The sequence below is a fragment of the Rhinolophus sinicus genome, linkage group LG01 (assembly GCF_036562045.2).
Source record: "Rhinolophus sinicus isolate RSC01 linkage group LG01, ASM3656204v1, whole genome shotgun sequence".
Lineage (NCBI taxonomy): Eukaryota > Metazoa > Chordata > Mammalia > Chiroptera > Rhinolophidae > Rhinolophus > Rhinolophus sinicus.
Genome location: NC_133751.1, coordinates 181,536,300 through 181,608,388, shown reverse-complemented (window position 1 = coordinate 181,608,388; position 72,089 = coordinate 181,536,300). Strand labels below are relative to the sequence as shown.

At 37.4% G+C, this 72,089-nt stretch overlaps 1 protein-coding gene across 3 annotated transcripts; it reads right to left on the bottom strand.

The window, feature by feature from the left end:
- Positions 1–21,629: 21,629 nt before the first annotated feature.
- CD28 (CD28 molecule) lies at positions 21,630–67,159 on the bottom strand. 3 transcript variants are annotated; one of them, XM_074340760.1, is made up of 5 exons: positions 66,960–67,105; positions 57,276–57,421; positions 37,980–38,336; positions 37,578–37,702; positions 28,453–32,222 (listed from the first exon to the last, which is right to left on the bottom strand). In XM_074340760.1, exons 3-5 carry the CDS (start codon positions 38,305–38,307, stop codon positions 32,094–32,096), a joined length of 582 nt encoding a protein of 193 aa, XP_074196861.1. In that variant the 5' UTR covers positions 38,308–38,336; positions 57,276–57,421; positions 66,960–67,105; the 3' UTR covers positions 28,453–32,093. The 3 variants fall into 3 exon arrangements, with proteins under 3 accessions (XP_074196863.1, XP_074196861.1, XP_019582438.1); XM_074340762.1 differs by lacking the exons at positions 28,453–32,222; positions 57,276–57,421 and adding an exon at positions 21,630–21,923 and having other exon boundaries at positions 66,960–67,159; XM_019726879.2 differs by lacking the exon at positions 57,276–57,421 and having other exon boundaries at positions 66,960–67,157.
- Positions 67,160–72,089: the final 4,930 nt, after the last annotated feature.

Sequence of the window (72,089 nt, the reverse complement as noted above, 5' to 3'; positions counted from 1 at the left end):
AAGTTCAAGTGGTATCCCTCTATTAACTCAGACCCTGGAAAAAAATTGTTTGCTCTGTATCAACAGAGTCTGTTGCAAAAATGACTTCATTGTTACTTCTTAAAGTCATGCCCTGTCATTATGAATGACTGATTCAGGAGCCATGTGAGGTTTGCCTCAGTATCTTTTATGCTACTAAAGTTAAGATTCTCTTCACGCCATTCATCTCTGGTTTATTCAAGTACCCTATGCTATTCATTCGTGATTTAGTTGTGTGTTGGACAGCGGTGGGGGAGGGAATATTTACCTGCTATGGATTTATTTGCTTCCTTTGTCAGAAAATGAAAACTATATAAATGTTTCTCTTGTAGCTTTAGCCACTGAAAATCTTATAGCAATTTTCTTGCCCAAGTATGGCAATCTGCTGTACTCTGTGGTCTAAATATATTTACTCTTTCTCCTCCTGGTAGATGAACTCTGGGGTTTTTTCGTTGTTTTTTTACATTTAAATGACACACTGTACTGTTGTGGTCTGTGGTGACCTCTGAACCAGTTTAGACGGTATAAATTTTTACAAACTAGAGAGTGTACATTTACTAGTGTGCAGTGTTTAATTTTTGGCATGCAGCAACAATTCTTGAATGGCCACTTGAATCAAGATTAAAAACTATCCTGTTATAAGATGCAGAACTAGTAGAACTGTATTCATTAATGATTGGACACGTAGGTCCAGCCGTATTTGTTTTACACATCTTCTTTTGCAAGCACAACAAGCCAGAGAAGAGAAGTTATGATGCATTTCCAATGCTTTCAGAATCCATCCCCCTTTGTAGGCTATGAATTGCTGAAGCAACATGCGTCTCCATGGCTACCTGACAAAAGTACTAACACGGCCAGAGCCTACTTCCACGTGACTGTGAACCAAGCAAATTACTACAGCCAACGCAAGACAGAGAATTTGCACCCCCAAAACCTGTAGGGGGAGATATTGAGCAACCGACGACAGCCCAGCTACCTTCCTGGCAGTGGCTTTATCGAGGCTGGCTTCGGTGCTGGCCAAACCCTTAGGCGTAGGAAATAGCACCTTGGGACATTTTCATCCCCCAAACCTCCTCATGCTATTTTCATCACTATGGCAGTCACACACTTAAGGCAAAATTTGGGTTAGACTAGCAGTGGATTTTAACTCTATTCTATGTATAATTCCTCAGCTTCCTCTGCATCCTCCAACACAAAGACACTAGTTACTTAACAGACCCTCTCAATGTTCCTATGATTTTTTTGTTTTACATATTCCTGTCCTGAAATGCCTTCCATGTCTGTCCAATTCAGACACAACGAAGAAATCTTCTTTGAAATATCCCTGCTAGCTTGTTATCCACACTATGAGATACAAAATTCCCTAGGCAATATGGCATAGGGTTTAAACATATAGTTTTGGGGTTCAGAAAGACCCGGATTCACATCCTGGCTTTGCCCCATACCATCTGTGTGTCATGTGTGAGTTACTTAAGCTCTCTGGGGTTTGGTTTCCTTACCTGCAAAGTAAGTATATTTATAAAAGTACTACCTCAAGAGTAGATATGATCAAGTGATTTAAGCATGTAGCACATAAGGGAGGTGTTGGTCAAAGAACACAAACTGCTAGTTAGACAAAAGTAAGTTCTGGAGGTCTAACGTACAGCATGGTGATTATAGTTAATAATACTGTAGTATATATTTGAAAGTTGCTAAGAGAGTAGACCTTAAATGTTCTCACCACAAAAAAAGAAACAGTAATTTATTTTTACCATTTAGCTAACACTATGGAGGTGTTAACTGAACACTATGGTGGTAATCATTTTGCAACATATAAGTATCAAAGCAACATGTTGTACACATTAAACTTATACAACATTACATGTCAATTATATCTCAAGAAAAGAATTTAGCACATAGTAAGCACTTAATAAATTATTATTTATTGGCACTCACAAAGTATCTGTTCTGGGATGAAGAAGTCTACTGATAGCAAGTTCTTTCTTACACTAAACATTAGAATTTGTTTCATAATAACATTGCTCTTTGTTCTGAGTTCTGCCTTCAGAAGCTAGTATATTCCTTCTTCTACATGACATTTTAAACATTTGAGGAAGCTATCATGTTCCTCTTTTCATATACTTGAAGACAGCTATCACTTTTCCAGTTTGACTATCTCTAGTTCTCTAGTTCCTCCAATATTTCCTACATACCTTTGAATCCATCACCATCTGCCAGAGCTGGCAAGATGCTAACCAATCCCATTTCCTCTCTTGGGTATACAGGAACACCCCACTTCCCAACCTCCCTAGATGTTAGGTTGTGGTCATGGGATTGGGTTCTGGCCAATAAAATGAGGGCAAAAGTCATGTGTACCACTTTCATGCTAGGCCATATGTCCTGTGAGATCCTCCTTTCTCTCTTTCACTCAAGCCTCTAGTGAGTACTCTAAGGAGACCCTAGCAGACATGGAAGCCAGAGATGGAAGAAGCTCAAATCCCTGATCATCACATAGAAGCCTACCTGTCAAACACCTGCCAGATTGTGACATTAGTGGGAAATAAATCTTTGTTGTACTAAGCCATTAAGATGAACATTTTTTCATCACTGCAACATAACCTAGCCTATCAAGGCTAATGCGTCTTTGTAGTTACCCTTCTTTGAATATATACCAGCTTGTCAGCCGCCCACTTAAAGGAGGATACATTTTTTTTCTTTTTTATCCTCTGACTATGATTTTTAAAATGTGACCAGAACTGAATACAGTTTTTCAAATGTGGCCTGGCTCTGATAGAAGAAAACTACCTCCTTGTTTTCCTGAGTACCATATTTTTATTAGTGCTTTCCAAAGTTGCCTCATGCTTAGCAACCACACACATGTACACAGATAGCACAAGTTAAACTTGTGTTTAACAGAAAACACTGAGGTATTTTTCAAGCCAATTACTGTTAAACTAGGGCTGGCACAATGTTCACTAAATATCCCACTTGCTTCTCTACATTTCCCAGCCTCCCATGGTTGACACCAGGTTTATATTTATGAGAGTTGAAATGGCATGTGTCACTTCTGGCTGAGGCAATTATGAGAGTGCTTCCACTGCTCTCTTCCCTGCTACAGTGACCTTGGAAGACATTCTAGTTGAAGATAGTCTTCACAACCTGCATAAGACTTTGCATAAAATGAGAAATAAATGTATATTGTGTTTAAAATACTAACATTTCAGAGTTCATTGTGGCATCTCACATTAATTGACTCTCCAATCTTGTATTTGTGTAATTTGTTCGATTACGCTTTAATCCAAAACTTTATCTCTATTAATTTTGAAATTATTTATTAATTATATGTCTACAGAAAAGTACCATATCAAGTGAATTAATAATTCAATTTTGACACACTCAGTGCACATGTGTAACTAACATCTAGATCAAAAGAGAACATTACCAGCCCCTCAGAAGACTCTTCATGACCCCTTCTAGACACTATATGCCCAAGAGCAACCACTGTCCCAATTTCTAATAGCAAAGATTAATTTTTATCTGCTTTTTTGTTTTATGTAAATGGAATCATACAATATGTACTCTTTTTACCAAACATTATGTTCACCCATATTGATAGCTATTATTGGTTCATTCTCATTGCTGAATAATACTTCATTATGTAAATAGGCTGCCTCTTTATTTTCTTAATATTTTTTATGAAAGCAGAATTTCTTAACTTTTATGTAGTGTACCTTATCAATTTTTCCCTTATAATGAGCACTTTTTATGTCCTGTTCAAGAAATCCTTGTTAACTACAAGATCATGGAGTTATGCTTCTACATTGTCTTTTTAAAATTTCACTGTTTCACCTTTTATATTTAGATTGGTAAGTAATCTAGAATTAAATTTGGGGGTATGGTATGGTATAATGTGGGCATGGGTATCAAGATATAGTTTTGTTTTGTTTTGTTTCCATTTAGATAGCCAATCGACTCAGTGCCATTTATTGAAAAAACTGTCTATCCCCCCATTACACTGAGTGACTCCTCTGTCGTAAATCAGGTAATATGTATATGTGAATTCTGTTTCTAGACTTTCTGTTCTGTTCCTTTGGTCAGTTTGCCTCTCTTTTGCAAATACTACACTGTTTTAAGCCGTCTTGACATATCTGTTAGTGTACATCCTCCAACTTTGTTCTTCTACTTCTAGAATGCTTTTGGTATTCTTGGTCCTTTGTGTTTCCATATGTATTTTAGAATTATCTGGCCAATCTCCACAAAATAATCTGTGGTGTTTTGACTAGAATTTTGTTAAATCTATAGATTAACTTGTGTAGAACTGACTTCTTTACAATGTTGAGTCCTGTAATTCATTAGCCTGGTATCGTCTTCCACTTGTTTAGGCATTCTTTAATTTCTCTCGATAGGGTTTTGTGGTGTTTGAGGCAAAAGTCTTGCACATCTTTTGTTAAATTTTTTCCTTGGCATTTAATGTTTTCTGATGTTTTATAGATTATATCTTTTTTTACTTTTTTTTCTGTTGCTTATATATAAAAATACAATTGATTTTTGTACATTTGCCTTGTATGCAGAGTCCTTGCTAAATTTACATATTAATATACTTTGTAAATTTTGGGACTTACCACATATGCAATCATGTCATAAACGACTTTCTTTTTCTATGACACTTTCATTTTTCCTTTCCATTCCTTATGCCAAGCTTTATTGCGTTTTATCTTTTAGTTTTAAGTCCAAAATTCCAATTGGTCGAGGTAATTTCAAATCATGATTTTATAACCCAGAACATTATCTGCTTCCCCATTAATTTATCAGATTTGTGAATGATAAACATTCATACTGTATGCTTATTTAAATCAGTATTTAAAAAAGAATTTTTTAAACACAAAAGGGCTGAGACAAAGGCATGGAGAATACCCTCAGGAGATATATTTTTAAGTTAAAATTAATCATTAATTAGTACTCTTTGGACTCCAATGTTTAGCTATCACTTGATTCTCCTAAATATTTCTCAGCTAGCATCCATTTCTTCATTAGAATATTACCATATATGTCGTCAAATGTTATTTGAAATTCATATGCACTATAGGCCAACAGTTCTCTCTATTTAAGCTGAATAGCCTATGTAAAACGTAAAACATTTATTTCCTCTTTTCTTTTAATGAACTTATACTGGTTTCTTAGTTGACCACTTCCCTTTGTAAGTAATCACAAAATATCTGTTTAGTATTTCATTGTGACATTTTTCTGGAAGCCTGTGTTTTCATGGATATGAATTTTCCAGAAGCCACTTTTCTCTCCTTTTTTGGAACTTCAAGGACCAGAACTCCTCCACATTTTTAAAGAAATTATTGACAGTAATTCCTAGCGTGCTATGCAAGTCGTTTCAGCTCCATGGGTGACAATCTGTCTGTGCCTGAGAATGTAAGTGCCCTTAAAGCAACATGGAAATGTTTCACTATATCCTCCCTTTGTGTATCAGTTGGGCCCTGGCAGGACATAGAATTCCCTCCTCACCCCCAGAGGGATAACATGAGGAGACTTTAATAGAGGACTTTTTACAAGGATGTGGACAGAGTTAAGAAAACAAAGAGGGATGATGCAAACCAGAGATGATGGGAAGTGGGTGAGACCCTGAATCAATCAGGGTACCAGCAAGAAGTGGATGACACACTTAAACTGGCTAATTGAGGAAAGGGACCATTTACAAAGCTGTGGGCAGTGTTTAGGATAAACAAGAAGTGATAATGCAGTATCCTGGGGCTAGTAAGAGCAGGAGAGGTGACTATGTCCTCAGCCTGAGTAAGTGGAAGGACCTGTTGCTAGGATCCACAGAGATGGTAGAGTAGGATAGGCCTGCAGAAGCTGTGTGTGGCCTTTGGTAGAGACCCCCTACCCACAACCTACCCAGCACGGCAGGGGAGAGGGGCTGGGGGCTGGCAGGAAAAAAACACCTCAATATCACTCTCCCCACCCCCACCCTAGGAAATCCTGTTGATGCCACTCACTGGCTGAACCCACCTGGAAGCCAGAGGAAAGGGAGACTTTCGGTGAAATTCGTAGGTACAGAGCAAGGTGAGGGTAGGGATAAGTAGATCCAGAAGGGCAAAGAATAGCCAGCACAGCCCCTTTGACTCAAAGAGACAAGAGGAGCAAATGTTGCTGGAGCCCTCTGCAAACTAGAACTGGAACAGGAGGAGGGGTCATCTGCTGGAAAGCTATAGATATGAAGGAATGAGGCATGAAAGCAGGGCAGGGGGCAGGGAAGAAACACCCACCGTTTCATCCAGCTCTCAACTTCTTGCCTCTGTCTCCCGTTGTCCAAACCCAACTACAAGCCAGCGAGCAAAGGAGCCCACGTGATAGGATCCATTTTGGATTGCCTCACAGGACATGCAGCAAGGCAGGAAAGGATAGAGATGGAGACCAGTACGTTTACCCTGAGAAATTCTCCTAACCATGTTTATATGATATATCTCAGTTGAAAGAAGTTTCTGTTCTAGAAAACAGGGAAATGAAATAAGAATTTAATAATTCTTTCATCTTATTGCCACTTGATATACCATCCTAGCCAAACAGTAAGTAGGTTCTTCCTCCTGTCTTCTCATTTCTATTAGGGAGCTCTTCAAAAGTTCTTTTTGTTTGTCCTTAGAATTCCTCACAAGTCATTTCATTCTAGGTCTTAGACTAACATACATTTAACAAATATTTATGAGCTTTTGGCTGGTAGTGAACCCTGTGCTAGAGAATGATGGAATGTGGCCATGAACAAGGACAGCCAAAGAGCAACGCACAGGTCACCTCTACTTAAGCATCTATAGACAACTCTGCTTCCTACCATCTTAAGGGCTATCTTTTTCAAATCTGGCAAAGTCCCACCCTCCCTAGACACTCTGCCCTGACCCAAGAAAGCGCTTCTCCTTTTTACTTAAACATCTCCTAAGGGCTTTAAATTCTTAGAAACAAAAGCTGGAAAGTCTTTTAGATATCCCACCTTAACCACAGATCTCTTCTGACAATGAAGTTCAGAATCACTTTCTTGCTTGAATATAGAGAGGAAAGGAGGGTGGAAAAAGAAAACACAGGGACAAAAAAAGAAACATAAGAATTGATATCTCAAACTATGACCCTGTGACATTTGGCTACTTTCTCATCTTCCATTTTTTGGATGTGCCCGTTTCAACACTGAGCTCACCAGCAAGCCCTCCTGTTACCTCATTGATTCTGTTGGTTATTTCTATTTCTTTCCTTACTGTAGTCATTTTATATCACATTGCCAATATTTCATTTTAAGGGATGCTCATCCACTTTGAATTCTCTCCCCTTCTGGAGTCTCAGACAATGTGAAAATCCTCTGAAACATTTTGTAATCAGTTTTTGTAAAACAGACTAAGTCTAATATTTGTCTTCATTGACTACTTTATGAGCTCTAAAACGGGGTATAGTCACTTTTCCCCCCAATGGTTTGCTTAACTGTCAGAGTAACTATTTCTTCATTGCTGAACAATTATTCCAGAGTATGGTTCTTATTTAATCCTCTGTATCCTGAAGGATTGAGTCACCAGTAAACCGTGTTTAATATGTATGTGTGTGTGTGTGTGTGTGTGTGTGTATGTAATGTATGTATGTGTATATATATATATATATATATATATATATATATATATATATATACATACAAACACACACACATATACATGTATATATATAGTCTTAGGAGTTTGAGATTTTCAACGAAAGTCTAGTGGTTCATTCTGAGTCACATTGAGTTTGGGCCTCAATGTGAACATGGCATTGGATCCAGTGGGGGGAGCAGTTAGGGCCACAGTCAATTACGTCCTTGCAGCAGGAGACCTGAATGACATGTTTTTATGGTTATCATACTACATTAATAGATTAAGATTAGAAAAACTATAACATTGGTTTTAAACTATGTAGGAAAAATATTTTAGTTCAATGTCCATTTGTGATTTTAAAAGAATCCTTAGCAAATAGAACTAGGAGTGAACATACTAACTGGTAAAGAGTATCTAAAGAAAAGGAGCACAAATTTCAAATTTAATGGTGTATGTTAAAATCATTCCCTTTTAAATAAAGACCAATATAGGAATACCTGCTCTCGCCTCTTCTTTTCAACATTGTATTGATGCTTTTAGCTACAATGAAAATCAGGAAAAAGAAATAAAAGGTATTAGGATTGGAAAGGAAAAGGAAGTCATCCTTATTCATATGTGAGTATACAGCATATGGAAGTATATGACACAAAAGAATCACCAGAAAATTTATCAGAATAAAAACAGGGTTTGGCAAGTCTGTTGGATATAAGATCAATGCATAAAAGTCAATTATATTACTGTCCACCAGTAATGAAACATTAAAAACACATTTTCAATAAAGTTTTTTTTTTATTTTTTCCTGTATGTTATTACATATAGTTTCTAGATTTTTTCCTAGATGCCATATTTTTATTGCTTTTTAAAATGACATATTATTATTTTTTTATTTCCTTGGTTTTATTTGTTGTTAGTTTGCTTGTTTATTATTTTTTAAGATTTTTAAAAATATATAGCTAACATGCAATATTATATCAGTTTCAGATATACACTATAGTTATTCAACATTTGTATACCTAAAGAAGTGACCACCATGATAAGTCCAGGAACCATCTGACACTATACCATGCTATCACAATATTATTGACTATATTTCCTATGTTGTATATTACATCCCCATGACTTGTTTTATACCTGGAATTTTAACCTCTTATTTCCCTTTATCTTCCCCCTCCTTTTTTAAATTTTCAATTACAGTTGACATTCAATATTATTTTATATTAATTTGTCATAGTGGTTAGACATTTATATAATTTAAGAAGTAATCTCCCTAACTGGTCTAGTATCCACCTGCCCCTATGCATAGTTATTGCCATATTATTAATTATATTCCCTATGCTATACTTCACATTCCATTGATTATTTTGTAACTTCCAATTTGTATTTTGTAATCCCTTCACCTTTTCCACCCTGTCCCTAACCCCCTCCCATCTATCACCCCTATAGATCTAGTACCCATCTGACACCGTGCATAGTTATTACAATATTATTGACCGTATTCCTTATGTTATACTCTACATCCCCATGACTACTATGCAAAAACCAATTTGTACTTCTTAATCTCTTTCCCTGTTTCACCCACCCCCAAACCCCTCCCATCTGGCAACCATCAAAATGTTCTCTGTATCTATAAATTTGTTTCTGTTTTGTTTGTTTGTTTATTTTATTTCCACTTATAAGTGAAATCATATGACATTTGTCTTTCGCTTTCTGAGTTACTATACTCAGCACAAGACCCTGTAGGTCCAAGCATGTTGTTGCAGATAACAAGATTTCATTTTTTCTAAAGTCCGAGTAATATTCCATTATATATGTGTACCACCTCTTCTTTATCTGTTCATCCATTCAGGGACACCCAGGTTGCCTTCATATCTTGGCTATTGTAAATAATTTTACAATGAACGTATGGATGAACATGTCCCCACGAAGTAGCATTTTGGGTTTCTTTGGATAAATACTCAGAAGTGGGATTACTAGGTTTTTCTTTGTCTCTTGTTATAGCCTTTGTTTTAAAGTCTGTATTGTCTAGTATAAGTATTGCTACCCCAGCTTTTGTTTGGTTGTTTTTTTTTTCCATTTTCATGAAATAACTTTTTCCATCCCTTTACTTTCAATCTGTGTGTTTCTTATGATCTGAAGTGAGTTTCATGTAGACAGTATATGTATGGGTCTTATTTTCTTATCCATTCAGCCACCCTATTTTTTGATTGGAGCATTTAATCTATTTACATTTAAAGTAATTGTTGATAGATATGTAGTTTTTGCCATTTTATTATTCATATGTTTTCTTTTTTTTTGTTTGTTTGTGTTTTTTTTGTATTAAAGAAGTCCATCTAAGATTCCTTGTGATACTGGTTTAGTGGGGATGAACTCCTTCAGCGTTTTCTTGCCTGGGAACCTCTTTATCCTTAGCTTCTAAATGATAGCTTTGCTGGGTAGTAGGTGTCCTGTGGGGCCCAGAGGTGAGGCCTCGCTGATCACCAGAATCAGGTGCTCCAGGTGTGTCCCTTGTGTGGGTTTTGTGTGTCCTCCTGTTATAGTTGAGCCTTGGTTGCTATTTTCACTTCAGTGGGAAGGATTGACCCGTGGGCTCATTGATTGCGAGGACTGGTCATTAATACAGTGAAGGAGCTGTTGTAGGGGGCAGGATTTGGAGCAGTATTTGCTTTAGCAGGGCTCTGGTGTCTGCCTAGTCTGCTCTTTGGGTGTGTCACCCTTGGAGGTGGCTGGATGATGCTCCAGGTCACTTCAAAGCTGGCCATTGAGCACACCAGCCTCAGGGCCACCTGGGAGGGGACCTGCTGTAGGCCAAGTTTAGCCACAGCCTCTGCCCAGGAGCATCTTGCATGAGCCACAAAGCAATCTGCAGATTGTTGTCACTCACAATGTGCTTGGAGGTACCTCGAGAGGCCACGCTGTGAACCAAGGCCAGCTGCTGCTAGTGTCAGACTTATGGCTGCTCAGCCAGAGGTACAGGACATACAACCTCGTTCTGCATCTCCGTCCTTCCTACAAGTCTAGAGGTGGCTTCTTCTGTTTGTTCTTAGTTGTAGGGTTTTGTTTCAGCAAGACTTCAGGCAATTCTCAATGATGGTTTTTTTGTAGTTTAGTTGTAGTTTAGATGTGGTTGTGACATCTAAAGGTAAACACAGCATTTCCCTACTCTGCCATCTTGACTGGAAAATCCTAAAGTGGTATATTTTTAAAAGACTAAATACATGCAATGATATATCAGATATTTAAGTGGGAAAATTTAATATTATAAATATATTAATTCTCCCCAAGTTGACCAATTCAGTGAAACTTCAATCCAGATCTCAACAGGATTTTTCGTGGACCTTGACAAGCTAAAATTTTCATAGAAGACCAAATCGCTAAACTACTCCTGATGAAAAAGGCCAAACAGCATGATAGTAAAGCCATTATAATTAAGGGAGGGTAGTTTTAGCTCAGTGTAATAGACAATTAGACAATTGGAACAAAATAGAAAGCCCAGAAATAGCTCTATACCCATATGGAAGCTTGATGAAAAGGTGGGCTTGAACATCAGTGCAATAATGGGACAAATAGGGATCTACATGGAAAAAAATAAAACTGTATCCCAACCTCATATTATATTCAAAATCAATTTCAAATAGATTGCGGACTAAAATTTGAAAAGCAAACTTGAAAACCTTTAGAAGAAAATATGTTTATGATCTTAGGGGAGAGAAACATTTTTTAAAATGACACACAAAACAAAAGGAAAAGATTTATGAACACAAATTATCAATTTTTTCTTAGCCAAGTTTATTTGAAAAGACCATAAAGGTGAGGTAAAGATAAGCCAAAAGTTGGGAGAATATATTTGTAAAGCATATAAATAGCAGAGAATTGGAATTCAGCAAAAATAAAGAACTCCTTAAAGAAATCACACACACACACACACACACACACACACACACACACACAAAGAAACCAATAAAAAATGGATAAAAGAAAAAATGGATAAAAGACTTGTACAGGCATTTCACAGAAGAGAAAACATAAATAGCCAAAAAGAAAAAAATGTGAAGAAAATACACTTATTTGTAATGTGAAAAATACAAAGTAAAACACATTGAGATGCTATTTTACACCCATTAGACTAGCAAAAATTAAATGACCATGGTGTTGGAGATAATGTGGAAAAACAGAAATCTGAAACACTGCTGGTGGGAAAGAAAATTGATAGAATAACTGGAAACAACTTGCCATTATCTAGAGAAGTTGATAATTAACATAACCTATAGCACAGCAATTCTACTCCTAGGTATGTAATCTTTAAAGAAAATCTTCCATGCACACACAAAGAAATAATAGCCTCATTCCTTAAAATGGAGGGAAAAAACAAAACAACTTAAATTGGAGAATGGACTGATGCATAGTCTAACAATAGAGAAATAATAGTTCAGTTAAAAATGAATAGCTTAAAAATGGATAAATATCTCAAATATAATAATGAGCGAAAAAATCAAATTACAGAAGGAAACATACAATATGACTCTTTACATAAGGGTCAAAAACATGCAAAACTGAAAAACATATTGCTGAAAGATGCATACATACATGATAAAATTAAAGCAAGAAAATGACAAAACACAAACATTTTTCTCTGGTAAGGAGAGAGGGAGATGGAATAGAAGAATGATACAGGAAGCTTCTGGTTATGTTCTATTTCTTATTCTAGGGCAGGTGTACACAGGTTTTATTATATTTTACTTTGAACCACATGTTTGTGTGTATACATGCACACTACATGTATTCAGACATTTTTGTATATATGATATATTTTATACTAAAAATAGCACTTTTAAGGATAAAAGAAGAAAAGCTCATGAAGGCCTTTGACTTTTCAACCTTCTTCCAGAGTGTTATAGAGACACAATTGCCAGAAATGAAGGAAATAGAATACGACCTTGAGGACGACAGCCACATGCTAAAGATGATGGTATGGGAAGATAAAAGAAGCCTAGGTTTTGATCACGTGGCTAAGCCCTGAACAGCTTAGGAAACTTCTTGTGATATGAACACTCTGTTACTAAAGCAGGTCTGTCCTTTACTCTGACCTGAATGAAATCCTAGAAGATAGAGTATTAAGGAAACTCTTAGGATTCTAGTCCCAACTATAGTCTTCTGTCTTAATCCTCTGATCACACTCATGTCGATGTGTATGTTTAACAATACCACATTCTTGTATCAGATCTAATAGCAACAGACCAATTACAACACATTCCCAATTTCTCTGGCTTCCAGAAGTTCCATTTTAACCACACTTTCTAATTGAACCATTTGCTTCATTAACTATGTCACTGTAGCTAATTATGCTCCTGTATGTTATTACATATATCCCTGCAAATGCTGAAAATTCAGGTAAATTCAGCAAAGCTTCTACTGGGAAATATGTTCTGGAATATTATCTGCAAATTTTTTCCTACAAAAGACCTCCATAAAAAATGGTTTTTTATAACTGTAAAGATGATTTTTTTAGAGATCTTACTCAACACAGGAAAAAAGTATGACTTCTGGGCATAGTGTGACATGACTCTCCCCTCCATTATTTATAACTCTTTTTTAATGGTTGTTTTCTGATTCATACAATAAAAATTTCTCCCAACCTTGAATTCAATAGCTTGACCTAAAACTTATGTTTCTTGACTCTTCAAGATCTTGTAGTCTAAATATATCATGCTTCATGTGGCTATACAAACACATAATGACACATGGACACACACGGAGATACACACATATATATTAGAGATTAAACCTTTGATTCTTGAGAACAATATTATAAAATTTTAAATTACACATGCCATTGACAAGTTAAAAACTTTTGACAAGTTAAAAATCCTTCTGAGAACTAACAAATGTTATTGCTCTTGTTTTATCTACGGTCCAATTGCTCAGTACAGGCATAAAATATTCTGCACTTCAGTAGTGGTGCTTTATGTGTCCTTTTCCCCCAATGATTAAAGTGTTTAGATTAAAAACATTTTTTAATTGAATCATTTAAACCATGATAAACATGGAGTCATTATGGAATCAATGCTAATAAACAAGATAAACTATTTTTTCCAGGGTCCACTGGACACATTGAAAATGAATAGACTCTGCACCCTTGGTCTGATCTTCCAGAGTGGCCCAACCTAATCTTCTTTCTTAAACTACTTTGATATTCTTTAGGAAAATTCGGAAAACTCCTCACATCACCACATCTGCTCTAGCAAAGAGCGCTGGTTGTCCAGAGAAAGAATAGGAACTTCATTGATATTTATACCATTGAACACTTCTCTTTCCTCTCTCATGAGTCCCCCTTGTGTCTAGTTATATATGTTCATTCAAGTACATAAATTCATAAAAGAACATTTGCAATAGCATGATCATTATGGGTTTATCATTTAGATGCAGAAGACTGGGGTTCAATGCATTTCTCTTCTACATGTGTTACCACAACAACAATTTAAGCTCTCTATGCCTCAATTTCCTCACCTATAAAATTGGAACAATGATGTCTACCACAGAATGTTACCATGAAGATCAACAGAGAAAGTATATGTGATAGCTATTCATAAACTGAAAAGTGCCATACAATTTTAAGTTGTTTATTTTTATTACTGTTATTATTATTATTATTTTTATTATTTTAATTCTCAGCTTCAAACTGATTAAGACAGATATTAGCAACCTTCTGTAGAGGCCAAGGATAGAATCAAGAAGGGTCCTAGACCAGCATCCCAAAATGTGGTGCAGAATACCTGTTCTATGAGTTATTGATAGATATTGTATGCCTTAAAAAAAAAATAAAAAGATAAAAATTAGTTGGGAAACATTTGTTTAAACGGTAAATAACTTTTTCTATAACCGGACTTCTCAGAACCTTTAATGTGCTAATGTACACAGTGACTCTCTGAAAGGAATATCATCTGTAGTGTTTCCCCAAAATTTTAGGCCCCCCCAATCTGTTTTCTTTTTGCAAAATACTATCTTTAGCAAGTACAGCTTTATCTTTTGCCCACTGTCTTCCATTTCTGCACTCCTATTTTTTGTTACAGTACACACTCTAATTTTTGTTATATTGGATTTCTGTTAACAGGAAGGGAGTAACAGATTTTCCAAAACGTTGTTTTACTAGAGCAAAAACTACATGGTTAAGTCCACTCTGTATAATACAATATAGTATATAAGAACTGAATGGAACAAAATATTAATGGGAATCCAAAACAGAAACACGAATTATACTGCAGCAATACTTACCCCTTCTTGACCTACAAAGCAGGTTTTCATAAAGGTAATTAATTATTCATCATAATTTATATTTAATTATTCTTTCCTGTGAAATAATACTATGACATGAAGTCTTAATCACAGGTCCCTTTCCTATGGATTTTCAAGACCCAGCATCTCATCTCAGTGTTTTAAGTTACATGGTAGTTTTAGGTGTGGTGCCTGTACTCTGTGACATGGGTTTCAACAGAATTGGTTTGCATGCTAACATAAAAACAGAGTGCATAGTAAGTATTTTCACTGAGCATATTTTAGGCATAGCCTAAGTGGTGCTCATTTCCTTATTTGGGGCATAAAAAAAATTACAGCATTCTCTCAAATTCACAAGTTTGCTGTCCTATATATGTGTGCATTCATATCTGCCTGATGCACACACCTTTTTCCCCTTCTCTCAAATGTTTTCATGTATCTGTGAGTCAGATCATAAGTTCTTGTACAAAACCCAACTCCCCGGCCTTTCTTTTTTTTCCTTTTGTATTATATTTAGTACTTATAATCCTTCCCAAACACCCAGAAGCCACACAGGTATAAGCTATCTCTGACTGGTAGTTGTCTCTCTAAACAATACCTACACCTCCCCCATGGTGACCCTCACACTCCCACAGACCTCCATGGCTCATTCTCTCCACTCCATCTGGGGCGGCCAGGCACAAGCTTCACCTAATTTGTAAATGACTAGATTCTGCAAAAGCCTATCTGGAGTCAGAAAACAACCTTGGGTTTGATTTCAGTGTGAAAACCACTGTACTCGTTTGTTAAAGGAGTTACAAAGATGTGTTAATCATTTCAATTTCTGGACCCCCTCAAAAACATGAAGAAAAACAAGTGGAAAGGAAACCTCATACAGTATTATTTTATCTCCTTTTGCTAACATGTTTTGACACAAAAGTTCATAGACTTGTACAATCTCTCATTTAGAAGGGATCTTAAGGTCAAGATGATTTAACCCCCTAGCCCATAATGAAATTGACATGTGTACTAGTGAAAAAACAGTAGGTTTTGAAGTTGGACTGAATGTTTGGCTTTGCTATTTTCTAGTCACATGGCCTTAGATAAGTGATTTAACCTGAGTCTCAAGTCCCTCAACTGAAAAATGAAGAAAATGGACAATGTGCAGGGTTATTATGAAGATACGAGGTTATGTAGTTAAGATGCTTCACATTGTGCCAAGCGCCAAACAAGAGGTAGTAGCTGTGATTTTATTTACTTACTTACTTATTTAATTCCTACATGCAGTCATTCAGCTGTCTTAACTCCCTCGTGGTGATGAGAAACTCCCTAGTCAGGCCATTTTATCTTTGGAAAGTCCTCTGAGAGTTGGGAGTCTTATTGTTGGGACTGCCAACTGCCCAAGGAGGAAGAAACTAGGGGTAGATGGTAGCAAGGGCTTTATTAATGATTGACAGAGGAGGCTGTGGATTCAGAGGGATCGGAAGAGAAAAAAAGGTCAGGCTCAATCAAGCCAACATATGCTCACTAGCCCTCCTATACATGCATACCCTACCCTCAAGCCCCCTAAGCTCGTTCAAAGAAGGTTGAAAGAATTTGTCTAGTTGCTAGCAAAAGTATGGAGGGGTTAGAGGTGTGAGCACTTTAGAACCTCCAATATATATAAACCTGCAACAAATGAAAATGTATAGTGTCTTAGCATGGGTTCCTCAGAAAGAATAGTGTGAAGCAAAGACTTCTATATGAATACTCTACTGGGGATCTGGACCTTGGAAGCAGGAGTAGTGGCCAGAGGACGTAAAGACAGGAAGGTGAGGAAACCAATTCAAGGATGAGTTATTAAATTAATCATCACTATGTGTGACTGGTTGCTCCATCCTATAGAACTATATAGGACACTGTATGCAATCTGGAAGTAGGAAGGGGGAAACATTTAACAACTGACTTGCCATTCCCATTGGTTAAAAGTTTATTCTACAGAACATTGACATTCCACACTTTCAGGTTGCACATACATATTCGCTGACTATTGTTGCAACAATACTGCATAACAAATAACTTCAAAATTTCAGTGGCTTACAAAAAATTTTATTTTTCTCACTCATGGGTCTGTAAGTCAGCTGGCCATGCTCTGCTTCAGGCTGTGAGTAGGCTGGATTCAAATCTACTCCACATGTCTCTCTTGGACCAGATACTTCCTGGTACATGTTCTCTCATGGTGAACGGCAGACACATGAGGCCAAATCAAACCACACAAGCACATTTGAAGCACCTGCCTGCATCCCATGCACTCACATTCCACTGGCCAAAGCAAAACCCAAAATCTGGACACAAAAATAAAATATCCATCTCTTTTACTGGGAAGCATTAAAAACAAAAACAAAACACACTTGACAATGAGTTTCACTGTATCATTCTATTACAGGAAGAGGAAGGGAGTAAATATTGGGAGCCATAATCTATTCTACCAAGCATGTGTGGGCAGTAAGTGTGCTCCTGAAGAGCTGACACTAAAGTGTCAACACAGAAGCCCCAGAGCAGGTGGGATGCATCCTGAGGGCATCTGAGATGAGGTACTGTCAGGTTGAAAATGCATGAAGCTGGTTGCCTCGACAGAGGGAGGAGAAAGAGACAAAGTTGAGAAGATTTGAAGCGAGACGTAAGAGATGTCCAATGCATATAGTCAACACTGATATCAAGTCGAGATTTATAACATGATGAGGATAATTACTTCATCATGGTATGTAAGAAGGAAGTGCCAATTCTACCAGAGTTCATTGTCCCGCCTTTCCTGTGTGGATGGGAGGGAAATATGCAGTGTGAATTGAAACAAGGAATCATCACTTCTCCACCCTGCCATTAAGTTTGGGATGGTTTCTTACATTCCAGTAGATAATAGATTAGGAGCAGGGGTAAAGAGGAAGGAGAAAGAATAGAGCACTCAAACCTTTAGATACTATTTCTAGTTGTAGGCGACAACCCTCACAGACCCCCATGTAGGAAAGGGTCGACAGTTCTGTGCACACATAAAAGGAATATAGTGCAAGCTCTGATGATGTGTCTTTGCCCCTCTGATATCAAGTCATCCTATGCGCTTTGCACCAAGAGAAGACTAGATGAACTTGCTTTGCAGAAAACACATCCCCCATAGTCCATTCCTGTTCAGAGCGTAGTGCAGCAAAAAGGTGAGTAGTAGATGGTCAAAATAGCCTTTCCCCACACTCTACAAATGCTCAGTGTACTCTGTACATATGTATATGGGTGACACAAGAACAACGTCACTCTCCAAGCCAAAATTCACAGCTCTACCCAACCCTAGATCGCCTCTCCCCAACACTCTACTCTCTCACCTTCGCCAACTATACCACCCACCTCATTGCTCAACAATTTTTTTCTATTTATATTTCATCAGCTATTATTTTCTCTTATTCCTTCAGCTTTTATTTCTCCCTTTCTACTTGATTCCCTCTTTCCTTAAACAGCTTAAATCTTTGCCTTCTAACAACAATAAAACTTTATTATTTTCCTTTTGCTTTCTAAATAACAAACATTTGAGAGCCTACCGTGGCCCATTTACTTCATAGTTTGCTAGACTTTGGAGCTCCAGGACCATCAAGGAGCTTCCAGACCAATGAAGTAGCTCAGGTGCCAAAAGGCTTCTCTTTACAAGGAACCTTCTTGCCATAAGTTCTACTCTCTTGACCGTCTGCTCTTCACTGTCTGATCACAATGTTCCCAGCGAGGGCATCACTTCCAGCCCAACCATCTCACTGCAACTCGTCTTGCCAAGGCTCCAGTTGCTAAATTCGAAGAGCTAATATCATCCCTCATCATACTCACCCAATGAACACTGTTGAGCACATTCTTGGACTTAAGATTTTACTTCTCCTTTAGAGTAAATGTGATACTTTCTCTTCTTTACATTGAACCATAGGAAGTAACAGCTTTTATAAATCAAAAATAATTAAATATCCAGGAGTTTGAGGTAGGAAGGATGAGTAGGTAGAACACAGGGAATTTTTCAGGCAGTAAAACTGTGTATGATATTATAATGATGAATACATGTCACTGTACACTTGTCAAAACCCAGGAACTGTACAACACCAACACTGAACCCAAATGCGAACTATGGATTTGGTTGGTAATGATGTCAAGGGCGGCTCACTGATTGTAATAATGTGCCACTCCGGTGGGAGGTGTTGGTGGGGAAGGCTGTGTGGGGCAGGAGAGCAGGGGGGGTACATGGGAGTTCTTTGTACTTTTCACTTAACTTTTCAATGAACCTAAAATAGGAAAAATGTTGCTGTCCTGAGAATCCCGCATATCAGGCTTCTGGAAATGCTCTTCCACATCTCTTGTCCTACAACCCAAAACACTGGGCGACTGCCTCACCATGCCATAGAGGTTGTAGGTTGTACCTCTGCCCATCTCAGATGCAGACACCGCTTCCAAGTTTGGAGAGGATTGAATGCCAGAAGCTTTTCATCAAAAGAAAAGAAAAACTAACCTTTTAAATTCTTCCTCTCAGATAGCATGAATGCATTAGATTCTTATACAACACGATATCATTTCCTATGACTCCTAAACATCCTTCTTCTTGCTTCTCCTTGAGTTCTAATGTGTGGTTCCAGAGGTATTCACAAATTAGCATAGTGTTTGCAACAGTTTCACATATTTTGGAACATTTTACAGTATTAAAGAATTTAAATGACTCCAAAATTTATCTGTAAGACTAGACAACGTGCATGGAGATTGATGCTGGTTCTTTACTATCATAAGTTGGGTTTCCTGAGACCAACCTCTGAGACTCTGAAGTTTGAGTTTTTCAGGGGGAAAAAAAATTCATTTAAAAAAATAAGAGCAAGAAAAGTAAATTTTATAACATAAGTATATGGTAAATGTTTAAAACTTTTTGCGGAAGCACAACAATACAGGAAACTACACAAGTCCTATATGTACAGCTCAGTGAATTTTCAGAGTAAATAGTAATCAGCACCCAGTTCAAGAAACAGAACATTATATCTGTCTTAATTTTATTACCCAATCATCTTAGCAGATTAATAGAAGACCTTTGAGCTCCAATATCTCCCTATACATAGCTCTATAATAGACAGGAAAAAAAAAAAAAAAAAGGAAAAGTACTGTATGTCCTATAGCCTGGAAGCTTCCTGAGTATAGGGGTTATATCTAACTCCTGTACCAAGTTCAGTGCCTGGCATGGAATGTCTACCTAGTAAATGCTGGTGAATGAACAATGAAACAATAAGCTTACATCTGCTCATCTCTAAAAGAAAGGAGTTATAAACAAAGGGCTAGTTTCCTTAAAGAGATCCTACATTAAAAAGCCAACAATACAACTGAAAAAAAAAATTGTCAAAGAATATGAGTAGACAGAAAAAGAGATACAAATAGCTCTTAACCATATAAAAAGATAATGAATCTTATTAAAAAATGAAAGGCAAATTAACTAAGTAATAAGATACCATTTTAAATTATCAAACTGGCAAACATCAAGTGTTGATAACACTGTGTTATTGAGAATAAATAGGATAACAGGTTCTCATACATGACTGATGGGATTGTAAATCAGTATAACCTCTTTGCAAAGCAAATTGATAATGTTTCTAAAAATTAAAAATGCAAATTCTCTTCCTCAGAGCAGTTCTACTTCACACAAGTTTGTATATGTATATTCATTTCAGTTCAGAGCCAAATCTGGAATGTCAATCCACAATAATCTTTCACCTCCTAACTTCCGTTGTATATTACTTAATTGGAGCTCAGTATGTACAGCCTTTATGACCAGTTATTTCTCCAACCATATGGTAAATTTCTGAGGTCAGGACTAGTCTTAAACTTCTTTCTGTCCTTCTACATGTTCTATAGCTAGATTGAATACATTATGTGTTCAATGTTTCCTTCTCATAGGACACACATCTTCCTCTGGGAAATCCCAAAACTACTCTAGAGGTTAGTGTTTCATCCCAGGAGCCGCAAGAAAGATCAGTGTTGCCTGAGGAGTCACTGCCAAAAGCTAAGACTGAAAGAACGAGGGTCCAGGCTCAGTACACTTATTTTGTCCTTCTGATAAGATTTCATTAGAAGAAAAATGTAGGAGGCTTCTCCCACTTTAAAAAATATTTCTTAAGCCACTGATGTAAATCAACAATGTAATATTTTTATCTTTATATTTTAAATATGTGTATATTATGAATTTTAATTTTAATATGTTGTTTAAATAGTTATGCTTTATACTTACTAAGATCTCTCTCTCCTATTGGTACCTGGAGTTTAGGATAGTATCGAGGAACACCGAGGTAGAAAGAGACCACTCAGCTAGAAGAATCTTGAAAGAATTTACTGGTGTGTGCTATCTTATACTGCAAAAAAGAAAGCCAATATTCCCACTTATTACATACATATTTTAATTCAAAATACGATTATAAATTCCCCCAGGCTCATTCTAGGAAGTGCTCCTTCTTGTCAATTCATATAATAAAAGGAAGAGACGGAGAAACTCTTTTTTATTTATTTTTTATTTATTTATTTATTTATTTATTTATTTATTTTATTAGTTTCAGGTGCACAAGACAAAGCAAAACTTAGACGTTTATCATTTATATCCCTCACACTGTGTGAACCCCCCTCCCCCATCCACTATCCCTCTGTACGTTCCCCAAATTAATTTTCAAAACCCTGTGGTCATCCTGTGGTTACCGACTATTTTCTAAACCTCTCACCTTCCTTTTATCCCCACCCCCCGCCCCTCTAGCACCCCTCAGTTTTTCCTCCATGTTTCCAAAACTGTCTCTGATTAGTTCATTCACTTATTCTTTTCTTTAGATTCCTCAAAAAAGTGAGATCATATGGTATTTGTCTTTCTCTGTCTTATTTCATTTAACATAATGTTCTCTAGGTCCATCCATGTTGTTGCAAATGGTAAGATTTCTTTCTTCTTTATGGCTGTGTAATACTCCGTTGTATAAATGTACCACAGTTTCTTAATCCAGTTATCTACCGATGGGCATTTCGGTTGTTTCCAGGTCTTGGCTATTGTGTATAGTGCTGCAATAAACATAGGAGTGCATAAAGATTTTTGAATTGGAGTTTTGGATTTCTCCGGATAGATACCTAGGAGTGGGATTGCTGGATCATAAGGTAGTTCCATTTTCAGATTTTTGAGATACCTCCAAACTGTTTTCCATAGTGGCTGCACAAATCTGCATTCCCACCAACAGTGCACCAGCGTTCCCTTTGGAGAAACTCTTAATGATCTCTTGTGGGGGCCTTGTATCTTCTGCCTAAAATAGTCAATTTGTTCAAAAAAGCAAGTTGCCCAAATTTCATGTCATCAGGTATGGATGCTGTCCTGAATGTGATAATAACATTTAGTTACTCAGAGATATAGAAAACTAATAGTTGAGTATGTCAATAAGATGAGATACTATTGGGTCAAGTTCTTTGTATTCCCGAATAATATAATCTATGAGTATTTATACACATCAATAAACATGAAGAAGGAGTTACCCATTAGAAGGCTTTAAGCTTCATGCAATAGAAAATCCAACTCAAAATGGCTTAAATAATAAAACTATTTTTTCACATGACAAGAAGTTGAAGGAAGAACAGTTTCAGTGTTGGTACAATCTGAAGCTCAACAATATCATCAAGACTCAGGTTCCTTCCCTCTTTCTTCTCTACCTGCTTCAGCATGTTATTCTCAGGCTAGATCCCCTACTGGCTGTTCCAGATGCCACTTCCAGACACAACACTCAATAACAGAAAAGAGACTGTTTATCTCCATAGGAAATACTTTCCTGGATTCCACAAGGAGAAACTTTCCCAGAGGTCCCCTCGGAACATTCTGTCTTAGCTATTGGTCAGAATTTTGTCAACATGTCCATAGCTAAAACAACCATGGACGAAAAGACTAGGGCCACTATTCTAGCTTAAATCAATCATTATCCACAACCTGGGATGCCTGGGAAGCATGTGGAGGGTAGACACCTGAACACAGTTAAACTTCTGTTTGTTGCCAAGGAAGAATAAACAGCTTTTGCTTCTGAATGTCTAAACAATTTCTTAAAACGTATATTAAGAGGATACATTTTAATAATTTAAGAAATGATAAATCTTTATCAGTAGTCCTCAGTTTTCCCAAGTCTTTTCATAGTACCTGGTTCATGTACTTTTTTAAAGACCGAAGCAGCTTGCAGATGTTTATCAAATGAAAGAGAGTAATTTGTTCATCCATCCATTTATTCATCTAGTTAAGATGTTCTGAGCACCTATCGTATTCAAGGTATAGTTCACTATGGAAGACTCCACTTTGTAAAGTTTATGTCATCGAGAAGTTTATTATTTGGAAAATGCCAAACTTCAAAAATGATGTGATAGTTTCTCATCCTATAATGTGAAAGTGCTTTTCAAATTAGATCCACAGAAAAAAATCCATAAGTGCCACAAAAATTTCAAGATTTCTAACCTAAACTTACAAACAAAATTCCTTATTTATTTAAGAGAAAGTGACAGAAACAATTGTGATAAGTTGTTGAAGTTAAGAGTTATAGAAAACTGTAGATTTATTCAAATAATTCTGATTAACAAATATCAAATATAAAATATGTATATCTATAGAATTTAGGAATATGATGATGAGAGAAAACCCAAAACAAGGTCATTTGTTTTAGGAAAATTATCCTAGGACAGTTATAATAAGGAGTGTGACAACGTCTGTAGGACTCAGACTTGAAGATACTTAGTCTACCCCCTCATGTACTGGTGACTATGAAAGAAGAATAGACTGCCATTAACTGAAAAGTTCCAGGGACATCCCAAGAGCTAACCCCAAACCTGGTATTCTCCAGGTCACAAAAATTTGTTTGTTTTTCCTCTGAGATCCGAGAACCCGAAAGCTTCTTCTCACACTACTTCTAAAACATAACCCTACCAGGTGTCTGTCACAAAAAACTGACCAACTGAATTAAAGTATAAAGAAATGAGGGGAAGAAATGACTGAAGAAGGGATCCGGAAAAGACATTTTTATGGTATTAAGAACCATTCCTTTTGTTGTTGTTGTTTTATTTTAACTTTTGTTCATCCTAGATAATTCCTGTTTTGAAAATGGGCATCTAATTTATTCTATAAAGAGCCCAGTAACCATGTGGCAAAAAGGCAAGCATTCTGTCAGGGCTTCAATAGCCAATACGTTGGGCATTAAAGAAAGGCACCGTTTCCGGTAGACATAGCTCTTGCAGGTACATAGCTTAATAAGGGGATCCTGACTGGATTTCAGCTCCCTCTACTCACTTGGCTAGGGAATAACATTCATAAATGTACACCGTGGCTCTGCATGCTGCAAAAGAAAAATCTTGGAATTCCTGAGGCTATTCGCCCAGACCCAGAACTTGAAGGCCATGTGCAAAGTCAGAATAAATCCATTCTGCCAGAATCTTGTTTTTATTACTGATACCCTAGACATCGGCACAATAATATTAATCATCTGACCTTTTAGAGGCAATTTCCTGATCTTAACTGGACAGATCAGGCTAAATGCTACATTTGGCCCTATTTTTAAATTTCCCACATGGTGTGAATGGGTGTGTAGCTCAAAGTGCCCACATATACTGGGCTGATTCCAGAGACTATTTGTACCTTGGGTGTAACCAGCAGCTGTAGACAGGAGTGGGGAATAGAGGTGAAGGAATGGAAAGTGTCTGCTCAGTGACTTTCTGAGTAGAACTGACTTTACCAGTTACCTATGAAATGCTGAGCCTTAGTTTAGACTGGGGGTGAGATGGGTTCATTTTTGGTCACCCATAAAACAGCAGCCAAGTGCAGATTGAAAGAGTGAGATAGATAGAAAGAAGGAGGCCAATTCTGAGACAGCTGTCCCTGATCTCGCCTCATCTGCCCCAGTTGGAGTTGAGTGTGCTGTGTGGGGAAGACTCCACAGGGAAAGCATCCTGTTCGTTATAGAAGACACAGGCCATGTTTTGTCTCCTGCCTTCTGTGACACGAAATTTACTTTGTTTCCTTGAATATTAAATGGATTTGATGCCTAGAAAAGAGGAGAGAGGGCAAACAGGACCTAAGAGAAAAATAGCCATTATCCCCAAGATTTTTAGCTTTTAGCAATAATGTAGAGGGGACTCTATTGTCTTGAAACATCTTCTCCTCTTCTTTGCTCATAATTTCCTGCTGCTTCTGCCTAAAATTACTTTCTCTCAGATGAAGTTTCTTCTTCCTTCTTCTTCATTGATCTGTGTCCTTCTTTCAGACAGAAACTTAATATTCACCACCCCCAATAAGCCTTTACACACATCCAAGCTGATTCCTTCCATTCTTAAAAATGTAGATGGTGGCTAGAACTCCAAGACAACCTTGTAGCTAAAACTATGGCCTTGGGTCTAAGTCAGGAGTCAGCAAAGTGCAGCCTGCAGGCCAAATCCAGCCCTCTGCCAGCCTTTGAATAGCCCACGAGCTAAGAATGGATTTTAACTATGTAAATGCTTGTGGTGGCAGCGGGGTGGGGGGAGGGTAGGGGAATCAAAGGAATACTAATACTGTGTGATGTGAAAATTGTATGAAATTAAAATATCAATGTCTACAAGTAAAGGCTTATTGGAACACAGCTATGCTCATTTGTTTGCATATTGTCTATGGCTGCTTCTACTAACTACAATGGCAGAGTTGCCCAGCTTCCAGAGACCATATGGTCACAAAGCCTAAAATATTTACTATCTGGCCCTTTCCAGCAAAAAACTTGTTGGTCCCTGACCTAATACACTGAACACATTAGAGATGTTAAACAAGAACATCTCAAAGAAATAAATTTCAGGCAAAGGCTATCAGAGAAGCACACTAAGGCCTAAGCCCATAATTAAGACTAAGAGGAGCAGGGTATTAAAAACAGGGCAAGGGAGAGATATACCAAGTCTACCCTCCACATGTGGTAAGTATGGAGATAATAACATTCATGTTACTCTCTGCCACATTCCCAGTACCTAGCCCACTTCTTACAGCTGGGCTGGTTCTCATTAAATAGTGTTTGAATGAATGAAGAGGAAGAGAGGAGGAAGAAATATAAAACAACTGAAATAAGAGTTGCACAGGGTTGGAAGTAAAAGAGCATTCCCAACAACAACCTCAAGTTTGTCTACCCTTGGGTAATATGTCGTGGGTTCCCAAAAGTTAGCAAAACTCCACACTTGAGAAGCTACCACACCAAATGCTGAGTGTGTGCCCAGGAAACTAAAGAAATGACTAAATAACTATAGTAACTGGCATGATCCCATTCAAGACCATCTTTTCTCAGCCCCCCTTCCTCAGCCACCAAACACTGATATATTTAGTCCAGAGACTAAATTCAGAGTTAGAGGTTAGCAAGAGGAAGGAAATCAAATGTAAAGCTCATGAAATAAACAGCGCCACTTGTCACTGTTGATCTTTGATTAACTGGCTCTTCTTTCCGAAACGGCCTCTTTTTTTCTTCCTCTCTCTCTCTTTCTCTCTCTCTCTACTTGCAGGTGACACCCACACATATCCTTCAGGGTTGGCAGAGATGCTCACTCAGATAACAACTGGAGTTCATGCCGTACGTTTTCATCTTCGTGTGTCATCATCACCATGTAAAACCACAACTACAGGAAAACAAAGCTGTTTGCTGCTCTTCTGTCTCAACTGACATTTCTGCCTAGCTCTCACAATTTTTTCTTTGGAACCAGAGGAGTGTTTAAATCTGCCATTGAGCTAGCTCTGCCAGGTGAAGTATAAGTAGAATCCAATCCACCCCTACTCTAAGATAAATTCACCTTTCTGCAACTTTTTGTCCCCTCAAATTCCCAGCACTCCAAAATCTTCACAGAATTGAAGCAGGTAAATAGGACAGGGCTTGAGAAACATACATTCTGGCCTTTAGACTGGCTTCAATAATGAGGTCAGCTTGGAAAAGATGAAATATTGTTGGATCACCCATATTTCATCCCAAGCATTTTTCAAGTGTAGTTGCCTAGTGTCCACACACTGAAATGAAGAGAAGGCACACTGAGAAAGCGGCCTGGGTTGCTAAGTGCTGAGAGCCTATGAGTCTTCAGAGGGAAAGTACACCTTCTTTTGGGATACCAAATCAGAGAAAGTTGGTCCACCCACTCAGTTCTTTCCTGAAGAACCAAACTTCTTCTGAGCATCACTGTTGAAAAGTCAAGAGTTAGGCAGTGCCTCTTAGTTTTGGAGAAACAGATAAGTTACCAAACTATGTCTGGTATGGTTCCCAGACCATCCCATTTGCTGCTGCCTAGTGTTGTGATCGAAGCCCGCATCATGATGGATCCAGAAGTTTCTTTGATTTTTCTCACTCATCCATAATCTCTGTTCCACACGAGATAAGAGAGGAGAAATGGTACTGCTTTAAAAGTGATCAATCTATTTTATCAGAGTAGAGAAAAAAAGTGAAATCGGGCAATTATACTAGTCACATAATTATGTAGCTAGAACATATTAGGAAGTGTTAGGTGAAGTCATGTAGTTTGCATTTCATTTCATTTTGAACTTGAGTTTCTAGAACCTTTTTACAGAAATAGGTTACATTGTTTTTGTTTGCCCAATAAAGAAGTGCTTACTGAGAAGATTTCTTTAGTGGCTGATTTTTACCAATCTTATCCCTTTCCAGTTGTTTAGATCTATCCTATTGAACTCGTGAGTGATTAGCTGAGTTCAGTCTTTCTTAGGAGACATGTAGGCTCATCTATTTCAAGTTTTAGTTAGCTGTATTAAGTTTAATGAGCTCCATTTCAACAAAGAAAAAAGTATGGAGATAAGTTATTTGCATACCTGTTTGACTTCAGGCCACCCTCAAAGCACAAACTGCAATGAAGTAAATGGTGAATTATCAGACCTTCCCCCTACCTACAAGATGATAACTCTGTGTGTTTGTGTGTGTGTGTGTGTGTGATGATTAATATGTCTGATTTAAATTTTCAATTTGCTCCAAGTGCCAAAATTTAGTTTGTTGTTTTCCTTTTATTTTTAAACTATTGCAAGCCTTTAGTGTTCAGTTAGGACATGAGCATGACAGGTGAAGAAGCTGAAATTGTCTGTCTTCAGCTTTTCCTGTCTTTGAGTTCTTTTTGAATCACAGCCAGGCAAGGCATTTACAGTATTAGTTGGCACAAAATCTCTCCATAGAAAACAGCAGCAGTTCAGTAGCAGTATGGGGTTTTAACTACAAAGGCAACATTTTCATAAGTCTTAAGCCAAAAGCATGTTTAAAACATAGTTAATACTCCATTAAGAGGGCACTTGGGAACTCTGATGGGAAATCAACTTAACTCTATTGTAATTTATTTAGTGTGACTTTTTAAGATGAATCGTTCTAATAGTACTGGTTTTCCTCATTGCAAAAAATTAAAATGTAAATTAACTTACATCCATCAGGTTTTCTTTCACAAGATTTGGCTATGTATATGTTTGACTTAAAAAATGGATTTTTGAACTTATTATAGGAAATTGGAAAACAGAACTGGCTTTCTTCTTCTCAGAGTGTGATTGGTACATTTAAACTGACTACTAATTCATAAGGGCATGTGAGATTCATTCATTCAGTCAATAAATATTTATTGCGTGCCAGGCACTGTTCTAGTCAATGGAGACATGGCAATAAACAAAGCAGACAAAGTTCTGTCTCTCATGGAGCTTACATTCTAGTTTGGGGAAACAAACAATGAATAAATAAGTAAAAACTCTAGTGTAGGGGATGGTGAAATACTATGAAGGAAAAACAAACAAGGAAAGCAGGCAGGGTTGGGGGGATTTAACTAGGATAGAAGGTGACACTAGAGCAGAGACCTGAAGGAAATGAGGAAGCAAGCCAGGTAGATATCTGGGGAAGAAGATTCTAGACCAAAAAAAAAAAAAAAAAGTACATGTAAATGTCCTGAAGTGGGAACACGCCTGTGATGTTTATGGAGAAATCTGCCAAAAAGTATGCATATATGAGTACCTATAAGAGAGAGAGATTTCCTGAGCCTGAAATGCCCTTGCAGATTCCAAGGACTCACTCAGCCCAAGTCTTGAGAGAATCCTTGCCACTGTCCTCGACCTGGGTTAATAACAGGTTTATAGCAGTGATGACCCTGGCTCTAGCTCCGTTATTGCTACCAACTTCAACCTTTGCATGTATTTGAATTTAACACTTTTGGAGTTGGTTCCCAGGCCTGGTGCCTTTCCTATCTGGCAGAGCAAAAGGCTAGGATGAGGGATCTGACATCTATTTAACCATCCACATCCCCATTAAATTAGCCATGAGAACTAGTGGCTCAGTTAGTTAACCTAAGGGACTGAGAGGGTTAGGGCTGAAATTTGAACTCCCTCACAGAGCATTTGCATCACACAGAATGCACAGGTAAGCCTAGCCTGACATCTCAGAGATGTAAATCTTTTTTTTAAATAAGAAATTGTGACTAAAGCCAAGCAAAAAAACTAGAAGTATACCTTGCTTGAAGTGAAACTAATATTTGAAAGTCTGGATATTTTTCAAAAGCTAAAACTAGAGATTTATAAAAAGAATTTATCCCATACCATTTTTAAATAGCAAGTTTTCTCCACTTTCATTGCCAAAGTGAAGCATATCTGCTCTGAAAAGAAAATATTAAAACACAAATTGAAAAACAGGCACATGGTAGCTCAGTAATTTTATCACCAAATACACAGAACATAATGTACACTTGGTCTCTTTAAATTAGCATGCTCAGCCCAAAATAAGTGAGTTCATGATAAAAACTTACAGAAATACTATTAAGTCTAAAACTCTTAGAACAATAGCAGCAAATAACATTGTTTTCTTCATAATTACCATACCTGAAACTGTAAAGACATGACTCCAACCACTGTTTTTAAACCATTTCTTGGTTCATACTAATAGTGAAAAAGGACTTCCCTATTAACATTTCTACTGTGGTTCTGTTCAAAGTGAGTAAGAAAACTCTAAAGTGTGATTCATCTTTAGTAAACCTATTTTTCCCATCAGAAAATAAAACCATTTATTACCAAAGATCAAATCTTTCCATTTTTATTTATTTATTTACTGTCATTGCCTTTTCTAAAAATTCTCCAGCTCTATCATTTTCAAATCCAATCTGATAACTTAGATTAAAGAACTGTGTGCCAAGAGGCTGTGCATGTGGCACATGGGCCAGAATAAATTTAACAGTTCTTCATCACTCAAATACTGCTGGGTTTGGCCTTCATTGGATTAATGAAAAGTATGGAGTAGAAGCCCACTTAAAAATCAAGCAAAATACAATATTTTCTGTCTGGAATCATAGTATTCTTATCCCTCTTCACATTACAAAATAATAATAATAATAAAGATCTCTTTATGCACATAAAAGTAGGAGGTGGAATGCTGTACATTTCATTACACACTAAAATAGTCTGAAACAGAAAGATGGTGGAAATTCAGAGGCTGTCAAATTTTATAGCACCTCATCCCTGGGTAGTGAGTTTACATTTGTGTTAAATGTTCTCTCCCTTCTCAGGTCATGGCACAGTTTAATTTTTATATATAATGTATCTATCTGGCAATAATAATTATAGCTAACAATACATGTCAGAATACTAAGTGCCAAGCAGAAAAAAAGATACTCTTGGACCACATCCTCAGGTAGATTATAGTATTAGGGACAGACAATTGTAATCATTATCTCCATTTTATAGTCAAAGATTCAGAGGCTTAGAAAGGCAGTGACTTGCCTGAAGGCAACCAGCAATCGGACTAGAACTGGGTCTGTCTGCCTCTAAACCCTAGGCTCCTGTAACATCTGAATAAATGGAAGAAGTGAACAATTGTAAAGGCAGCAGTAGAGCCATCCTTCAAGGTCCCCAAGCATATTCCAGTTGACCCACACGGGAGATAGGATAATGTCCATAGTCATTCCAGGGTCAGGCCTTGCAGGGTATCTTGAGAACTTTGATGCTGTCTTAAAAGACAGACTCTAAAATACTTTTCCATGTCGATAGACCTCCAGGGTAAACAGGCAGCTGAGACCAGAAAGCTCTGGAGCTCTGAGCCCTAAGCCCATGAAGTCTCTATAAGGAAAGCTTTCACCAGGGTTTTTCCTGCCTGCCGTCTTCTGGAAAACTTCCACCCGATGCTGGCCAGCCTCTTGGCACATGACAAGAATCCGGTCATTCCCTTCCATTCTCCCTCCTTCAGAAGTTTCTTGGGGCTCATCCCCCATACCCTAATGAATGCTAACATCCCTTTTTTCACAGTATCATCTCTTTTCATATGGATGTGCTCTCAGCATCTCACTTCAGATCTCCACGCAGACAATAAAGAGACCAAATGTGCAAATCTGAAATATATAGAACAGAAAAGCCCCCTATAGGATCTGACTGGAATGAGCTGCTACACAAATAACCCTTCATAGTACTGAAATAATTTTGACATCAAGGGACCTTATTTCCAGATATGTTCTTTCTTGGTGTGGGAAGACTTCCTTATTTTTTTTTGAAATCATGTCATGAAGACTACATTGAATTCCTATCACAGGTAGTAAAAAAAGCAAATCAGTTTGCTTTGCATTGCTTTGAAGGTATTCCATTGGTCAAAATGACTAAATATGACCAGAATTCATCAAAGACAATGTCTACATCTTTCTAAACTAAGAGGAAAACAGCACTAAATAGAAACTAAGTGGCTGTTTCATGAGTAAGAGACAGTGTTATAATGGTTTTAAAAATGCTAACTCTCCCTCCCCTCTCTACCCACCCCCCACCCGCCACTCTAACCCCCCATTTAACCAAGGGGAATGATTTGTTAACTGATTTCTCCTCCACTTCAAAAGTCCTTCGATATCACACTTCACTTAACCGCAATGTTCAGGTGAGTGAGAGAGGAGTAAAATTGGAAGCAGATTTTAAGGCTAACAGAATTCACTCACTTTTTATTTTCCTTTCCTAACCGCTCAGTCAAGTCAATAAATACATAGTAAGTGTGAATTTTGGTCATGTCACTATAAGATTTAGCATGCCACAGTAATATTTGTTAACTTCGTTTCAGAGTCTCAAAATGATGTTATTTGGTCTAGCCATTCAAGAAAGATTGGCATGGGTGGCCTCGCAGGGGCCTGAGGTGGCTGGCTGAGGACGAGGTGGTCCTTCTCCTATCCAGAGCAGTGGTGTTGAGCAGGTGAAGTGGTGCCAGCCGGCTGGCATCTGGATAGGTGTCCGTGTCAGGAGCGGTAGGCTGCAAAGTCGCGAGCTGGGGCATAGGGCTGGTAGTGCTTGCGCGTGAGCCCTGGCCTCCGGGGGGTCATGTTCATGTAGTCACTCTGAAGGACACGGTTCCTCTTATTCTTCATCTACAGAAAAGAGCAGTGTCAGTGTGAAAGGGCCAGGGGCGTGGAGGGAGATGTCGTGGGAAGAGTTCTAAGACTCTGGGGGCAACTATTCAGACCAGGCCCTATCAAATGACGCTGAACGCACATGAGAATTCATTGAGCATCTTGGACTTGGATCATGACTAATCAAGTCTAACAACTTTGGACTCTTCTAAATCAACACGAAAAATCTGAATCAAAGAAAGGATTTTAGAGACATGCACCCATGTTACTCTCGGTGGAGCCATTCGACCTGAATTTCAAAAACATATCTAACTAACCTGTCTGCTGTTGATATATAAATACTCTTAAAGGCCCTTCCTCCTTTGAAAAGGTAAAATATCCCCCACTGCAGCCTTCTGACATTGGTTATTTGCTTAACAAGCCTTTTCCCCATAATTAACCAAAGAGGACCTTCAGCTCTTCAGTGTCTGGAGTAATCATAAATTCATAGCAGTGGAGTCCAAATTAATGGGAAGTTATAGTTCTAGGCAACTAGTTATATTCCTATTCCTTTATATGTATTACATTTCTATAAAGCCCATAGAGTCACTCATCTTTATTCCTCAGGCTCAGTTCCTTCTGTATGAATTTCCACCAGGGGTGAGGTACATAGGGCAATATTTAACCTGGAGCAAGAGGTATGCCCCATGGATCTCAGCAAAGTTTTGATTAGGATTTAGGAGCACCTTTTCTGGATCAAGGTGGTGGTAAAATTTACACATTTGATAAAAGACCCATAAAAATTCTAAAAAGAGAAAACCATCCTGATTTCTGAGTTCAGAATTCTCTATTATGAAAAAAGAAATGCCCGTTTTAAGGCACATAGGCTGAGCGTATAAGTAGATACCTTGGGCATGACTGATATGAACACCTGAATAAATAAGTAAGCAAATGACTTCAGCCCTGGCCTTGTTTCCATGCGCTCCTACCTAAGCGCTTCACATCTTCCTTGTCAAAGGGGCATGAGTAAGTGTCGAAGAACGGTTGGAAAAACACTAACCTCCACATTACTAAATACGACTAACATGTTTTGAGTCCTCATCTTCTTGAACTCTCAGCAGCTTTTTATTGAGTACTCTCTCCTTTTTGAAACGCTCTTCCACGTTGCCTTCTATGAGATGGTACCATCCAAGTTTTCATCCTGCCCCTCTGGCGACTCTTTCCTGCCTCCTTTGCAAGCTCATCCTTCTCTAACTAGCTACTCAGTGTTAGAGTTCCTCACAGCTTGGTCCTAGGCCTTCTCCTCTACTCACTACATTCTCTCCCTATACAATCTTATCAACATTCACAGCTTCATTTATTACCTATTCATCCAATTTATATCTCTGGACTAGACTTCAAAGTCATTTTAAACTCAGCATATGCAAAACAAAAACTCAGGATCCTCCCCTGAAATCTGGTCCTCTCACAGTGTTTCTCATCTCAGTGAGTGACACTATATATATGCAGTTGCCCAAGCCAGACCTACTAAGCCTCATCCTTGACCCTTCTTATCCCCTATCCCAAGGAACATTTGACAATGTCTGAAGATATTATAGGTTGTCACAACTGGAAACAATGCTACTGGCTTCTAGTGGGTAGAGACCAGAGATGCTGCTAAATATCCTACGATGCACAGGGCAGCCCCCAGCAACAAAGAACCATCCAACCAAAATATCAGTAATGCCAAGACTAAGAAATCCTAATCCAGAGTCTGATCATGAGAAACAATGGAATGGAATGGAAGCAGTAGATACAAAATGTATCACCAAATTAGAATGAATATTGTTAGACTGCTTGACTCCTCCTTGCTCATACCCAAGAATAGCTGATGACTTGAGCCTGGGTGACTAGAAGGATGATGTTCTATCCATAGATATGAGACAAGACAGTAAAAGAAGTAGATTTGAAAGAAATTATAAATTCAGCTTTGGCCAATAGGGATTTGAGATGATCGGTTGCTTATCTAGCTAGAGCTAAGAAGAGGATAGCATGACACACACATAATTGGGGAATTCATTCGGAGAGAGGCAGTCATAGAAACCAAGCAGGTGAATAAAGTTGCTCTTCAAACATCTTGGCTCTATATCTTTTCTATAAATGAAAGACTAGAGTTATCTTGGGCACAGGGTTTTGGCAGAGCAAGAGTAAGGACATGGAAATGTCTGCCCCTAAATAAATGTGGAAGGCTGCTGATAATACCATGGGAAGCATTTTCATATTTATTCCAACCCTGAAGACTCCCCTTGCCAGATTCCCAAGTGACAGTCTTTGCCTCTGGACACCCAAATAAAACTATAGCTGGTAGATAGGGCCCAATAATGAAGATGTCTTGATTCTGGAGTTCTCCAGAGTGCACACAAAGACTATGAAAGATTCTGCTGGAATCAGCTCCAAAGCTTCCCCTCACACTGTTATCAGATAGTGGATTTAGTCATCATCACCCTAACTCTAAACTCAGCAGTGGGATGTAAATGATACATGCATACATGTTTGCAGAGCACTCACCTCATGTGTCTGTGTGACTGGGTCGTCTACTCTGCCCCTTCACTATTCAATACCAGCTAAAGATGTGTGATTTCTGGACCAATCCTCCTTTGCCCTTCCCTTTATCACAGCCCTTACCCACTTGTTTCCTAGGAGCAGCAGCAAAACGCAATGCCTACATAAGGCAATTGACTTATCGACAGGGTCTTCAAGAGCCCATTGGATTTAAAGGCAGATACTACCTGAACATACACTATCCACGTTTCCCACATTGTGATTTATAATGGAGAAGACAATGGTTTTTAAAAGGCTCCTGTAGACTAAGAAAGGGAACAGGCTTACCAGCTCAACTGAGTGAATGGAAGATTGAGTGAGAGTAACAGGTGCAGGTCTGTGGCACTTGGCAGAGGGGAGTGCTTTATTTATTCAAATGTCAGCAATAGGTCAAGAACTGAGATAGAATCTACAGCTGCTCCCAGAAACCTCCTCAGCCTAGAACTGCCTATTGTAGCATATCACAAGCCTTCAGGAAGTTCCGGAAAACAGCAACCTACACCAAGACACAGTGCAGATCAGCCCAAAATAGGATCCCAGAAAAGTACCCAGGAAATGGCTAAAGGGTAGGGATCCCTAAGGACTGACTGTCTAACTCAGCAAGGTAGTGGTTCCTTAAATAGTAACAGCAGGAGGAAAAGATGAACCCAGGGTAAAAATGCTATGTTAGTCTAGATATGTATAGATATACATATTTATTTATAGAGGTATATATTTATTGCACACCCTTTTTGTTAGAGAGTACAAAGACCTAGGGTTGAGATGCAAATAAAGGGTAGCTATTGGGTAACAAAATTGACTACAAGAAGCCACAGATGATAAGATATGCCAAGCACTGGGACTTCCCAATTTATGGGGAATGTGTGAGAATAAAACCAAAATAAGTTTTCTAAGACAAAGCAAGATGAACCTCAGTAGGAATTAGTAGTACTGCCAAAGAAAAACCCATAGTGCCTATGTTATTTCTCAGTTGAAAGTAAACTATTAAAACTTCTTGAAAATCAGAAGCTACTTTTGTCCCTTTGGATGATTTGAGTCACTTGCAAATTAGTGCCTGATTAAAGTGACTGATATTCTAATGCATATTTACAATAAGTTTTAAATGATGAGCTATACCCTTCTGGCCACTGAAAGTTAAAGCAGTTCCCCAAAGTACTGCCTGCAAAGCTACTAAATTACATTGACCTAGGTCAGCAGATTACAGGGGAGCACCTGTCCTAGATGAGTATCCAAAAAGCCACTGCACCTGGTTTTTAAATTAAGTTGAGATTCCTGATGGGATCAGGAAGAAAACAAGAACTAAGATTCTAAATTCTAAAATCATTGGTAAACACCACAGTCGTTCAGAGCTGGCAGGTACTTTGGATGAAGACACCAACATCCAGAAAGATGAAGGACATTAGAGGAAGCTAACATTAGAGGAAGAACTTAAGCAGTATTTCACTACACAAAAGGCCCCATCGGGTTTGGACAATTTGAAAAAGGCAAAGCAGGCAAATTCTCAAGATGATATCCAGCATAAAGAATTTCCAGGAACAAGGAGCCACTTTGTTCCTTACCCTGCAGAAGGGAAAGATTAGGCAATAGGCAGCATGACCAATGTCCTTATGGTCAGAAGACCATAAGGTCTTCTGAAAAGGGAGAAGCAAACTTTGGCCATAGGCCAACAAGAGTTTAAAAGGATCCCAGATTGGATCTATCATTGGCATGACTGTAAACCCAGGACTGCCCACCCCTTCTTAGCACCAAGACTATAATAAATAGGATGGCTTCCGGAAATCACTGACCCATGTATGGATTAGTTAAACGTATGCCTTAAAGATGAGCGCTAGGCAGCTACTTCATTCATGTTCACTTAAGTCCATAGTTTGGCCTCTATGGAGGTTATGAATTTATTCAATAAGCATCCATTAAGCATTAAATGTACTTAACACCAGATGGATGTTGAATATAAAGAGAAAAAGTCCTTTATCCTTGAGGAGCATACATTTCTTGTTGAAGGAATGACTCAAACATGCATCTAACTTTTAGAAAAAAATTCAAAGACAAAATGGGATCAATACATGAGGTATTCTGTACCCCAATGTGTATTTAAGAATACATTGCTGAGTAAAGGAAAGAGCCTTGGGTCACCAAGATATGTTCAAGCCTTGGCCAAAAATTCAACATTGAAGAAGGAAAAGAAAAATATACCAAGTTTATTGCATGAACATTTGCAAAAGTTGGTAAACTCCAATTCAGTGATGAGAGCTCAGAAAATTCTAATTCTTATTATAGTTTCGTAATGACAACGCCATACTTGGCCTCACTAAATTCAGCTGCTTCAGAGGAGATAAAAATATGACTCAGATAGACAGACCTAGTTTCTTTGCTAGGTTTGAATGCATAATTTCAGTAGCCAAATTTCTCATGATTTTTGACCCTGAACCAAAGTTGTTCATTGACTTCAGTTGCCTAGATTTCCAAGTCGCTTAGATTTTTAAACATATGTATACATCAAAACTATTTTATATGTTATAATGATTTTGCAAAATGGGGAGAAGAAAGGGAACTGCCCTAATTTAACCATTTAGCTTCTTATTCTTCCTTGCCATGCAACTGGTGCCTTCTGGAAAATAGAACTTTCATCAGATTTTTATCTCAGGTAAAGTTGGACAGGCTAAAAAAAGAACCTACTTAAACCTAGAAAGGAAAAAGAAAATAATGATAATCACATGTTAAATACATGACAAACCACACAGGTAACTTTCTTGAATATGATCAGATCACATGTGCAGTAGAAAAGTTAAATAAAAGCACTGCCATTTCTCTTACCCAGCAAGTAGAAAGAGCCACTGTTACTACCACGCTATAGAAAGCCAAGACTCCAATAACCACCACCAGTGCCAAAAATGGCTTAGATGAGTCAGGCAACTGGGTAGCTGGACAAAGATGATTCTCTGAAAAATAGAATAGAGTGTATTACATTACATGGGAATGGCACTTGAGTACATTTCCTTCCTCCTGAACATTATGGAAGAATGTGAGAAGGATCAAAATATGCAAAATATCACTAGCTTAGAATGTGTAGACTTCCTCTTTGGTCTATCCTCTTTGGAATTTATCCAACTCCCCCCCCCACACACACACACACACACACTGATCATGACCTAGTTTTCAAGACTACAGTTGAAAACCATTACTTTAGAGTGGTACGCTACTAGAGTTACTTGTTACCTTTCACATGGATAATAGTTCCGTTGCTCTTCTCATTGTCTATGTAAGGAGGAGGATACATGATCTCTATTTTGCAGAAGTAAATATCCGTTTGGTTAACATACAAATTCCGGAGGCAGAATGTCACTGTTTCATTGTCCAATTTCCCATCACAGCTGAATCCTGTATTTGATTGAAAATGAAGCCGATGGGAGTAGTTTCCATGCACAACACAAACTTCCACAGCACTATCTACTCCCTTATAAAGGGATGCCCGGAACTCCTTGGAGAAGAGATCGTAGGTATACTTGCAGCTAAGGTTGACAGCATTGTTGTTCACCACAAGCATGGGCGACTGTTTCACTAAAATCTTGTTATCTGGAGAGGGAAAAATCATTTGCTTAGAACAAAGGTATAAGGATTTTTTTCCTGAAATCAAGACATATTAATTAACAAAATAAATATCCCCAGAAAAGGCTTTCCCTTGACAGAGGAAGATGCAGGAGCTCTTTGGGAAATAATTATACCAAGAGTTTAAAATTTTATGGTTTGATATTATACTCATCTTCCTTTGAATGGAACGATGGAACATGGTTTCACTTGGAAGGCAGAAGTGACCTTCTGTTGGCATTGAGCACCACAGTTACGCATTTGGAATTTTTGAATCTGTACTGAGATTCCTAGGATGTTGATCGTGCTTAATTGTGTTAGTTTCCTGACTGAGTGGTACACTTGGAAATGGTTTTTAACATGTGACATAGATACATAAATAGATTTGTTTTTAAGTTGTGATACAGGCTTTTGTGAAGGAATTAAAATGTTTTGAAACATTTTGACTTTGTTTATTAGCCATTCCAAGAGTAGGATAAAGAGGTAAGAGAAAACATAACCCAAAGAGCTTATTTGTCTTCCACAGCAAATTCTGAGAACAGCCTTCTCAAGATATTTGCTATGTGTTCCTTTAAATACCAGACGATGTAAGAAACCCACAAGAGTTCTCTCTCTAGTCCATCTTATACCTATATGCTAGCCCAGTAAATGATCAAAGAATCTGGAAACCATCTAACTCAATCTCTTCATTTTTAAAGCAAAGTGCCTGAAGCTAGGCCATAAACTACATGAGAGAAAAGAACACATCTATTGTATCTTTTTCCCCACTATATCCCCATTGTCTGGTACATGAATATATATATATATATATATATATATATATATATATATATATATATATATATATATATATATATATATATATGACTGTATGAGGCCTAAAATCACTGAGAAGATGGTGAGCAAAGCTAGGACTAAAATCCAAGTCAACTACAACAATCTGAGAAATAGACCACTTAAAAGCATTGAGAACCAACTTTGCAACCAAGACTCTCCAAAATTTATCTAAAACAATAAATCATTCTGTATCTTTGATTCAGATTTTATTACTTTTTGTTATAATTTGGGAGTACGCTAATAATTATCTACCTACTTAACATTTTTTAAAACATTTTACAATTTTTTTTAAAGCAACACTGCACATGCTCATACTGAAGAGACAAAATCAGAATCTACTAAAATGAAATTTACAATTTAACCTGGATTTGAATTCATGTACTCAGATGTTTTGGGGAAAAGGAGGCTGCATATAATTAAATCACTAATAGGTTTTCATCTCCTATATAGTTGTCAATGCTGGCTATACATCAAGAACTTTAAAAACAAACAAACAACAACAAAAAAAACACCTCAGGTCCCATTTCCAGAAATTCTGATTTAATTGGTCTGTGCTGTGGGGGATAGGATATTTGTATTGTTTCTTTTAATTTTTTTATAACAACTTTATTGAGATATAATTCATATTATCATAAAGCTCACTCTATTTTGTTTTAGTTCACACTTTTAAAGTGTACAATTCAGTGGTTTTTAGTATATTCACAAAGTTGTGAATAGATCACCACTATCTGATTCCAGAATATTTTCATTATCCCCACTAAAGAAGCCCCATACCTACCAGCAAGCACTCCCCATTTCTCCCTCCCTCTAGTCCCTGGCAATCGCTAATATATTTTCTGTCTCTATGGATTTGCTTATTCTAGATATTTCATATAAATGAAATCATATAATATGTGGCCTTTTCTGTCTAGCTTCTTTCACTTAACATAATGTTTTCAACGTTCATTTATGTTGTAACATGTATCAGAACTTCATTTCTCTTTATGACTGAAGCATATTTTATTGTATGGATATTACTACATTTTGTTTTCCATTCATCAGCTGCTTCCACTTTTGGGCTATTATAAATAATACTGCTATGAACAATTGTGTACAAGTTTTTGTGTGGACATGTGTTTTCAATTCTCTTGGATACAACCTGAAGTGGAATTGCTGGGTCACATGGTAACTCTATGTTTAACTTTTTGAGGAACTCACAAACTATTTTCAGCAACTGCACCATTTTACATTCACACCAGCAATGTATGAGGGTTCCAATTTCTCCACATCCTTGTCAACACTTGTTATTGTCCATCTTTTTTATTTTAGTCATCCCAGTGTATGTCAAGTAGTATCTTGTTGTAGTTTGATTTGCATTTCTCTAATGACTAATAATGTTGAACATTTTTTTCATGTGCTTATTATCCATTTGTATATCCTTTTTAGAGAAATGTCTATTCAGGTAATTTGCCCACTTAACTGAGTTGTCTTTTTATTGTTGAATTGTCAGAGTTCTTTACATATTTTTGAAGTAAGTTCCTTATTAGATATGTGATTTGTAAGTATTTTCTCCCATTCTGTGGGTCATCTTGGTATTGTCTTTAAAATTCCGCTAGTTGATTCTAATATTTAGTTACATTTGAAAACCACTATAGACTGATAGATTTCTCAGGCTAAAAGCATATTAGAATCACGAGGCGAACTTTTAAAAATCCTCAATTCCCAGGCCAATTAAAACAGAATTTCTGGGTATAGGATCTAGATATCAGGATTTTCAAAGTTTCTCAGGAAATTCTAATTTGAAATTAAGTTTGAACCTCAGTGGCTTAACAGATGAAAACTCATTTCTTATCTTCAATTCAGAAGCCTCCACAAGCTTTCCCAACCTCATTTCCTCAAACCAAAACCCTCCCACTTAGCTGGTCCATTTAAGTCAACATCCAGTAACACATTGTGAGCATTCCTCTCTCCATACTTCAATAACTCCTTTCTCAGGTCTCAAAACAGTTAGTGTCTGTATCACACATTTGCCATTGGTCAGGTTCTACATATTGAACACCTCTTAGTTCATATCTTCAATTTGTGTAGCTTTTGACTTGTGTGTATTTCCTTTAGAACCCTAGTTTCCAAATCTCTTGAAAGCAAGGACAATTTGTTATGTTTCTTTGTATAACACTGTACAAATAATAGGATCTCATTAAATAATCAGTAAGTGAAAGATGGTGATCTGACTGTATCAGTTTTATCAGCAGCGAGGGCTGACTGCCATCTCATTCAATCCTTATTCAAAATTTGTATCTCAACAGTGACTTTAGCTTTGTTTATTATTCATTCAACAAATATCCACTAAAAGCACTAAAAGTAAACATGTAAAGAATCAAAAAGTTCAACAAGTCTTGATAGGAAAATCTAACTTATTTTTTGTTTGGTTCTATTTTGCTTGGCCTTCTTCTATGTTTACTTGGAAGGAATCATTGGGCCAATTCTGATTGAAAGTACCAACCCCAGCAAGAAATGTCAGCATCTACCCTCTTTTTCTGGGAGTTCAGGTTAGGTCTTTGTATTTCTGTTTACTGAGCCCTCCAGGAATTGTGGTTCTGTTACTAATTATTTGGGTTCTGTTATAATGGGCATTCAACTTCTTCCTGATCTGACCTTTGAAAGCTGATATAAGAAAAAGATGAGAATAAAACTTCTTTACGGAGATTAAAAAAAAAAAAAAAAAGGAGGGGGAAGGGAGCTTGGGTAGGGAAATTGAGTAGGGCTGGGGAGAAACTTTGGATGGTGACCCAGTTTGGCTTCCTTCTCCTAGCACCCACAGTGAGGTGGAGGAAGGGAAGGGAGAAGGAGGAAAGAAGGAAGAGAAGCTCTAGCATCTATACTCCAGTAGTTTGCTTAATATGCCTTGTCTAGTTCAGGCTTTGACACCTTCCCAAGATGCATATGGGAAAAATTGATTTCCCAAAGATGAACACAGCTCAGCTTCTGTCCTTGGGCAGTTCACAATCTGGTGAGAAAGAAAGATACAAAAACATACAGCTACTAAAAACAGTAATAGCACAGTGATCTGCAGAGTGTTTCTGGGGGCAATTGGGGGACCAACTAAGGAATTTTGGAGGAGGTGACTGCTGACCTAAGTCTTACAAGGTTTTATTGAGTAAAAGTTAGCTTATTTAAAATGAGTCTTTGTGTTAGAGGGTGGGGTGCGGTAGGAGAGTGTGTGTTGGTGTAGGGAGTGAGGTAGAGGACTGTGAGGAAGATAAGACAAAGAGGGAAAAAGAACAGTCTAGGAAGAGGAAAGTAGAAAGTGAAAAAGATTATGACGGATGTAGGGAATTACAGCTATCTCCATTGTGCTGGACCAAGTGTTGTATAAGACACGATTGGCAAAGCAAGCATAGTTCATACCTTGGGATCTCTCCTGTAGGTGAAGTGGCCCTATTGAAGGATTTTAAGCAGAAAAATGATCTATGCAACTTTTCATTTTATATAGATCACTTTAGCCAAAACGTGGAAAGTAAATTTGAAGGATACAAGAGTGAAAAGACAGAGACAAGTTAGGATACAATTGTAGTAGTCTAGGCAAGAGGTGATAATGTTGGAAAGAATTACAGTTAGAAAAAAGTGAATAAACTTCAGAAATAATTACAGGCTAAATTGGCAAAACTTGGCATTGGCTTAGATGTGGTCAGTGAGGAAGAAGGAAGAATTAAAAATGATTGTCCTCAGGCCACACAGACAAACCAGTAAGTAACATTCTTTTCCTTTTGCCTGAGTCTCTTCTTCATTATTTACATGACTGGAATAGACAGCTCAGAAACTCAGAGGTGAAATTTGGACATTCTTCTAGCCTGAGGGGTCATTGCAAAAAAAAATATGAATCACCTCAAAGATTGCTGGAAACACAGTTGACTCCCTGGAGCTTAGTAGTGTAGTGTTTGCTTTTCTCACAAGGGAGAAGTCGTGGTCTTTCTTTCCAAATTATTTTTCCTTCACAAAGCATAACATAGTAAGATAATTGGAAGACAGATTTTCCTTCTGTTAATCATAGGGTATCCAAATTCAAACCTCAGCATTATTAAGACTTATCATATTTTCCCTAAGCCCATTCTAGCTCAGCACTATAAATTAAGAAATTTCTCAAGGAAGAGCAATCCAAGATCCTAGTATCTAAGCTAGGGCAGTTACATATTCAGTTTTCTCTTAGGTGGTAGTATATCCAACAATTAAGCAAAGAAGGAAAAGTCCTTTATTTATTGTAATTGCAGTATAATTGGCATATGACATTATATTAGTTTCAGGTGTACAATATTTGAATATATTGCAAAATGATCACCACAATAAGTCTAGTTAACATCCATCAACATACACAGTTACAGATTTTTTTCTTGTGATGAAAACTTATAGGATAAGTCCTTTTTTGTGTATACTCTTTGTGCTAATATTCTTGGGGAAAAGAGCTTGAAAATATTGGTTACAGGGCCATTTGATGTATAAAGAGGTGTCCAATTTATCTGTCGATGTGTATCCCAGTTCTATGTCAACACAGATCATTTTTAAATTAATTGGTCCTTAAAACATAGGTACTATGCTTGGAGTAATCAATTTGCTTAATATGTGCTAGTGTGTGGCTAACAGCCTCCTAGGTTAGGGTTCAACCTGAGTTCTGGACTGGCTGACAGAACTTTTGTTTTTTTAACATCCTTTAGCACTTGGTCCTTCCTTGGTTTATGTCAATTATTCAGAGAAAACTAAGTGAGAAACCATCTCATAGAACTTCAAAATCTACATCTGCTTTGAACAGAAGCTAAATGAAGGAAATTCACTTTTGGTAGTAGAAAAATAACCAGTTGCTCCAAGTGATATTGAATATGTGTGATCAATATGACTGCCAGTAGACACAGTAATTCTGGTTCCTCTTATTTTTTCTTAAAATGTAGCATGTGTAAAAATGCACACTACTTATTCAATGGGAGTGGAGTAATGACATAGATAAGTCAAAGCAACCAACAACCAAAACGTCAAATGACATTTGGCTTTGATATGTATTTTGGTTCTCTGAGTTTCAGGGAATCCACAGTACTTCAAATAATTTAAGGACATATTGTAAAATTTAAGGATATATTTAGACTCAGAAGAAACTAGAGAAATATTTAGCTTCCCCATACTAAATTCTGTTTTTCTTTGCTTCTCGGTTCATGCCAGTTGTGTAAAGCATCCTTCTCGTGCTCTTAGTAGACCTAGCCTTTTTTCTATAAATATTTGGTTTTCCCTCGTGTGAATAGTTAGGCAAGCTCTACCTAAGTCAAACTTACTAGGTTAAAAGAGAAACACTGTCAACCCACCAATTGTATTTGCTTATGATATCAAAAGATTGTCTTGACTGACATTTCTCTGACTAAATTGACAAGTTGTTTTGATGATGAATTTAGTGCTTTGCTTTTCAAAGCCTTTCCTAGCAACTAAACCAGCTAAAGGTGTGGAGACAGGAAGCAGTAACCTCAAACTTCTTTCCCTCACAACTCCTCCTTGACAACAGACACCATGAAGAGTAAGATTGGAGGTGAGAAGGTACTTATCTGCTACTCATGGGCAAAGCGGTGAGAGCTAAAAGATTTCCCACAGATAATCTGAGAATCTTGTGCTGTAGTTGACTTCTGGAAAATTAAAAGTTGCTTGTGCTTCCATGAGAATGGAGTGGGAGAGGAAGGTTGGTTACAACAAAAAGTCTTTTTCTTTTTGCCTATTGTAAATGGATCAGTTACTATATTAATAACCAAGTCGACTTTGTGCAAGTAGGGTGGATAACCATCTGTATGGTGTGGCTCCAAGCACTAGAGAAGGAAGGAACCCTGACCCTGAAAGGACCCTCTTCACCAGCTCAATTAATGCTTAAATTTCAAAAGAAGATGAAACCTAAAATGCAGTGTGGGAAACATGTTGATTTAAATTGGTAACTATGGCCTATATACGATACAGGCTACAAAGCGTTTTCTCCTATTTTATCTCATATGAACGCCACATTAACCCATCAAATAAATAGGCAGGACATTCATCTTTATGGTCATTTTAGATGAGGAAACTGAGGTTAATGAGATCAAATGACTTGCCCAATGTTACAAGACAAATAAGTGACCCTTAAGACTTGGCTCATATCTCATGACCTCTAATCTATTGTTCTTTTTTCTCTGCCAGGTTACATCAAAATTTCAACACAATTTCAGTCATTGATTCTAGCTCTTCTCAAAGTTGGACTTGATAGTTGGATGGTACTAGGTGTCTGAAGTGAAATTTAGGGAGAATGCCATTAAGCAGGGGAGTAAATGGAGTAGAAAAAGATAGGACCAAGATAAATTTTATTTGCTCCACCATTTTGCTGGAGTCCCATCCTGCAAAAAGTACTCAGCTAAAAGGAAAGCTGGAGGTGATCTAAGCCAATCCCTTATTTTATAGAAGATGCAACTGAAAAAAAAAAAAAAAACAAGTAAGTTAATTTTTTAAACAAGGTCACACAAATAGTGGAAGAGCTAAGATATAATTTATTTATGTGCGATTCTAGGAGAAATGTTTTTAAATCATGAATGACTGAATAGAAAACCAACTTTGGGCATTCAACAATATTGACTTGATTTCATGGTCATATTTAGAAAAAGTATGTCTCCAAATTTTCTGTGCCTCTAATGCACATACACAAAGCATTTTGCTCACAATTTCAGAGACTTCCTGAAGGTCATAGATGAATCCCAGGTAAGACCTACAGACAATATGGTCACATGAAATACCTCTTATAAATTATTTCAGATCCACAAGCAATAATTATACCTTTGCAGCTCTTCTACTTCAGCTCGCTCGAGTGTACAAAAGGTTTTGACCATGAACATTAATTAGTACATTAAAGTCACTTTTCACTCTAAACCTCATTGGGGAAATCCTTAACCTCAGGGGCTTTGTGAATTACATGTATTTGTCATGTTTAATTCACAATATTCCATCTTTCTTTTTCTTTATCATAGTACCATAGAGAAATAAAATGCTACATAGAGGCTGGTGAACCAGAGAGTAGAGTAGGAAGCCCTCAATACTGAAATCTGCATTGGGAAGTTAAGAAAGCAGTAGAAAATATATAATACATATTTAGTTAGCAAGGCGATTTTCCTTCAGAATCTCTTAAGAACTTTATTGGGTTCCATCCCTGCACATCACAATCAGAGTTTCTTTTACAGTTTAAAAATCAGGTTGCAATATCCTAATCACGTTGTTTCCTTTTTCAGATTCTGACTGAACAGAGTTTAACATGTTAGGCAGGAACCAAAGAAAATGAGAGCTTTTTATTTTCAACTTGCTTGCCCTATGGTGTTTGTGAACATTTTGTGACGGTGACGCTGGTTTCCCTGGCACAAAAGAACACACCCCTCCTGACCACAGAGCTGATGAAGTTACCGTAACTTCCCTCTGAGTACGTTTCCTGCTCAGATTCAGGATACCCTTCAGCATGTGGCCATGTGACCACTTGCTCCTTTTCAGGCTCTTTAAGAAGGAGGCTGACCCATAGGCCAATCCAGTATTTGCTCAGGACTCTGTAAGACAAACTGTGTTTTCTGGAAGGAAAGGGAGACTCAACAGTCAGTGGCTCTGGTAACTCTAGCTGGTGGTTTGGTCTCACACAGATGTGAGAAAGAGAAATACGAAAACACACTCATCAGACTACAGCATCTTTCACCATCCTTTTTGAGCTACTAGGAAGATTTTTAAAAGCTATAAATGACATCACAATTTGAATGGCTCCAGACTCTAAAATTCATGTTAAAATGAAAAAAAAAAAAAAAGTAATGCAGATTACATTTTTTAAAAAACTGTGGTCATTTTGTCCAGTTTTCTGTTGACTGGCATCTTAAAACTCTCCCCACTTTCACAAGGAATAGAGATTTAAGGAAAGCCAAAAAAAAAAAAAAACCCAACAAAATTTGAAAAAGCATTGAAAAAGCATGGTATCTGTATATATACTGGGGGTGCAAAAAAAATGTACACATTTTAAGAGGCGTATTGCTTTTCGAAGTTGAATTGAGTTACAGTAGCAATGTGTAGCGTGACGTTCATTAAAAAGATGGCAATAATCAAATGAATGCTAGCATCATTCATTATATTACAATTTTAACAAGGTTTTTTCGTTTCTTAAAACGTATATACTTTTTTGACTCTCTCTCTCTCTCTCTCTCTATATATATATATATATATGTGTGTGTGTGTGTGTGTGTGTGTGTCTGTGTATATATATATATACATACATATATATATACACACACACGCACATATGTTATCTATGTTGTCTCATTCAGGATCCCAGCAGAAAACAGATGGCACACTCAAAATTAAGCTGTAGGAGGAGTGCTTACTTATAAAAGGACTGTTGGCAAAGGTTCGGAACTGCAAGAGGCAGTGCTAGAGGCTGTAGCTCATAGGAGCAGAGTTATGACCACGCTTAGGTCTAAAGGGACAAGGGGAGAGTGAGGTTACCAGAACCAGAAGGAAAGAGAGTAATATAGAGGAGGCAACTATAACAGAAGCAGTGACTTCTATTGAGAGAAACAGGCTAAGCAACTAGCCCTGCCCAAGATTATGTATGTATAACTGTCAGTTATAACAAGAACATTAACTCTTATCGGCAAAAAGCATAAGTCTTAAACAAAATCTAAACAGATCTTAGTTTAAACAAGTACAAATGATACAAATGATGACAGGTAACAATATAGAAACAAAAACCTAATTAATAAATATACTAAACAAGCTGCTGTTGGTCAGCACTAACCTAAGATCCACCTTTTACCCTGATCTGTGTTTCTACATAGGCAGACGCTATAGTGTAGAGGACATTTGTCCTTGTCCTTTTAAAATAAAACACTAATTTGAAAAAAATATATGCACCCCTACCCCTATGTTCATTGAAGCACTATTTAGAATACCTGGGATAAGGAAGTAACTGAAGTATCCATTGATAGACGAATGGATAAAGATTATGTGGTCTCTAAAATGGAACATTAATCAGCCATAAAAAAGAATGAAATCTTGCCATTTGTGACAACATGAATGGACCTAGAGAGTACTGCACTAAGTGAAATAAGTCAGACAGAGAAAGACAAATACCATATGATTTTACTTATATGTGGAATCTAACAAAGCAGAACAAAGGAACAAACAAAACAGAAACAGACTCATAGATACAGAGAGTAAACTATGGTTGCCAAAGGGGAGGGAAGTAGGGGAATGGGTGAAAAATGTGAAGAGGATTCAGAGGTACAAACTTCCAGTTATAAAATAAATAAGTCATGGGTTACAATGTATAGCATAGGGAATATAGTCAATAACATCATAATAATTTAGTACGGTGACAGATGATTACTAGACTTATTGTGGCTATCACTTGGTAAAGTATGTAAATGTCAAATCATGTTGTATACCTGAAACTAATATAATATTGTATGTCAGCTATAATTTATATATATATATATTGCTACGTGAATCCATCAGAAAGTAACTCAAAGTAGCAAAAAGTCCCATCTGAACACCTAGACCTAAGTCATTAATTCTTAAGAGAGAAAAATTCTCAAAATGATCAATAAGTACTTCCTGAAATGAAATTTTGATATGTCAGAAAATTGCTCTTTGGTATTCTAACTTCTGCCACAACAAAGTCATGCGTTCATTTAGCAGATAAATAAAACGGGACCTGATGTACTACGTTCTTCGGAGATGGGAAGATGTAAAAGATGAAGCCTTTTCCTTCTAAAAGAAATCCTAAGTCCGGTATACAACTAGCTACACTCCAAAGCCATGTATAGCACATGAGCCCTGTAGAGATTCACTGACAGTCACATGAAAGAGGCCTTGTTTCCAGAAGAGATGATTCTAGAGGCTTTTGTGGAGGTTGTCCTTTAGCTGGACCAAGAAATCTGGGGCAAATTCAGACAGGCTAACATGAAGGAAAAGACTTTTAATTGTAAGAGTTTCCTACAGACTGGCAGAGCACTCTATTTACATAATAGGGAAGTAGGTGAAGATAGCTGGTACCAATCATGCAGAGCCTTTATGCCAAGAAAAGGCACATGGATTTTATTATAAAGGCAACGGGAGACACTGAAGACATCTGAGTTGAGAATATGGCAGTAAGTGCCACCTGAAGATATTATTAGCACAGCAGTGCAGAGTGCATTGGCTTGGAGCAAGGATAGAATGGAGGCAGAGACCAATTGGAGGCTGTTGCAGTAGCATTGATGTGAGTTCATAGGACCTGAGCTGCAGAGGTGGCAGCTGGGATGGAAAGGACAGACAATGCATTGGTGCTCGGTTGTGCTCGGTGCTGGTGAACAAGAATCAAAACTGACACACAGTTCCTGGGCTGGGTAAGGGCAAGAGTGGAGGTAATTGTTGACAAAACTAGGTAAGTGAAGAGAAGAAATTTGTTTGGAAAAAAAGCTGTTGGGTTCAGTTTTAGATGTTGGGTTGAGGGATGAGCAAGACATCCTGGAGGAAAGGCCCAGGAGTTAGATATGTTGAACTAGAGTTCAAGAAAGTCAGAGATTGGTATGTATAGTATGTATATTGGTGTGTCATCTGTATTACCCTGTTTCCCTGAAAATAAGAACTAGCTGGATAATCAGCTCTGATGTGTCTTTTGGAACAAAAATTAATATAAGACCCAATATTATATTATATTATATTATATTATATTATATTATATTATATTATATTATATTATATTATATTATATTACATTATATTATATAAGACCCAGTCTTATAGTAAAATAAGGCCGGATCTTATATTAATTTTTGCTCCAAAAGACACATTAGAGCTGATTGTCCAGCTAGGTATTATTTTCAGGGAAACACAGTAGGATGACAGTTAATATTAAACCTGCTAAAAACTATTGCCTGCACTATAACCATCCTTACCACTCAGAGACACTGCCCAGCAACGCAGGGCATAACCACTCTAGGACTGGAAGTTCCTAAACACAAAGCAATGTAACCCAGTCCCTACCTTCAAAGGTCGGCAATCATCCTCTCAGCTCCTTATGATAGAAGGACAGTCTAAGAGGATAACATAGCAGATTACCTTAACTTATATAAAAGAGGTACCCATATCAAAAGCCACCAAGCCTCTCCCCAAAATCAAGTTTTATTATCTTAAAAGGATGCCTGTAGTCCAAATAATAAGTAACTAGGGCTTTATAGCTTTCTACGTAAATATTATGACAGTAATTTAGCTAAAAGCAATCCCACAGGTATCAAGGGACTTTCTATATTAATATATTGTTTTCTAAATATATATTGTAATCTAGTAACCACATTTGGGAATCATATTTTCCTCCTGAGCCACCATCATTCTGAGTCCTCATTCAAAACAACTTTGTGAAAAAGACAAGAGTACATTTTTCCTTTCTGTTTTCATTCTCTCTAAATCTTACACCTCCGAAGAACCTGCTCAGGACCTTAGCACATACAGAATCTTCTAGGTAAGTATCATGGCCTAGAAGTTTGAAAAATCATTATTGTGTTGAACCTTAACATTACATAGGAAGAAAGGGGAGAGAGAGCAAAGACAATATTGTCCCTAAAACTCCTGCTGTCATTTCTAAGCATATTAGTATCTAAGATCCCGGTTGACAACCTCTCCAAGTGATTTCAGAGATGGCTGGTTTGGAGCTGTATTTTCTCTATCAGATCAGAAGAACATCTACAAAGTGATGGGGTGGTCGAGTTGCCTTGTTAGAGCTGATGAAAGCCAGAGTTTTTTATTCCACTTAAGAAACATTCTTAAGCCAGAAATATACCCAAGATGTCTTCAAGTCCAATCCCGTTACGTATCAGATGAGAAAACAAAGGCCTAGAAAAGCTGTGCCATAGTGTGACAGACTAAAACTCCTAACACCCCCCAGCCTTAGAAAATCAGTAGCTTTAGCTTTTGAGTTTTAAAAAAGAAAGGTAAAAAGAATAACAGACATGGCCTTCCCAAATCCAAAAGCAAGCAGCCACATCCTTGTTCCAAAAAACACAGGAATATGATGAGATTAACTTCCTTGACTGGAAAATGGAGTTCTGCCCATGATGTTGGGCAGAGTTGGTCTGAAACTTGTGACTTGTTATCTCAGCCATGAACTGAGGCCAAGCCCAGCCATAGTGTGCGTTTTTGAAGGCTCAAGCAAATTCAGTCAAGATATGTATTATCCCAGTGGCCCTTGTTTGATATAAGTGTAATTATATATATATATATATATATATATATATATATATATATATATATATATATATATATATATATATATATATAAAACAAAACAGTCTTTAACATCAGGTTTGCAAGCATGAAATCACTCATTTTCCCCAGCTTCATTCTAACACATCTCTGCCCCTATAAATCTGCTTTATTCCTCCCCATTCTTCTTAGAGATTTGGTCTCCTCTCTCTAATCTCCTATGCTCCAAATCATCTTCCTCTTCATCTTCTGGAGAAAGCTGCCTCCATCCACCTTTTTTTCTTCTACCTCCTCCTCTTCTCTAATAGCTCTCTCCTTCACCCTGCAACACTATACACACACACACACACACACACACACACACACACACACACTTAAGACCAGCATTTGGTTCCTTCCACATGTCATCCATAATAAAGTCACTCAGTTTGCAAACATTTATTACATACCTGCTATGCACAAAATACCCAAACAATATAGGTGATATACGTTCCTTATTGTCTTCACTTATATAGTAATTCCCTGCCCTTTTTCTTGACCTTTGAATTCTTGTCTTTCTTCCCCAAAGCTCTGCCTAAACTCAAAAGTCCCAGCTGGACTCCTTTTAGTCAAAACAGTGACCTTCCCAAGACATTATTCACTTCTCCTTCCCTCTTACCTCTCCAAACATATTCTCTGTCTCCTTCACTAGCTCATCATTCTCTTTAGCTGACTCCTAACAAGAGCTATTTTCCAGATTCAGTTCAACTCTCTGATTTTCTACACTTAAGCACCCTTCTCGCTGCTAGCCATCCATTCCCATGACTTCAGCTTCATTCCAAAGATAAGGATTCCTAAATATTCTTACTCTGTTCCCATATCTTCAGCTCTATACTAGATACTTTTCTGACATCTCAAGGCTTTACTTCAAACTCAACGCATCTAAAGCTAAACACTATTTTCCTACAAAACTCAGTTGTACATCTTGATTTCAGGTGGTAATACCACCATTCCTCTGTTAAACCAAAAACCCTGGCATTATTCTTGATCCCTCCCTCTCTTTCACCTTCATCCAAAGATATGCTCTAAATCCTGGAATTTCTACTTTCAAAACATCTTTTGTAACAGTCACTTCTTTCTATTCCCAACTTTGTCATCCAAATCCTAATCTACTACCCTCTTCCTGGTGACAGTGTTATAACATGATTGCCTTGACATCAGTCTCCCTACCATACCTATCCTAGACCATCCTGCTTCCAAAATCTTTCAGCTTCTTCACAATGCCTGGAAAACGATGTTTGAAATTCTATTATCAATATTCCATCCTTTGTTTGATCTGATTCTACCCTACCTCTCCAGGCCTCCAAACATTCAGACTGTCCATCTGTTCCAAGAACGTCAAACAGTATTCCTGATTTAATTTCTTTGTTTGTATTGTGTATGGATTTACTCACTTACTCAATGCGTGACCACAGGCAAGTTGCTCTATCTGCTCCATGCATCAGTTTCCCCATCTATGAGATGGGGATAATCATAGCATCTATCTCATAGGATTTAGGGAAAGAATAAATGATTTAATATGAGAAAAGTCAGACAGAACAGTGCCTGGCACATTATGAGTGCAAAATAAATATTAGCTACCAATTATTATTAATAACATCCATTTAAATCATATATTGCTTTAAAGTCCAGCTCAATTCTCAACTCTCCATAAAGGCTTACGATTCTATATTAATCTTCCTAGAGTATGTATTTTATGCTTCCTCATTTTAGTACTAATTCATTCATTTCTTCCTTCAACAAATATTTGTTGAACACCTGAAATTCTTCCAGTACTGTGCATATTACCGAGGTTATAAGGATGCATAAAACCTGATCCTGCCCTCAAGAAGCTCACAGTCTAGTGGAAAAAACAGATGTGTCAACACAAAAAAAAAAATGGGGGAACTTTGAGAAGAAAAGAAGTCCCTCATTTTGCCATTTAGGGTCCCAGAGAAGATTTCTTCAGTTGAGACGTGTAGGGGACATTCTAGATTACAAGAATAATATGTACAAAGCCATTAAGATATCAAATGGTATGGTGAGGTAGGGAACAGCCAAGTGTCATTTTTCTGTTTCCAGCTGTTATGTCCTGTTATATATAGTCTTCTCAACTAGATCATAAAGTCCATGAAAGCAGAGAGAACTTGATTACACAAGCAGTTTTTGTGTGCTACTTAAGTCTTTGTATTTCTTTTCCTCTTTTTATATTCGTTCAGACCCCAATAGAGATTAAAATATAAAAGCAGTTTAATAAGTATTTGTTAGATTGAGTTATGCTTAAATTGAAATTGCTCTTACAAGTTCATAATGAAGGCTGAATACCCAGAGAAAACTTCCTCACGTAGGTGAATCTTGCACTAAGGACATGAAGTGAAAGACAAGTAGGATTTGGATGAGTGGAAAGGGAGAGAAAAGGAATTCCAAGAGGGAAACAGCATCAGAAAGATCATAAATGCAAACTGCAGATGTGTGACAGTGAAGAAAGCTGCAATATTGGGATTAAGAATCTTGTATTAGGGTCTGAAAGGAGAGAGGTTAGATAAATCTGATAGGTCCAACGTAAAAACACCCAAAAATGCCAGTAACATTGCAATGTCATCTTTCTATAAGCATCTCCTAGGAACCATCAACACAACTTCCTCTTCCACATGTTGGGAGATGTCTAAGTTTCCTCCAGTCTCTAAGTGTCTGTGGTTGAATTCAACAATTCTTGGATGCTTTTGCTTATAACCGTTTTCCATAAAATAAATAAGTGTGAATAGAATAGTATCATGGTAGTCCTTCAGTGAAAAAAAAAATTTTAGAAAGATTTCACAGTTCTCATTTTTACTTCCCTGAAGCTCAAAGGGGGATTTTGTATCTGTCACAAAACCTAGAATAGCACGTAGAAGATGTTGATAAATAACTGTTGAACGAGCATGTGAATGAAGACCTGTCTTACTGAAGCATCAGAAGGAGCAGGCACTCTAGACATTAATACCCAGTAAGTTACTCATATCCTGTTTTAGTTCCCCCAGGAACCTCATGGTGGAAGAAACCATTCTCCTCATATGCACCCATTCTCACCCACCTTCTGTGGGATAGAGTCTGTGGATCAGAAATGGAACCCTCTTGGACTCAGCCTTCCTAAATCTAACCTTAAATTATGTACACTTACTATTAGTAGTGTTCAATAGCAAAAAACGTCATTGGGTCACATGGAAGCTGCAAATATAGCCACAGTGATGTTCGGACACTTCATCATGTGTTAAGTATTCCTAAGCAATGAAAAGCACAGCCTTCTACCTTCTCAGCAGGCAAAACAAACAAACAAACAAAAAACACCCACGTAAGTTCATAACAAGGAAGTCTATGTCATTGTTAAAATGTAAGACATGTCAATAATTCAGATTCTTGTGTGAATGAGTGGGTGATAAATAGGAGTTACTGCTGCAATCAATGTGTTGCATGGTGGATTGTGAGCTAACAAACTGACACAGATGCTGCAGAAAGAGATTCTCAACTACATCAGAGGTCAGAGTGAACAGTGAGTGGAGGACTTTTATGACACCATCAAAAACAATTAACCTGGTTACCTTGGCAGTCAGATTCCCCCAGATAATTAAGATGATGACAAATGAAAAAGATGGCGGTAATGGTGATGCAGAAAAAAAGTTGCAGCTCAAAGTTATGTAAGAAATTCTCCATGATCATGCAGGTTCTCTTTCAGCAATGAATACATATACACACGTAATCAGCATGGTGACATACAGACTAAATTAAGATGCATATGAAATTAGCATTGAAATACTAAGGCCACAGAACTGTGGTCTCTTTTTCACACCCTCTAACAAGTGACTGAATAGCAGTTGACCCCATCCAGCGCACCTGTCTTCTCGGGTCTAGAGTCATCAAAATGAGAGTAACAAGCAAGAGGCTGCACACCTACTTTCCAACCACTTCTCACTTGGGCCTGGGTTACCTTCCCTCCAGCTTCAGAAACTCATCCTCATGCAATGACTCTCAGACTGAAAGTTCCACGCACATTTTTGTGTGTTTTTTTTTTAGTATCTGCGTTCATTTGTTTGATGACAACACCATGTCAATGACCAAAAAGAGTAAAAGAAATCACCATAAAAGAGACATACATTCCTTATCGGAGCTTAGAAAACAAGAGAACCCTTCAGTCAGTCACAAAGAAACCCAGATGTCATTTTTTCCTGAACTTCAGCTAATCTACTGAGATGGAAAATTCCAGTCTCTGTGAAGTTCTATAAATAATAAATTTCTTGAAGAAAAAGGCAAACAAAAATTTCACCAAGATAAAAGGAGAAAAAAAGACTTTATCCTTTTCAATGACCAGCTGTGAAATAACTGTGCTTTGAAGGAGTGCCTGCCCTATAATTTTTAGACAAGAAAGTGTGGTGAATTTTGTATCCTTATCAATGGCTATACTAGTTAATAAAGAGTTATTGTTTTAGAGATGATAAACCGCAAATGGAATTTTCTTCTGGGATGTTAGTGGCATAAATATTTTCATTTTGTAAATGTCAGCACACAGTATGCAGGAAATACTTGAAGGAAGATATTCACACATGATAAAAGCTGAATGGTAGTCATATGGCATTTCTTCACTCTTGAAAATAGAATGAAGACATTAAAAAGGAGGACAGTCTATGTCTAAAGAAGAAGAGACAGCAAGATCCCCTCCCCACCCATAGTAAACGTTTGAACGGGAGAGCTTCAAAGTTAGGATCACAGATTCATTTCTATTTCTAATCTATCTGTAAAAATGTCTCATTCTATTTCCTGATATTGTTATATTGATATTAATTTTACTATAAAATTAATATCCTTGCTATAAAAGTCCTAGCTGGATTGTTGCCTTTAAAAAAAATAAAAAGTTGGGCGGCCTGGTAGCTCAGGGGGTTGGAGCTCCATGCTCCTAACTCCAAAAGCTGCTGGTTGGATTCCCATATGGGCCAGTGAGCGCTCAACCACAAGGTTGCCGGTTCAATTCCTCGAGTCCCGCAAGGGATGGTGGGCAGCGCTCCCTGCAACTAAAATTGAACATGGCACCTTGAGCTGAGCTGCCGCTGAGCTCCCGGATGGCTTAGTTGATTGGAGCGCGTCCTCTCAACCACAAGGTTGCCAGTTCGACTCCCGCAAGGGATGGTGGGCTGTGCCTCCTGCAACTAGCAACGGGCAACTGGACCTGGAGCTGAGCTGCGCCCTCCACAACTAAGATTGAAAGAACAACTTGACTTGGAGAAAAGTCCTGGAAGTACACACTGTTCCCCAATAAAGTCCTGTTCCCCTTCCCCCCCAAAAAAAATAAATATAAATAAATAAATAAATAAATAAATAAATAAATAGTATCTTATTGTAGGGTCTGGTAGTACATACAGTAAAACAGACTTCTTAAGCAAGAAGTCTGCACTTTGGAAATGTCCATCAAATGGCAAAGCACCAAGATAATGTTTTAACAGTCAGAAAAACTGGCAACAGTATACTAAACATAGGTACAGCAATCTGCTGATTACATTGCATTTTTTTATTTGTATTAAATTTATTGGGGTGACATTGGTTAATAAAATTATATAGATTTCAAGTGTACAATTCTATAATACATTATCTATATACTGTATTGTGTGTTCACCCAGAGTCAATTCTCCTTCCATCACTATATATTTGACCCCCTTTTCCCTTTTCTACCACCCTCCTTCCCCTCTGGTAACCACTAAACTGTGAGTTTTTGTTTCTTTGTCTTGTTCATTTGTTGCTTTCAATTCTGTATCCCAAATATATGAGTGAAGTCATATGGTTCTTGACTTTTTCTGTCTGACTTCTTTCACTTACCATGATAATCTCAAGATCCATCCATATTGGTGCAAATGGCAGTATTTCATCTTTTCTTATGGCCAAGTAGTATTCCATCTTTTTTATCCAATCATCTATCAAAGGACACTTTGATTGTTTCCGTGTCTTGGACACCTTGAATAATGCTGCAATGAAGATAGGAGTACATATATCTTTACAGATAAATGTTTCCAGATTTTTAGGATAGATACCCAGAAGAGGGGTTGCTGGGTCGTATGGTAATTCTACACTTAACTTTTTGAGGAACCTCTATGCTGTTTTCCATAGAGGCTGTACCAGTTTCCATTCCCACCAGCAGTGTACGAGGGTTCTTTTTTCTCCACAGCCTCTCCAACACTTGTTGTTAACTTGTCTTGTTGATGATAGCCATTCTAACAGGTGTGAAGTCATATCTTATTGTGGTTTTGGTTTGCATTTTCCTAACACCTAGTGAAGTAGAGCACTTTTTCGTATATCTGTTGGCCATTTGTGTATGTCTTCTTGGGAGAAGTGCCTGCTCAGGTCCTCTGCCCATTTTTAATTGAATTGGTTTTTGTTGTTGTTGAGTTATATATGTTCATTATATATTTTGGATATTAGCCCCTTATCAGAGGTGTTGTTTGCAAATGTCTTTTCCCATTTCATTCGTTTTGTTGATGGTTTCTTTTGCTGTGCAGAAGCTTTTCAGTTTGATATAGTTCCATTAATTTATTTTAGCTTTTACTTCCCTTGCTTTGATGTCAAATTCATAAAATCCTCTCTGAAACCAAGGTCCATAAGTTTAGTACCTATCCTTCCTTCTGTGCAGTTTATTGTTTCAGGTGTTATATTTAGGTCTTTGATCCATGTTGAGTTAATTTTGGCATGTGGTGACAGATAGCAGTCTAGTTTCATTCTTTTGCTCATGGCTTTCCAATTTTCCCAGCACCATTTATTGAAGAGGGTTTCTTTTCTCCCTTGTATGTTTTTCGCTACTTTGTCAAAAATTATCTGTCCATATTTACAAGCGTTTATTTCTGGATTCTCAATTCTATTCCATTGGTCTTTGTGTCTGTTCTTTTGCAAATACCATGCTGTTTTGATTTTGTCACTTTGTAGTAAAAACTAAAGTCAAAGGGATGTGATATCTCCAGCATTGTTCTTTTTTCTTAGGGTTGCTTTAGCTATTCAGGGTCTTTTGTGATTCCATAAAAATCTGATGATTTTTTGTGTATTTCTTGAAAAAATGCCATTGGGATATTGATAGGGATTAAATCTGTATATTGCTTTGGGTAATATGGCCATTTTAACTATGTTGATTCTTCCAATCAGTGAACACAGGATATCTTTCCATTTCTTTGTGTTTCCTTCAATTTATTTTAATAATGTCTTACAGTTTTCAGTGTCTAGGTCTTTCCCATCCTTTGTTAAATTTATTCCTAGGTGTTTTATTATTTTTGTTGCAATTGCAAAAGGAATTGTGTTGTTTTTTTATTTCTCTTTCTGAAATTTCATTGTTAGTATATAAGAACGCAATGGATTTTTGTACATTGATTTTGTATCCTGCAACTTTACTGTATTTGTTCATTATTTCTAATAGTGTTTTGGTGGAGTCTTTAGAGTTTTCTATATAAAGAATCATGTCGTCTACACAAAGTGACAATTTGATTTCTTCATTCCCAGTTTGGATGCCTTTTATTTTTTTCTCTTGCCTGAATGCTCTGGCTAGGACTTCCAATACTATGCTGAATCACAGTGATGACAGTAGGTATCCCTGTCTTGTTCCTGATTTTAGAGGAAAAGCTTTCAGTTTTTCACCATAAATATGCTATTAATTGAGGGTTTGTCATATGTGGCCTTTATTAGGTTGAGGTACTTTCCTTTTATACCCATTTTGTTAAGTGTTTTAATTATAAATGGATGTTGTATTTTGTCAAATGCTTTTTCTGAACATATTGATGGAATCATATGATTTTTATTCTCTATTTTGTTTATGTGGTGTATCACATTGATTGATATGCATGTGTTGAACCATCCTTGTGCCCCTGGAATGAACCCCACTTTATCATGATGTAAAATATTTTTAATGTATTGTTGTACTTGATTTGCTAATATTTTGTTTAGGATTTTTGCATCTGTATTCATCAGAGCTATTGGTCTGTAGTTTTTTGTTGTTGTTTTGTTTGTTTGTTAGTTGTTGTTTCTGTGTGTTATTCTTACCAGGTTTTGGTATTAGGGTAATGTTGGCCTCATAAAATGTTAGAAATATTGTCTCTTCTCCAATTTTTTGGAAGAGTTTGAGGAGCCCAGGTATTGAATCATCTTTGAGTGTTTGGTAGGATTCACTAGTGAAGCCAGCTGTTTCTGGAATTTTGCTGTTGGGGAGGTTTTTGATGATTGTTTCAATTTCCGTACTGTCAGTCTATTTAGATTTTCCAGTTATTTGTGATTCAGTCTAGGAAGGTTATATATTTCTAAGAACTTGTCTATCTCTTCTAGGTTATTGAATTTGGCGGCATATAGTCCTTAATAGTATTCTTGTATGAGCCTTTGTATTTCTGTGGTATCTGTCATAACTTTTCCTCTTTCATTTCTGATTTTATTTATGTCTTAGCTCTTCCTTAGTGAGTCTAGCCAGGGATTTGTCAGTCTTTTCAAAGAACCACCTCTTTGTTGCATTATTTTTTTCTATTGTCTTATTGTTCTCTATTTCATTTAATTCTGCTCTAATTTTTATTATTTCCTTCCTTCTGCTGACTTTGGGTTTCATTCGTTCTTCTTTTTCTAGTTCTTTAAGATGTAATGTTAGGTTGTTTACTTGGGTTTTTTCTTGTTTCTTGAGATAGGCCTGGAATGACATAAATTTCCTTGCTTTTACCACATGCCAATAATTTTAATATGATGTATTTTCATTCTCATTTGTTTCTATGTAACTTTTAATCTCTTATTTCTTCTTTGACCCATTCATTCGTTAGTAGCATGTTGTTTGCACTCCACATATTTGTGTCCAATTTCTTTTTCCAGCTGATCTCCAATTTCCAAGCATTGTGGTGAGAGAATATGCTTGGTATGATTCCAGTCTTACATTTTCTGAGGCTAGTTTTGTGTCCCAACATATGGTCTGCCCTTAAGAATGTTTGATGTGCACTAGAAAAGAATGCATAGTGTGTTTTTCTAGGATGAAATGCTCTGTAAATGTCAGTTATGTCCAGTTGGTCAATGTGTCACTTAAGGCTGATAATTCCTTACTGATTTTCTGTTTGGATGATCTATTCACACAAGGTAGGACAATTAAGTTCACGAACTGCATTGCAGAAATGTTGCTAACCTTTTTTGATGTCAGAGGAATTATTCATTATGAATTTTAGCAACTGGACAAACAGTTAACCAAGTTTACTATTTGGAAGTGCTGAGAAGTCTGCATGAAAAAGTTAAATGACCTGAACTTTTTGCCAACAGTTCATGGCTCTTGCATCACCACAATGCACCAGCTCACACGGCACTGTCTGTGAGGGAGTTTTTAGCCAGTAAACAAATAACTGTATTGGAACACCCTCCCTACTCACCTGATCTGGGCCCCAGTGACTTCTTTCTTTACCCAAAGATAAAGGAAATATTGAAAGGAAGACATTTTGATGACATTCAGGACATCAAGGGTAAAAGGACGACAGCTCTGATGGCCATTCCAGAAAAAGAGTTCCAAAATTGCTTTGAAGGATGGACTACGCACTGGCGTCCGTACATAGCTTCCCAAGGGGAGTACTTCAAAGGTGACCATAGTGATATTCAGCAGTGAGATATGTAGGTGTGTAGCACTTTTTCTAGGATGAGTTCAAGAACTTAATTTTCCAACCTCGTAGCTGTCAATGGAGTATTTAGGTCCCCTACCATAATTGTGTTTTTTGTCAGTTTCTCCCTTTAGTTCTGTTAGTAGTTGCTTTATATATTTTGGTGCTTTCTGATTGGGAGCACATGCGTTAGTAAGTGTTATGTCTTCTTGTTGTGCTGTCCCCTTTATCACTATGAAGTGTCCATCTTTGTCTCTTGTTATCTTTTTTATCCTGAAGTCTGTTTCATCAAATACACATATGATTAGACCTGCTTTGCTCTGGTTACCATTTGCTTGGAGTACCATTTTCCACCTACTCACTTTCAGTCTATAGTTATCCTTGCAGCTGACATATGTCTCTTAGAGGCAGCTTATGGTTGGGTTTTGTTTTTTGATCCAATCTGCTACTCTATGCCTTCTTATTGATGACTTCGGTCCACTTACATTTAGTGTGATTATTGATATATGAAGATTTCCTATAATCATTTTATCTTTTGTTTTCTGGCAGCTCGGTGTCTCCATTGTTTCTTTGCCTTTGCATTTCTGTCTGTTATTTTAGTTTGGTGGTTTCTATGATTTTTTTTTCCCTCTCTTCCCTCTTTTTTTATGTTATGTGTCTTAGTTCTAGATTTTTTTAAAATAGTTATCATTAAGTTAATGTAAAAGAAAGTTTCATATATTCAGTAGTCCTTTTTCTTCATCATGCATCTTATCTCCATATCCCTTTGCAAACTCAGATGTTTGCTCCCTCCCCTTTTATGTTTTTGTTGTCACAAATTATCCCTATTTATGCTGTGAGTTCATTTCTGAGTCGCAGTAGCGTATTGTCTTCTTCTTCCCTTTTTCTTTTTTATGGTTTTTTTTCATCTTATTTACCCTGTATGTTATGTTTAAGTGTATAATGCCGGTTCTCTGCAAGGGTTGCCATTTCCTGCTTCTGTCTGTCTGTTAGTAATCTTACTCATAGTTTTGTATCCTTTTGTGTTTTTTTTTCAGGTAACATAACCTCCTTTAGTATTTCCTGTAATGTAGGCCTTGTGGTGGGAAATTCCCTCAGTTTCTGTATATCTGGCAAGATCTTTATTCCTACTTCATATCTAAAGGATAACTTTGCAGGACATATCATTATTGGCTGGTAATTTCTTTCAATGGTTTGAATATTTGATTCCACTCCTTCCTGGCTTGTAGAGTTTCTCCTGAAAAATCTGATGCTATTCTAATGAGCTTTCCTCTGTAGGTCACAATCTTCTTTTCCCTGACTGCCTTGAGAATTCTTTCTTTGTCATTAATTTTTGACAGCTTCAATATAATGTGCCTTGGAGAAGGTCTGGTCAGATTGAGGTAATTTGGTGTTCTGTTTGTTTCTTGGATTCGAGGATCCAGTTCTTTCCAGAGGTTTGGGAAGTTCTCATTGACTATTTGTTTGAATAGATGCTCTGTGCCCCTCTCTTCTCCTTCTGGTATACCCATTATTCTTATGTTGCTCTTTCTGATGGAGTCATAAAGTTCTTGTAGAGTGCTTTCATTTCTTTTAACTCTCAAGTCTCTCTCTTCTTCCATCTGTGTCATATCCAGATTTCTATCTTCGATATCACTAATTCTTTCCTTTATCTGATCAGTACTATTTCCTAAAGTCGCTGTTTCATACTTCATCTCTTTTGTTGAGTTCTTCAGCTCCAGAATTTCTATTTGGTACTTTTTTAAAATTTCAGTCTCTTTGGTAAAATATTCATTTTGTTCATTAATTTTATTTCTGAGTTCATTAAACTGTCAATTGAGTTTTCTGCATCTCATTGAGATTTTTCAAAACTGCAGTCTTGAATTATTTGTCATTTAAGTCACATATATCCATGTCTTTAAGTTTATTTTTTGCAAGTTTTTCATTTCTTTCTGAGCTGCCTTTTTACCTCGGCTATTCATGGCAATTAACGGATTATTTCTCTTCCAGAATCTATAGGAATGAATTCTGCAGCAGGTTGATATGAAGTCTTTCTTTTGTTTTCCAGTAGGTAGCACTGGAGTGTTTTATTTTCTCTCACCCTGTTTTGGCTTCTTGCACAGTGGGAGATTTCCTGAGGAGGTGGGCTTCTCCTCTGTGACCAGGCTGCTTCAGTCTCAGAGCATCACCCCTGTGGAAGGATGTGGTGGGCAATGGGGTTCTGAGCCTCTAAATCCAGTGCTGCCCCTGCAGCCAGATGCAGAGCTGTGTGCCTCAGCAGCCTCAGTGTCCCCGCTGTGTTCAGCCATAATAGGTGGGGGTCAGGGTAGGCTGGGAGGTGTTCAGCCATAAAAGGTGGGAGGGTCTGTTTATGGCTTTGTTTTCTCCTCCAAGTAATGGTGATTACCAGACCATAGCTGCCTTGACCCTATAGTTCCTTCCTTGTCACTGGCATTAGGCACAGGGTGTATCTGCCACTCAAGAACTGTCTCTCCAGTCCCCAGGGCTGTAGATATTCTGCTCTTTAATCTGACACTGCTACCATTTTTTTCTAGGGCCTGTGGCTAACACTGGGAGGAAATGGGGAAGGTGAGCTTTGGAAAGTGAGAAAAGGCACCCAGACTCCATTTTTCTGCCTGGCAGTGAGGGCTGTTAAACCACAGTTGTTGCGCTTCTGTATTCTGTCTTTGCCCAGAGAGCTCTGCCCCAATCACTGGGTTCCCTCGTATTATATGCTGATCCCTCAGGAAGCAGTGCTCAGGGCCACAGAGAGTGCACCTGCAGTCTCCACCGTCTCCTCTCCTAGGACTGCAAAGAGCTACGAGCTGCATCCCATGGCCCACGTACACTTCTCCCTTCCCTCTTCCATTGTTCGCCCAGATTCGCCCACCTGCAGAGGTTTCCATGCATGGATCTCTCAGATGTCTTTGTGTGTTGCGTAGGGAATCCTTTGTTGAATTATAACTGTTCAACTTGTAACTTCAAGGAGAGCTCAAGGAGCACCCCTCGTATCACCATGTTCTTGTGACCTGCCTGCTTTGCATTTTTGATGTTCATCTTTCTACCTTACTTTCCCAAGCCCAGCCTCAGAGCAACACTTTCCAATGAGAAGATAGTTCTTTTGGTGTGCAACTCTCTCAGAATGGTTATTTGCTGGGCTGAAAATAAAGTTTAATTATTTTGCTTTGCTGATGATAGAAATGATTAAATTTCTATCATCACCATTTTCCTGCCTTCTGTGTCTCTTTCAGAAAAACAAATGCTAAGGGAAATGCAGCAGCACTGAAAAAATCAAACTCGCCGTTTTGACAGTTTACTTGCTAAGGTTTGGGGAAAAATGAAAGGAAACTCTCTCATGTAAAAATAAGTGATGTCTGCCTGATTTTATCTTCATACTTAATAATTATCTTGCTGAAAAATAACCAAAATTGGCTGAAAATCTATGAACAATGCCATGTATTATATGCACACTCCATCCATCATCAATCACAAATCATATCCCTTTCCAGGGTCTGCAATTCTAAGCTGCACGCATCTTCTAAAGTCAACAAAATCCTCTGTTGTGGATCTCAATAACACAGTTATCCAAATCTGATAGAAAACATGCAACCTTAGTAAAGGAATTGTCTGAGTTAAGGTTTCCTTACACTTTCTATATCATACTTCTTTAATTTAGCCACAAACATCTTTCTAGAATGTCATTATAATCATAAAGAATCAGGTTAGTTTTAACCTTCATAAAATAAATACTTTAAGATCTGCCATGAGCCAATGAGTTAAAATTATTAAATTAGTGGGGAAATAACTGTTCTTTATACACACACACACACACACACACACATACCTCCACATAAATATACCAGTAGTCTCTCACAATCCTAGGGAGGACAATTACACTTTGACCAGAGGATTTTCTTATCTTTCTAATTTCTTCATAGAGGGTAATACAGAGAAACAAAAATCACATGGAAGGTTTTGCACCATTAATTAGAATAGATCATACATTTATATACGTTGTAATTATTTTTCTCATAAGTTTTCTCATTGGAAGAAGCATTTCAAAAGTGCCTTGTCTAGTCCAATTCCTTTCGTACTTGATTAGATGGCCACTCAGTATCAAATCTGAAAAGTTATAAGGAGGGAGATTTGGTGTTTGAAAAGTATCTGTATCATAAAGTAAACAAGGGTTCCGTGTGTCTGAACTCGCTGACTGCTTTTTCAGCTATCTTCCTTTTAATAAGTTAAAAATATATATAAAGCTTTGGGTCTTATAAAAATATCTTCAAAGGAGGGTGAATGAACTGACGACAGATGGTTGTCCACAAAGCATATCAGAAAAGTAGTTTGTGTACAATTACCAACTTTAGTTTTCTGTCAGAGTGAGGTTTCTCTTTCTGCGTATCCTTTACTTAATTTAACCAATTAAGAAATTTTAAATAGTCTTTAAAAATAAATTTTAAAGATCCCTTAAAAATAGAGTTTAAAGAGCTTTTTAAAAATAAATTTAAAGATACTTTTAAAATGAATTTAGTAGCTCTAAATACTTGGTACTAGATACTAAAAGCATAACCTATCTCATCACCAGCTCATGCCTTTTATTATATCAAAACCTGTTATAAATATACACAGTTTGTAAATGTGCTCACTGGCATATTTGGCAACTAAATAGATGGGTATGTATGTACTATACTTGTGCATACATACATACCCATCTATACCCTTTGCACCAAAATATACCCTTTGGAGCACATCCACATGGTGTTTAAGAGCAATGACAAATAATGTAGTCTTTTCACCACCAAAATAAATGAGAAAGAAAACTGGAGATACTGGCTTTCCAATGTATTTTCAAGGGGAAAATAACTAAATTTAAACATGCCCATTAACACTTATCAATCCAATTTTTGAGCCAAGCAGGACCCTTCTCTGAGAGCAAGTTGAACAAACACCTTACTCCAGGCCCACCAATGCAACAAGTTCTTTCTGTTTGGAATTGTGATTTTTTGAAGATGATTCAACCTTGGATGTATCTGGAGCTATGAAATTATAAACCACATCACGTTAGATAGGATAGCATAATGGTCAAGAGCTCAGGCTCTATCATCAAACTCTGGTTCCAACAGCCAGTACCTGTGTATTCTTGGGCAAATGAGTATTTCTACCCCTCCATTTCTTCATCTGAAAGGAGGTTCTATAATAGTGTTAGGTATATCATCCTCCTCTTCATTATCATTGGGAATTTAAAGGATTTTAATCTAAGAAAACAGATTCAGCCAATTGTAAAAGCAAACTAATTTATTAGCATTTGTGTTGTACCAGTTTCTGTGATGACTCCAGAATTCATTTTGGCACTCATTCAATTTCAATAGACATAGCAATTACAACGAACACTTATCTTACAAGCAAAACAGTGACTTGCTAGCAAATGCACTAAGCATTTCACATGGATTATTTCATTTTATCCTCACAATGACCTTGAGATGAGTTTATTATCATCCCTGTTTTCCAGACAAGGAAACTGAGGCTTTGAGAGTTTAAATAATAATCTAAACTCATCTAGTAAAAATTGGATCTGTGATATGAACCCGGGCAGTCTACATCCAGAGCTTTCAGAACCAATCTGATTATAGGAGTTTTCTTTAGTTAATATATATATATATATATATATATATATATATATATATATATATGCTATACATTTTGACACACCATCAACTAACAGCTAAATAAATTTTGTTTCATTCCAAAAGATGGTCATGAAAATATCATACTGTAATCTGAGAATCAGTGAGTTTCTAAATAACAAGTTGCCATTTTATAACAAAACTACACTTCCAACATCCAAACTTCACAAGTTGTTTAAAATTGTAAATGAACCAAGCTAATCAAAGACCTCCAAAGTAAAACTCAGAGGAGAAAAGAAATCAAAATTGTTTACCTGTTACTTGAATTGAAGGGAAGAAGTTGAGAACCAGGAGCAGCCTCAAGATCATTGTGCTAACAGTGGGCCAGGGCTGCAGCCCCTCCTCCCCGAGGAGCCCAAAGTGTGAAGTGGGCTGAAGATGCACCTACTGAGGCCTGAGAGACACGGCCACCTGCAACTTGCTTCACACAGGGCACATGATCAAGGGTATTCAAACCACAAGACATGGTGACTGCAACATTTCACTCCGGATATTACATTGTTTTGATGACTTTTGACTTTTAAAGGCAGCCTTTTCTTGCTACTGAGATAGAATGTCAGTTACTCTATGATGGGCTGATGGGCTCGTGAGAATTATTCTCTATGGTGTCAGAGCTGTGAAAAATGGATGCTTGGAATCCAGCAGGAGCTAAAGGGTAGACAAACAAGGTGTTCTACAGGAGAAATAAAGTCTCTCACAGAGGGGAGATTTGCATAGGATAAGGATAGACTGTGTCAAACAGACCACAATAAGAATTATGTTGAGGATTTGGGAAACATCCATACCAGTGGTGAAAGGAGTCATAAATATTAGGAATTAAACTTTTGTGTTGGATATAGGTAGCCCTATGGAGCATTTAGCACACTCTCCTTAATTTATGCCAAGCTTCCCTCAACTCGCTTCTAGGAACTGTAAGAAACACCGCCCTACTTGGAACCATCCAACCCGCAGGCGAGAGGAGTTTCCCTAACTAAAGGGAAAGTTTTAAAAATTCACATGTCCTTAAGGGGATAGGAAGGTGACCAAACGTCCCTTTGCATCTCGTACTCTCTGTGTCCCTCAAGAAATCACTCAAAGTTAAGGGATAGGCAGGAAGGAAGGCCCCAAGCAGGCTCCCCATGCTGGTTGCCATGCCTCTGCGGCCCTCTCCCCCGGTCAGGCCTTCTGCATCTAGGGTCATTCCACTGATGTGGCCAACTCCGCGTTCCTCTTCTGACGCCTGGGTCAGGATCTTGTACTGGACAGCTCTCTCAAAATCTTTCCAGTAATTTTTGTTCTGCTTTCTTGAAACTCTAAGCTTTATATGATTACCCTAGTTTTGGATTTGTGTGTGTGAGGATCTTTTTAAAGATGATGTGTACTGTTTTTTACTCCTAATATAAAAGTGGGAAATATTTCATATCAAAAATTTAGAAAAAGATACATTTACCTTTTTAAAAGTTAAAAATAATCATTAAAACAGAACTTTCCCATAATCTTAGCACCCTGATATAAACAGTCTTAATATTCTGGTCCAATGCTTTCCATTTGTTTTTCTATTAAGATTTTTACATAATTAATATCATGTATTATTTATAGTTTTCAACAGATGTATGCTGTTATTTATTATAGCTTTAATATTTTCCCATGACATATAAGTATTTATAAACATCATTTGTAATTAATGCATAATACTCCATCCTATAATCATAGCATAAATTGTTTAAGAATCCCCCAGTATTGTTACCAATATTTTACTATTTAAAAAATGCTCCAGTGAACATCTTTGATGACCTAGCTATAAGTGGAAAAAGACTTCATGTCCCTCTCTCTTCATCTGCTAAGTGACAGATAAAAAGTATTTCCTCTCCTGATAGACCCCCTTTATCCACATTTCAATTTTCTCACAAACACCATTTTTTGTTACCTTCCCTTATTAACACATCTTTTTGCCTTTTGGAGAAACTTGTCCTTGAAAAATGATTCACTTACACTTCTGAACTAGACATAAATAATAAAGTTATGCCCCCCAGTCCTGGAGAAAATTCACTTCTAGAATTTGACCCCATATTCCTGACTCTGACCCTCTGTCTAGTTAGAGGGACCTGTATCTTTCTGATGTCTTTCCAGGGACAGTTTAAAGAAGGCAGAGTGCTCTTCTCTAAACGGTTATCCTTATTCTGGAGCCACCAGACCACCCAGATCTAGAATGGGAGGCTGTGAAACTCATCGCAGAGATTAAGAATATGTACAGTAGAAACAAAGACTTCCTGGACTTTCTTATGATTCATAACAAAAGGCTAAGGAGCAAATTAATAAGTGCCTTCAAGCATGTGAAAGATGACTGTATAGCATCCAGTTCATATGATGTATACGGTAGTGCTTCATTAAATCAAACTTAGCGGGAAAGAAACAGTGCAATTATCTGGTCTAACTCCTTTATTTTGCAGAGGAGGAAGCTGAAGCCCAGAGAGGTTAGCTGATTTATACAAACTCACAAAACAATAATTAAGTGTACTTAATTTTATTACTTGACAAACCATGTTTAGTTTTCATTCTTTAGAGTAAAAGGAAACACAAACCTTGACATTTGCCTTCCTTTTTTAAAACATGTATCACATTAAAGAAGCAAATCATTTCATCAGGGTCCTTTCACTTTTGCTCTTGAAATAGAATGGTATTTACATATTCTAAGAAGTAGAAATGATAGAGATGAAATAAGGGACCTTAAAGCCATCAATGCACAGAATACTGAGACTCTACTGCATTTCCCATAATAAAAATAGCTAGCATGTGAGTATCAAGCACTTTATATGCCTGATGTCATTTAACACTCACACAACCTGTAAGGAATATGCTATTATTATCCCCATTTTACAGATGAGAAAACTGACCTCAAGAGAGAATTAAGAAGTCTCAGTAAGGAGTGGAGCCAACATTAGAATCTAGATCTTTCTAACTTGAATTGCTATGCCCTAATTACATTATTATACCTCCTCCCTACTGTCAAGTTTCTCCAGTATTGTAAATTCTGGATAGAGAATGTGCATTACCTTTCTGTTGCAAGGCAGCTACATAATGTCTTATTGGAGCCCATGTGACTAGAGTGTGGAAAGGACAAGATGGCACTGAGGAGACATAATTGAACTGTGTTTCATAAAAATGCACCTGGATATTTCTGAAGAAATTCCAGATTCCTTAAATCCACACATGGTCTTGAAATTCAAGGACGCATGCCTTGTGATGAAACAACCTTAATCAATCAACAAGTATACTGAAGTCCCAACTACATGGCTTGTCAGAGAAAAAATATAATACAAGTGAGAAAATTCTACAGGCTGTTTGAAACATAATAGGAACTAAGCCTGGTAGTAAGACCCTGAAAAAAAAAAAAAAAAAAAAAAAAAGAATCCCAGAGCCTGTAATATTGTGACATAATAGAAAACGTATATTTTGGTCTTCATCCTTGGCTCTTGGCAAGAGCTCGTAAAAGCCTTATAATTTACTAATCAATATAGACTCTAGGAGCATTTAATTCTCATATTTGGTCTTTGACCTCAGTTCCTGACACAGGGTTCCCAAATTCTTTGGAATTTTTCTGGGTGATAAAAGCATCTTTTGTTCTAATGAGGCAACTGTTGTTGGGCTCCTGGATAGCTTCAGGATGGGGGCTAGTCACAAGAAAAACCAAGCTATGATTAGAAACTTGAAACTTTCAGCCTCACCCCCTATCCTCTGATACGAGAGAAAGACTGCAGACTGATTTAATACTCGATCATGCTTACTTGATGAAGCCTTCATAAAAATCCCTGAATTAAAGGGTTCTATGAGCTTCTGGGTTGGTGAACACATCACAGGCTGGGAGGGTGGTGCATCCCAACTTGACAGGGACAGAAACTCCTATCTTGGGAACCTTCCAGATCTCACCCTATATATCTCTTCATCTGGCTGTTTCTGTGTACTTTTTTATCATATCCTTTATTACATAATAAACCGGTCAGCATAAGTTAGTGTTTTCCTGAGTTCTACGAGCCATTCTAGCAAATTATTGAACCTGAGGAGGGGCTCGTGGGAACCCAATTATAGCCAGTCATTCAGACATATAAGTGACAACATGGAATTTGCAATTGGCATCTGAAGTGGGAGCAGTCTTACGGGACTGTGCCCTTAACTTCTGGGCCCCAGGTAGTGTCAGAACTGAATTAAATTGTAGGATACCCAACTGGTGTCAGAGAATCGGTAGGTGTGGGGGGAAAAATCACACACATTTGGGAATTCCAGTGGCTAGAAGCACAGGACTTGAAGTCCCAAGGGCTTAGGGGTCAAATCCCACTTGGGCCACTTCGTAGCCGTATGATCTTAGAAAGTCACAGCCTCAATTCCTCATGTGTAAGATGGGAATGAAAACATCTTGTTCGATAAACATCTCATACAACACGTGAACATTCCCACCCTCAAGATAGAAACAAGATTTAATGAATCTCTACTTCATACTTATTATAAGGGGCCTGAATAAATATTTGTTGAATCCACCAAAAATAATCATTGAATATATGTCTTTAATATATTTATATGGACTGATTGTACTTCATAGCATGAGTGCCACCAGAACCCTGTTTTAGAAATCAATCAATTTAGAATTATAGTTGTTAACCAGTCAATGATGAGACGCCCTTTGTCTATCTCTAATATAGAGCAAGCCTACCAGGATAATGTCTTCTTTGATCTACATTCCAGCTAGAAACTTGCCTTTCAGTTTAGTTCCTAATTTCCCTAAAGCTGTGCCTTACAGAGGTTCAAATGCTCACATGATGCTTGTGGGAAAATGAAGCCTGAAATTCTCTCCTTGAGCTGTGCTGTATTACCCCAGCTGTTGATAGGAAGAACTCATTCAAAAAATAGACAAAGAGGAAGTTAAGAAAGTCATGCATGTTATCACAAACCAGCGGGACCAAAGCCACCCCCCCTCCAAAAAGAAGTATGCTATGCCTAAAAGAAATGAAAAAGCAAAAAGTAACTGCCATATTGATCAATTAATCCCATGGAGTAAACAAATTACAAAAAGACACTTGCAGGAATCATCTAGAAGGCTTTATCAAGGATTACATGAAAAATATAGTGAAAAGCAGCTTAAAATGATTACACACCTAAAAACCTTTTGACCACATACAGAGGCAGGCCTCCTGCTCTAAGTGATAAAAGCAGTAGCTAACATTTCCTGGAGGTTTTCTCTTAGCAGATATTGTGCTAAGTGTTATGCATGCATGACCTCATTTAATCTCCACAACAACCCTAGGATGTTGGTATTATTAATACCTACATTTTATAGGTACGGAAAGAGAGGCTTAAAGAGGTTAAGTAATTTATTCACAATCATACAGTAAGTAGCAAAGCAGGGATTTGAA

What these genes read in the sequence shown, in the direction of transcription:
- CD28 (XM_019726879.2), bottom strand. Translation starts at nt 67,014, where the DNA reads ATGATCTTGAGGCTGCTCCTGGTTCTCAACTTCTTCCCTTCAATTCAA. An exon ending in CCCTTCAATTCAAGTAACAG is followed by an intron (nt 38,337 to 66,959) that starts GTAAACAATTTT and finishes TTCCCTCTCCAG; the next exon opens with ATAACAAGATTTTAGTGAAA. An exon ending in AACTATTATCCATGTGAAAG is followed by an intron (nt 37,703 to 37,979) that starts GTAACAAGTAAC and finishes TCTATTTTTCAG; the next exon opens with AGAATCATCTTTGTCCAGCT.